The 72,089-nt window shown below is 35.8% G+C and overlaps 2 protein-coding genes and 1 long non-coding RNA gene across 35 annotated transcripts; all 3 read left to right on the forward strand.

Annotated features, from left to right (window-relative positions):
- Positions 1–16,869: 16,869 nt before the first annotated feature.
- On the forward strand, positions 16,870–21,520 carry LOC110878983. Of its 23 annotated transcripts, none has more exons than XR_004867394.1 (11): positions 16,978–17,164; positions 17,284–17,404; positions 18,337–18,438; positions 18,523–18,643; positions 18,866–18,997; positions 19,116–19,232; positions 19,405–19,568; positions 19,722–20,144; positions 20,216–20,320; positions 20,658–20,762; positions 21,215–21,520. It is a non-coding gene; the product is annotated as an uncharacterized LOC110878983 (long non-coding RNA). The 23 variants fall into 23 exon arrangements; XR_004867397.1 differs by having other exon boundaries at positions 20,688–20,762; XR_002558350.2 differs by having other exon boundaries at positions 19,722–19,919; positions 20,092–20,144; positions 20,216–20,762.
- A 9,595-nt stretch (positions 21,521–31,115) lies between these two features.
- On the forward strand, positions 31,116–41,657 carry LOC110878982 (hydroxypyruvate reductase). Of its 6 annotated transcripts, none has more exons than XM_035977641.1 (11): positions 31,116–31,374; positions 34,058–34,180; positions 34,262–34,406; positions 34,519–34,646; positions 34,738–34,809; positions 34,883–34,991; positions 35,094–35,218; positions 40,144–40,227; positions 40,788–40,829; positions 41,026–41,238; positions 41,327–41,657. In XM_035977641.1, exons 2-11 carry the CDS (start codon positions 34,073–34,075, stop codon positions 41,393–41,395), a joined length of 1,095 nt encoding a protein of 364 aa, XP_035833534.1. In that variant the 5' UTR covers positions 31,116–31,374; positions 34,058–34,072; the 3' UTR covers positions 41,396–41,657. The 6 variants fall into 6 exon arrangements, with proteins under 6 accessions (XP_035833534.1, XP_035833536.1, XP_021983084.1 ...); XM_035977643.1 differs by having other exon boundaries at positions 35,097–35,218; XM_035977642.1 differs by having other exon boundaries at positions 31,147–31,374; positions 34,035–34,180.
- A 2,179-nt stretch (positions 41,658–43,836) lies between these two features.
- Positions 43,837–69,787, forward strand: LOC110878981 (magnesium transporter MRS2-I). Of its 6 annotated transcripts, XM_035977645.1 has the most exons (14): positions 43,837–43,983; positions 44,050–44,238; positions 44,985–45,221; positions 45,955–46,292; positions 48,326–48,355; positions 48,840–48,948; positions 49,097–49,218; positions 49,414–49,488; positions 49,649–49,873; positions 49,990–50,034; positions 50,136–50,180; positions 50,278–50,307; positions 50,394–50,513; positions 50,770–51,291. In XM_035977645.1, the coding sequence occupies exons 4-14, from the start codon at positions 46,038–46,040 to the stop codon at positions 50,854–50,856; spliced, it is 1,143 nt and encodes a 380-aa protein (XP_035833538.1). In that variant the 5' UTR covers positions 43,837–43,983; positions 44,050–44,238; positions 44,985–45,221; positions 45,955–46,037; the 3' UTR covers positions 50,857–51,291. The 6 variants fall into 6 exon arrangements, with proteins under 6 accessions (XP_035833538.1, XP_021983080.1, XP_021983081.1 ...); XM_022127388.2 differs by lacking the exons at positions 43,837–43,983; positions 44,050–44,238; positions 44,985–45,221; ... (1 more) ...; positions 50,394–50,513; positions 50,770–51,291 and adding exons at positions 68,665–68,703; positions 68,801–68,830; positions 68,917–69,036; positions 69,255–69,787 and having other exon boundaries at positions 45,705–46,292; positions 50,136–50,141; XM_022127389.2 differs by lacking the exons at positions 43,837–43,983; positions 44,050–44,238; positions 44,985–45,221 and having other exon boundaries at positions 45,705–46,292; positions 50,394–50,583.
- Positions 69,788–72,089: the final 2,302 nt, after the last annotated feature.

The following is a 72,089-nucleotide window of genomic DNA, read 5'->3' on the forward strand; positions in this document are numbered from 1 at the left end:
AATATGATGTCGTCACTAAACAAATTCCTTAAACTGTAGCGATTTTTGAGTTTTTATTTTTTGGTGTCTAATCCGCATCTATATCACCATTGCTCTTGATTTTCTTGACTGTATATCTTTTAAATGTCAACATATACACGTGTGATTTAGTTTATGAAGATTTTTCAATGCCGAGAACCTCGATCAGAGAGTAAAAAAGGCATAAGGTTCACAATGGTGTAAAACTAAAATGAGATATACTGGGCTAGGATTCGAGTTACGGGAACAAGGGCCAAACCAACAACCCAAGAATGAAATCGTCTAGCGAAAACACTTGAAAACCTCCTGGAAGCAGCTTTTCTTGCCACCAGACCTTCCATCAATTAGGAACCTGATGCCGTCACTAAACACATTCCTTAAATTGTAGCCATTTTTGAGTGTTTATTTTTTGGTGTCTAATCCGCATATATATCTCCATTGCTCTTGATTTTCTTGACTGTGTATCTCTTAAATGTCAACATATACACGTGTGATTTTGTTTACGAAGATTTTTCAATGCCGAGAACCTCGATCAGAGAGTAGAAAAGGCGTAAGGTTCACAATGGTGTAAAACTAAAATGGGATATGCCGGGCTAGAATTCGAGTTATAGGAACAAGGCCCAAACCAACCACCCAAGAATGGAATCGTCGAGCGAAAACACTTGACAACCTCCTGGAAACAGCTTTTCTTGCCACCAGACCTTTCTCAATCAATTAAGAATCTGATGACGTCACTAAACACATTCCTTAAATTGTAGCCATTTTTGAGTGTTTATTTTTTGGTGTCTAATCCACATATATATTACCATTGCTCTTGATTTTTTTTGACTGTATATCTCTTAAATGTCAACATGTACACATGTGGTTTACGAAGATTTTTCAATGCCGAGAACCTCGATCAGAGAGTAAAAAAGGCGTAAGGTTCACAATGGTGTAAATCTAAAATGGATATACCGGGCTAGGATTCGAGTTACAGGAATAAGGGCCAAACCAACCACGTAAGAATGGAGTCGCCGAGCGAAGACACTTGACAACCTCCTGGAAGCAGCTTTTCTTGCCACCAGACCTTTCTCCATCAATGAAGAATCTGATGCCGTCAGTAAACACATTGCTTAAATTGTTGCTATTTTTTGAGTGTTTATTTTTTGGTGTCTAATCCGCATATATGTCACCATTGCTCTTAATTTTTCTTGACTGTGTATCTCTTAAATGTCAACATATACACGTGTGATTTAGTTTACGAAGATTTTTCAATGCCGAGAACCTCGATCAGAGAGTAAAAAGGCGTAAGGTTCACAATGGTGTAAAACTAACATGTGATATACCGGGATAGGATTCGAATTATAGGAACAAGGGCAAAACCATCCACCAAAAAATGGAGTCGTCGAGCGAAAACACTTGACAACCTACTGGAAGCAGTTTTTATTGTCACCAGACCTTTCTCCATCAATTAGGAATATGATGTCGTCACTAAACACGATCCTTAAATTGTAGCCATTTTTGAGTGTTTATTTTTTGGTGTCTAATCCGCATATATATCAATCACTATTGCTCTTGATTTTTTCTTGACTGTGTATCTCTTAAACTTCAACATATACACGTGTGATTTAGTTTACGAAGATTTTTTAATGCTGAGAACTTCGATTAGAGAGTAAAAAAGGCGTATTGGGTAGTACTAGCTTTCATCAACCACAAAACCCGTACTACTCCTTCATTGAGTTATGATCGACGACCTTTAAAAAATTATTTATTTTCTCTTTTTGAGATTTTATTTAATCCATTAATTATTTTCTAAATAGATAAAAGTGTTCTTCTAGCAATGAAACTATGGATATAATATGGTTATTCACTTATTTGAGTGGAAATTCACACTGGTTTTAACTTAAAGTGCTTTTCGACTAACTTCGGTTTTACAATGTTAAAAAGAACCCAAGAAGAAAAATAATAAAATAAAACTACTCATCCTTCAACAAGGCTGTTGGTACTTGGTGGAAAAGATTATCTCGGTCAGACAATATAAAAAAACTGTACAAAGCTACATGAAACCTAATTCATGAGATTGAGAAGTGTTCTTATGGATTTCACGAAGCAATCTGCTTTGAAACTCGCCGTTAGAATCAGCAATCTTTGTAGACCGTTGATCCTTCTTGACGCGAGATGACACATGTTCATCAGAACCCATGTGAAACAACTTCTTGATCTTCGAAAACCGGCTATGACCATCTCCAAAACGAACCGTCTTCATGCTCTTACGCCTATCGGGACTGCCTTCGACACTGATGTCGTATCCTTTTCTTCTCCAAACCTTATTAACATCAACTGAAGTTGTTAAAAACTTATCCATCGTTCAATCTCTCAAACTTGATATGTTTGTAACTTTGTAAGTATTTGTGTGATGGGAGCTAAATATGGTCATGTATATTTATAGGAGCATAAATTAAGGTACATGTGATGTACTTGCAACATGTCATAAGAACATACAATTGTTTATGAAGCATGTATGGAAAATGTCCCACGAGATGCAACATGTAGTGCCTGTTTTGGATCTGGTTTGTTTGTGTCGAAAGATTCGATTTCTTATTATTGGTTTTGATTTTATTTAAATGGTGTTGATATTGTTTTCTCATGTATTTAAATGACAATAATATTTGTACGTACAGACGTTTATTATTCTTCATACACACAAGCACCGACCACGTGCATTTTCATTTTCCTGTCTATATTTATGAAAACACTTTGTTATTATTTGATCAATTATGATTAAATAAATAAATATATAATATATAAAACGCTAATAATGTAAACAAAATATACAAATTTTATGTTGATTCGTATTTAAAACGATGCCCTTTGATCCCTATAAGGGGCGCAACCTCCCTTTAGATCTATAGTTATAGGCTCATACTACATATTAAAGGACTTTCACTAATAAGCCATTGCGTACTCATAAACCACCCCCTCCCCCCAATAACCTTCTTTACCCTAATATATAGGAATGTTCATGACTCGAGTCGAGTCGAGTCGAGTCGAGCCGAGCTAGGGCAAGCTCGGGCTCAGCTCGATTATGAACCGAGCCGGCTCGGATTTGAAACCGAGCTGGAAATCTAAGCTTGGGCTCGGCTTGGTTTTAAACTGAGCTGGCTCGGCTCGGCTTGGTTTTAATCGATTTTAAAAATAAAAATTAATACATAGCTCTCAAAATTCAGTATTCTAATTTATTATTCAATACTTTAAAAGAACATATTCAAAGTAAGTTCAACCTAATACATTACAAGCTAAAATCACGTTCAACAACGCAAAATAAGTTTTATATTTCAAGTAAATACAATATTTGTTCATTAACACGACAATCAACCTTTAAATATGTAATAGATATCAAACTACAAGCCCAAATACATGTAAATAATAATCATTTTTTTGTAATATATTATATGTATATAAAAATAGAATATATTATATGTATATAACTTATCACTTGACCCGTTTGGTCGATCATTAGGATCCGACCAAACATGTTTAATGACCATAGTAGCATAGGGGAATAACCTTCCGAGGTTATACCTTATGGTCACCTAGTTTAGGTAGTCGCATGATAAGTAGTTTATATACCTTTGGTAAATTACCAAAATGCCCTTTTTGTGCATAATTGGTAATTAAGCATATGTAACCTAAACTTTTGTCACGTAACTGATTATGTAACATAATTAAACATGTTTTGGCATATAATACTTGTCATAGGACTAGTTAGACGTCTCGAACGCGCTTTTGCGCGCACGACGCGTTAAAGTAGCGTAAGCTACCTTAATGGGTCGCGATGGGTCGAAAGCACTTAGGTTAGGTTCCGATTTAGAATGTAGGCTTTGTTAAACCATATCACGTGAGTTCCAACACTCATTTGGTTTACAAGACCTCATTCTGTCCGATCTTCCGATTTAGGCGTCTATTGTTTGACTAGTGATTCGATTACTAGGTGCTGTTTGATTGCTTTGGTTTGCTTGAGTTTGCTTGAGTTCTATTGATTGAAGATACTTTGCACTCCATGTGAGTACACAGTTCCCCTAGTTTACTGTTTTTAAATGTTTTGGGGTGATTCATATGTACGAAATGTTTTCAAGGTTTAAACGATGATTTCAAAAACGATTCAAACGATTTTTACTGAACTAATAACGATTTCAATAATGTGAACGAAACTTGATGGTTGTAGTTACATAACAAATGGCATTCATTAGCATTGATCAAGCCGACCAGTATTAGGTTATGGTACCATAGGATCTGACAAATCCCGTTACTTTACTACACCCATGGTTATGTGTGGGGGTTGTGGGTAGCGACTGAATCCGATGTTTGTTAACTTACCCTTTGGTGGTTTGTTAATTCGAGAAGCGAGAAGCGAGGTGATCGAGTCACGAAGGTTTGAATGTTGTTAACGAGACGACCACAAATAGTTTTTCACAAATTAAAACAAGGATGATTTAAACGATTTAAACGAGTAAATGATTTGGGAACGATTTGAAAACGATTTGTAAACGATGTTAAACGATTTGGGTAAACGATTGGTTTTTGGTTAAGTGTTTAGATAACGGGACGGGTGTAATGTGATGAAAGCATGGTGGATACGCCGCTGGTACTTCCTATATATAAGTGTTTTCATCATATTACATATCGTGGCGTTATTTAGTTCACTTGGGTAAACGATTTTGAAACAATATCATACAACGATGTTTTACTAAGAGATATAAACTATACGAGTTTTTAACAAGTTTTTACAAGATGTTTTACAAGTTGGTTTTCTAAAACAAATGTTTTTGGGTTAAGAAGCATGGATATGGGATTTTATAAACTATAATCAACTTGATTTGAGTTGGTTAACTATGTTGCAATACATTTTTCAAAACAAGGTTTGTATTTTGACTCTTGTAGTCTAATAAAGTACTACGACATATAAACGAGCCATGATTCCGATACTCTTATAAAACCTATGTACTCGCCAGCATTTCTTTGTTGACTAAGTTTTTACATATGTTTCAGGTGTTGATGCTTGATTGATTTCTAGGATGCATGCGTCACGTAGGATCTGGACAAGGCCTTAGTGACATAATAACTATGATAGACGATATAAAACTTGTTTGTTCTATGTGTTAAGACAATGTAATGTTCAATTTTATCAATAAAACAAAACTATTTTGTATCCATGGTTGTGAAACAATAGCTTCTGTTGCAACACTTCCCGACGTTTCCGCCACGGTTTGTTGTCCTACGTGGTCGGGGTGTGACACCCTTGAAGGCAATTTCTTCTTTAGGAACCATAATATCCACTGGTGTGTATCCAATATACACTGGTGAGCTTAGAATGGTAACCTCTACTGAAGAAAGAAGACCCCAGTACCAAGAAAAAGGGGCATCAGTGGATGATTCTTGGGAATCTTTCCCTAAGTCAACCACTGATACAACCACCACTGGTGGGAAATCAGATGATCCCATTAACTTGGGCGATGGTTTAAAATACAAAGAATTGACGGAGAGGGTTGATAAACTTGACACATCTGTTGCAGAAATCAAATTTATGCTGCAACAGTTGTTACAAGCTTAAAAGGATACACCCAATGCTGCAACATCTGCTCCATCATCTGCTCCTTCCCCCACTGAGCTTTAGGAAATGTTTCAACCTCTGCTTCACAAACAAAGACAATATGCTGATCAACAACATGAAGTTCAGATTCAAATGGTCAAAAATGTCATGGAAGCTAGGTACAAGGATACATAAGCAGATATCAAGGCAATTAAGGCCCATTTGCTTCAAACCACTGGCACTGCTCCTCCTTCAATCATTTATGTTGATGATGCCAAAAAGGGGGAGAAAGAAAAGAAAGGAGGACAATAAAAGTTAAAAATGCCACCAGCTCCAATGTCTAAACAGGTGGTAGAAATTCCAAGGCAAGATGGTTCCAAAAAGGTTGATGTGACTCAAAATGTTATTGCTGATCTAAAAGCAAAAATGAAAGAGACAATGGAAATAAAAGGGTCAAAAAGATTTGAGCAAGAGAAGAAAGTTCTGATGAAAATGGAAGAACAGGGTACTTCTAAACCAATAAGAAGACAGCCTACCAGAAAAGTAAGCCAACCCAAAACCACACCTTCCAAAACCACCAAACAGACTCCTCAAATCCCCAATAGTTCCTCACATCAAACCTCCAAACCATCAGATGTTAAGACACCTGTTGTATCAACAATTGTTGGTACTTCAGTGGTTTCAACAGATGTTATCCCAACAACTGCCATCACTACTACATCAATCCATACTCAATCCACTACCATACAAAAAACAACATCACCACCACAAAAACCACCTGCCAAAAAGCAGAAGACAACATTTGACACATCAACCGTTGTAGTGACAACAGTGGTTGAAACACCAGTTGTTTCAACAGTTGTTAGTCAGACATCTACCACTTCAATCACCACCACTAAACCCACAAATACTCCACCAACTTCTCCAAAGCACAAAAGGAGAATGGTAACTAACATTGTACTGGAAGATGACACTTCCCCAACTTCAACATCTACACAACCACTGTCCCTTGTCACTATTCTAAACCCTGTTCCAATTTCTTCAGCTCAAATTCTGAATCCAAACACTGCTATTGTTCCTGTGGGTGTACAATATCCATTGGATCTTCCAACAGTCAGGGAGGAAATCAAATCCTTTTACTCTGAAGATGACCCTGCAAAAAGGAAACTCCTATCTATTCAAGGTTATCCTTTCCCAAGAAACATAGAAGAGTATCTCAAAATAAAGGCCAAACAAGCAGAGGATATCTCTCAAAGAGATACAGAGGGAAAGTCTGACAAAGAGATTCAGAGAAATCTGCAATACCTGCTCACCAAGGTCAGAACTTTAGAACAGTTCCAAAAGATCTTTGCCAAAAATTGTCTGAAAAAGATGATGAAAGTATGAGGCAAGACTACCTTGAATACATACTAGCATACAAGAAGTACAGGGCAGAAAAGCATCAATGCAATGAATGGACCATCATTGAACTACAAGAGGAGATAGCCAGAATTCAAAAGATGCTTGAAGAAAAGGTAAAACAAACTCCTCCAGTATGGGCCAAGTACAAGAAAAATGTACCTGAAAAGGCTTTAAAGCTGAAAAGAATGAAAGAAGAGCTGATAGCTACTGATTATGGGTCAAGGAACCAGGTTACAAGGTGGTCAGAGGATAAAGTGTTAGCAACCTACAAAAGGTTGGAAGAGTTGAGGAAAAGAGATCCCACTGCTCCTAAAAAGCCTGATTATCCAAAAGCAGTGGTTCCAGTCAAACCACAAAAGTTACCAATCAGGAAACCCACTGTTCCAACTACCACCATCCTTTATCAAAAAAGGAAACACAAGCAGATGGATACAATGACAAAAGAAGACAAAGCTCAAGAAGAGTACATTATGAAGATGGTTCTTCAGACACTTATGACAGAGAAACAAGACTCAACACAATCTCAAGACCCTGCCAAAGTTGTCATTACAAGGCCTCAATCTCCAAACTCATCAACACTAAAGACTCTCCCAAAAAACCGATTGGATTCAAAGATTCGAAAGTGGAAGTCTGATCAAAAGACCCACGTATTGACTCTGCTCAAATCCAATGGTGAGGTGAAGCACATATCAAGGGAAGAAGCACTTGGCCTACGTGTTGAACATCTGCATGATCTCCTTGAGCTTCCACTGTGTAGGGATGAGGATGATGAGGACTCTATGAACTTTGAACTACAATTCAAAGGTCAAGTTAGGGAACTCTTGATGAGACAATAAAAATCCAGAATAATGAAGAGTTTTGGCATCATCTGTTCCAGGGGGATTGTTGGGATTGAACCCTTCCAAAAGGAACAGTTGATAAAGCCAAAACTGGATCAGATCAGTGGGTTCACAATAAGTAGTTGTTTGAAAAAGTTCTTTCCCCTTGAAAGTGGCCTAACAACTGATGTCCTCTAAGTACTGCCCTTCTGCAATAACTGCTGATATACAACAACTGGTGATCTACAACAACTGCTGCTGATACTTAAAGACTGTTGAAGATAAAGCACTGATGCTCAATCTACTGATATAGTTCAAGTACTGCTGAAGATACAAAGCACTGCTGGAGTTATAACAGTGGAAGGAGAAGCAGTAGTTTAGTTTATCATTTGTATTATTTGTAATCAGTATTTAGTAAGCAGTGTTTGTATAAGGTCAGTGGTTATAGGTTGTTAGGAGGTTAGATGTCACTTTCATGGTAACGTCAGCAAATATGCTTCAGTGGTTTGTTCTGTACTATAAATAGAACAGTATCCTGTATTGTTCTATTAGCTCTCTTCATCACCAAGTCATTCTGTACGAACAAATCATTGTGAGCTCAGGCTGAAGGGGAGACTTTGTGCATGCATGCATTAGCTTTGTTTATTGTAATCAAATACAATCATTCGATTCTATGTTAAACATGTTTGCTTAAAATTGTTCTCTCTTTGATTGTGTTGAAAGTTTATTCATCTATTTCCGCTGCAATTGTTTCATTTCCATCTTCATTTAGTTAAACAAACACAATCTTATCAAACTCAGATCCTAACACATTATCATCAAGTCAAGTGAATCACAAACTTAATATGACAGATATATTTATGTGGGTGAAGAACTTCAAGGGTTTAAACAACTTACCCAGAAGTAAATGCTGGTGCACTACGTCTTGTATCGAGTCTAGTGTTGTATAGGATAGAACGGGGCACGAAATCCAAGAAACATGTGATAGGAGAGGGTTTCGCTCATGTGTACCTATAGGGTTTCGCTTATGTGTCAATGCCCTAGGTTCGCTCTTGTGTCAAGTGATAGGTTCGCTTATATGTCAAGAGACAGGTTCACCCATATGGTATGTATGTAAGAGCGAAACCTGATCTCCTATAAATAGGTTGAATAAGCGAAATCACTATCATAGTTGTAGGTGTTGTCTTCCGGTAAGCCACGAAGTGCTGCCGAAGTGTTGTCAGGACTTGTAAACGCTTTCAAGATCAATACAACAACAATTAGAGTGAATACTGCTGAAATCGCACCAAAGCATTAGTTTCCGCCTCTTGTTTTGGATAGGAATTCTTCTAATCGACTCAATCAGGGCCGAAAACGATCCTACAAGTGGTATCAGAGCTCAAGAGGAAGAGTTCTTGCCATTTCAGCTGCATTTATTCTGATTTTCTACACTTTCTTCAAAATTTTAAAATTTTTCACGGTAAAACCAGCTCAAATTCACACACAGCACTCGTAATCATGCATTAATAAATCCTTGAAAGTTTCATAGCTAAAATCGACCTAAAACTTAGTATTTTTGGGGTTTCGCTCGTGTGGACTTGTGCAAAAAGTGACGTCATCAGCCTATTTGGCTCTTGTGAACAATTCAAGGTTTCGCTCATAAGGCACTTTGGGGATTTCGCTCATTGAGACACTAGTGATTTCGCTCTTGTGTCACCTTGGGTTTCGCTTTTGTGACAACTAGGTTTCGCTTTTGTGACACTTCAGTGGTTTCGCTCATAGTAACATTCAGGGTTTCGCTCCAAGGGTCAATTTTGCCTAAGCTTGGAAATTTGTGAACTTGTGAACTTTGAACAATGGACACTGAATTCTATAATGCCTTTGCTAGCCCGATCACAATCACTCAGAATGCTTTTCTTGAGAACGAAACCGGAACATCTCAGAAACCGCCTAAACTCATGGATATTGATGATTACAACGCATGGTCCGAACGGTTTGGGAATTGGGTTGAAGCTTATCATTTGGATGCGCGGGAACACACTGAGGAACCATATGTATGGTGTGCAGTTAACAATTAGAGAAATGAGTACAGAAGATAAAAAGAAATATCGAGATGAGAAATTGATGGTGAGTCTGCTTTAGCAAGCAATAAAAGAAGACATTCTGATATTGCTTCAACATGATGGAACTGCTTATTCAATTTGGACAGAATTGGAAGCAAAATTTGTTGGTAGTGATCATATGCTCAAAAACAAAATGTCTCTCATGAAGAAAGAATTCGATTTATTCCATGGTTTGAAATCTGAAAACACCAAGCAAATAATTGATAGATATTGTAATTTGGTGAGAAATATGACAAAACTTGGAATTAAAAAGGATACTTATGAATTGATTGAAAAACTTGCAGATGCGCTACCTCATGAAACTTGGGGAACATTTCTGATGATGCTGAGATCCAACAGAAAAGATTATAAAAATATGACATTGGGAGACTTCATCAAACACCTGGAAGCTCAAGAGATGGAGCAGAGGAAGATAGCCAGGATGAAGAACTACGATGGAGAACAGGACATCAGCTTGTATTACAAGAGTGGTGTTACTGGAACGACAAATCATTCTCCAAAAATTGAAACTGCTTTCAGTGTGAAAGATTCTTCTGAAAAGAAATCATCCCAAGGATCAAGCAGCACAAGATTTTCATCTTTCGATCCAAACATTTCAGTAACAAAGAATGGAAGAAAACTTCAGTGCAATATTGTTCTAAGTCTTGAAAATGATCAAGATTATTCTGAAGAAGTTGCCAAAAGTCAAATGTCTTTGTTGGGAATGGTTCTAGAGTCTTATAGTAGTTTTGTGGCTAGAAAGATCGGTAATCCAATGCTCACGAAAGAGGATTACTATCAAATTGATGCCGAGGAGATGGAATTAATGGACATCAAATGGTGCATGGCTAGTGTGTTGCGACGAGCTGAGAAGTTTAAACAAATTACGGGAAGAGATGATTTCCGTGATGCAAATGTTTCAACTTTAGGCTTTGATAAATCTAAAGTTACATGTTTTCGTTGCAGGGAGAAGGGGCATTTCAAGAGGGAGTGCAGAAATCGTGAAGCTAGTGGAGCCCAAAATCCTTTTGGAAACAACGATTATCACAAAAAGGCGATTTATCATCAAGTCACACCACCAGCACCACATCAGGCACAAACTGCTCACGGAAGAGATGTGATTGAAGGTTCAAAAAGAGCATGTCTAGTTAATCAGGGAAAATATGATAATTTTACCTGGGAAAAGTATCTTCCAACAAACAGCAAAGTGTGTTTGGCAGAACAAGATGATGAAAAATTGGCTGAAGGTTTCTGTTGGGACAATTTTTGCCCAGATCAAGAACTCATGGCCCAAGAGATCTCCAAAAACACTTCAAATGTTAACGCTTTCATTGCAAATGCCTACGATTTGAAATGTGCTGAAAAGTAATGGAAGCTGCTGAAGCAAGATGGAGAAAACTTGAAGAAGAAGAAGAAGAAGAGGAAGAGAGATTAAAAGCTGAAGCCGAAGCTGAGAAAAAGAGAAGAGCTGAATTTTTACGATCAAACAGAAAAGTCAAGGAGGTTCCTGAATTTGAAGTCAAAGTCGATGCTGAACCAGTTAAAGTTCCTGAAAAGTGCATGAATTGTGATTCTTTAATCAAACAGAACAATGAGTTGCTGCACAATATAAACAGATTGAAAGAATCTTATGATACAATGAACAGAGAAATCAATAAGTATACTGATTCAAATGGTGAACAAGTTGTGGCAATGAATACGCTAAAGATAGCTTACTTAAGACAGCTTGATGATGTCAACTTTCACATAAAGAAATGTGCTGATCTGGAGTTGAAGTTGGCAACACAAAAGATAGAAACTGAGAGAGTCAACAAGTTATTAGAAAGTTACTCATGTTCTACTTTTGTTGTTGACAGGATTTATCCAGTTGTGGAGAATTTGAAGACTTTTGAAGAAGTAGAGACTTCAGAAGAAAAGAAATCCGTGACAAAAGATGAAGATAAAATGAAGACTTCTGGTAAGAAACCAAGTGTGGTCTACAATAGATGTCCGCCCCCGGTCGAAAATGGATATTCACCTCGAAATCCAAATTCCGAAAGAGTCGAAAAGGCAATAAATTTACAATGGGAGTCTGGGCTGTCGGATAACTTGCCAGAAAATATTGATGTCACATACACGTCATCCGACACTGATCATGAGTCAAAGTTGACAAAAAGTGTGGTCGATCAGGTGTTAGATAAAGATGACAGTGAGGAGTCAAACATGGAGTCCAAACCCGAGTCAAAGTCTGAGTCCGATACGTCAAAGCCAACAATCAAAAAGGATAAATGGGTTTATGACAAACAATTTTTGCTATCAAAATCTAATTTGAATGATGAATCATTCAAAGTGGCATATACTTTGAAAGATTCTGACAAATTATATCTTGATGAGAGTTTTCCAATAAGAAGTGTCAGATTTGAAATGATTCAAAAGGTTTTCAAAATCACAGAAATTAATATTTCTGAAATAAAAGATTTAAATCTTATTGGAAAACCTAAACATTACACTTCAAGAGAACAACAAAGAATTAACAAGAAAATGGGTTACAATTGTGGTTACAGTTTCCAAAAGAAACCAAACCATAATCGTAATTTCAAAAAGAAAGGATTAGGATTTAATCAACTGAAAAACTATAAAAATGAAAAAGTTTATAAACCAAAAACTATGTTTGTTTCAGGGAAAACGACAGAGGCTGAGAAAGTACAAGCTTTTAGAAAGCAGACGAATCAGGAATTCCTTGCCAAGAAGCAAGAAGAACTGAAGAAGAATGTTGTTCCAAAGAAGATAGAAACCAGAACCTGTTTTCAGTGTAAAACTGTTGGTCATGTTGCTAAGGATTATCCGAAGACATTCAAACCAAAACAGGAAGTCTCTGGTAAATTGAGAGAGAAAGTTGTTGAGAAAACTGAACTTTCAACCCAAAAGTTTACAGGATTTGAAAATTCAACCTTTGAGAAGGGAGAATGTTCAAAGAATGCTTTGAAAAGAAAAGAAAACGTAACAAATCAAAAATGGGTTGTGAAAGGTTCAGGTAATAATTCTGGTGATGAATCTGATTCCACATAATCAGAGGAGCCACGTGTTGAGAAAAAGGTTGAAAGATCAGTTCCAACTATGAACGATGAAAATTTTCCACTGCTGCGTGCTGAAAATTTTATGAAGAAAGTTGGAAAACTTGAAATTTCAAATCAATTTTATTCTGACAAGAAGAAATTTGATGTTGAAAAGACTTTCAACGGAAATGTGAAACGTATCTTTGGACAAATGGTCAATGGTAAAGCCAAAAGTGTCAAAGAATTTTATGCTTCTAAAAGATGTGTTCACAAGTCTGTTGAAAGAAAAGATGATGAGATTGTTACACCCAAGGAAGGTCAGGCTTGGGTGGATATATTTTTCAAAGAATAAAAACCTGACTTGCCGGAGATCCCAAGTTGGTAATTGTGGATCATGAATCGGCATCATTTTTTGTCATGTTTGTATAATGTGTTTTTGAAAAGCAGGACTTGCCGGAACTCCCAGGTTTGTAAGTGAGGAGTAGGAATCGGCACCTTGAGAATTCAACCAACAGATGGTAATTGGTTGAAAAACAGGTTTGGAATGCTTAATTGTTAATCTTACAAGTGGTATGTATGATTGTTGTTGTTACAAGTGATTCAAGTTGATCCTACAAGTGGTTAATCAAGGTCATTAAATTGAACTTGAGTTAACTATCATTCATAAAATTGGCAAACAATGTGATGATTTGATCCCCAATTTTACAAGTGGAAAAATCAACAAAACTTATTTTCTGGAAAAACCATTTTGATTAAAACAAACTTGAGTGTTTTGAAATCATTATGGGAAAATAGTTTGTTGAGAGGGGGAGTTCTAATTGTTTAAGCCAAACGGATGGAGAATTGAAGCAATTTGATATCAGTTGTCATGTTCTGTACAGTTTGTTTTCAATTTTCTTTAAATGTTTTTGAATTTTAGGGGGAGTAAGAATTTTAGAAAATCCAAAAACATTAGAAAATTTGAAAAAGCCAAAAACATGATAAAATTGAAAAATGAGTTTTGGTTGCATAAAAGAGGAAATGATAGTCCATCAGTGGACTATCACAGCATGCTAAAGAAATGTAAAGCAAAAATGTGATAAACAATCTTACGGTGGATGTGTCAGTAGGTTTTTACACATTCAGTAAACTGCAACGAGATATAAACCTAAATACAAACTTGCTTATTCTGTGGGTTAACAACTTCTTGGATATATAGGTAACCCCTGAAATCTTGTTTGAAAGGTCCCTTATTCTGAGATACTAGGTCTTTATGCTCAGTGATATCTGGGGTATTATCCCGGGACTTCTGCTGTATGGAAGTACTGACCTAGTCCCCGGATAATGCTTTTCGTAAAAGCTTTGAAATATAAGCTCGCCCTCAGCAAGCTGATGAAACAATAAAATTGATAGTTGCTGTTGTTGTAATAAAAGATCCTCTAAAGAGGACACACCGAAAGTCGAAGCCGTCATCTCTCTGCGTATACGGAAGTATCGACCTGAGCTCTCACGGCCCTCGCACATAACCCCTTTACAGATATCAGCTGTGGTATACTCACATGTAAGACTGAATATTGGGATCTGGATACAGGAGTATATTCAAGTGGTGGGACACGCGAATAAGTTTAAGTAATTAAGACACTAATTGCGTATCTCAAAACAGTTAAACTTTGTGTAAAAATTTAAGTGGACAAACATACTGACAATCTAGGTGAATTGTTTAGAACTTAATATGAAATCTAGCTTAACGGTGTTAGTGATATGTCTCAAAAACTGATATGATCCTCTTGCGCGAACTCACAAAAATATTGTTTGTAAATATTTCATTTCTGCATTTTTCTTGATTCTTCAAGTGGTGTCAGTTATTATCTTTCAGAAAATCCAAAAAGATTTTAGTGTGTTTTAGCATAAATTTTTGAAAAATTCAAAAAGATTTTCGACGACTGGTGTTGAGAAGCTGATTTTTGAAGTTCCAAGTGCTAAACATGAAGAACAGGTTTGGGTGAGAGTATGTGAAGTTGTTAAGTTTGCTTGATAAGAGCTAGGGAAAGATCCTGAATGTAACATCATTTCTGTAGTTTCTTGCAAAAGTTTCTAAAAGTTTGAAAGTTTAATCTTTAAAAGAAACTTATGTGTGGGTAGAGATTGTGCAGGTAAATGTGTGTTAGGTAACGATCCTGAACCAGATTAGAGCCTGATCACGATCTTAGAATGAAGCTGTGAATTCCAGACTACGATCCCAGCAGATTGAGAGGGGGAGTCTGAAGACACCGTGTCAACATCCGAGAGAGAGGAGTTTGTTGATGATGAAGAAAGAGAGTGAGGATTCTTGCAATGACAAATACTTCAGAGGAAGATTGAAGACTGATAAAGACTGTAGATTGACAATCGAAGACACGATACTGAAGACTCCGTCAACATCCGAGGGGGAGTGAGTTGGTGCACTACGTCTGTCGACTACGTCTTGTATCGAGTCTAGTGTTGTATAAGATAGAACAGGGCACGAAATCCAAGAAACATGTGATAGGAGAGGGTTTCGCTCATGTGTACCTATAGGGTTTTGCTTAAGTGTCAATGCCCTAGGTTCGCTCTTGTGTCAAGTGATAGGTTCGCTTATATGTCAAGAGACAGGTTCGCTCATATGGCATGTATGTAAGAGCGAAACCTGATCTCCTATAAATAGGTTGAATAAGCGAAATCACTACCATAGTTGTAGGTGTTGTCTTCCGGTAAGCCACGAAGTGCTGCCGAAGTGTTGTCAGGACTTGTAAACGCTTTCAAGATCAATACAACAACAATTAGAGTGAATAATGCTGAAATCGCACCAAAGCATTAGTTTCCGCCTCTTGTTTTGGATAGGAATTCTTGTGATCGACTCAATCAGGGTCGAAAACGATCCTACAGTAAAAGGTGCAAACTTTCACCGATTGATTTGAAAGAAACACCACCACCTCCGTCAAGTTAGACACAAACCCTATCACATCGCCGCCGTTCAGGTCCACCACCGCCACTGGCCGTACCTACACCACCACCACCGCCTTCCATCGCAACTTTCTTCACCAGAGAAATGTTTCAATTACATGCTCAGCTTCACCGATTGTGGCTCTGGAAGAAGAAGTTGATTTTGGATTTGGGGGTGTATTGGTGTGTGAGAGAGGGGGAGGACCGTTCTTGGCATCGAGAAACCAACGATAGCGATGATGGAGGAACGGCGACGGAGGGCTCGAAATGGAGAGGGGGCGTCGTCTCAAGGTCGACGTTGCTGGACGGTCCCCATACTGTCCAGCCTCATGAATCAAACATAACATCTAGATTAGAAGTCTCATTCCGACATTTAAAGAATTAGGACTCAACTTGCTAGTCTTTACATTCATTAGATCATTTAAGACTAATCGGTATGGTTAGGCTCATCCCCAAGGGGTGAGAGTGATATATGACAATATTTTCACGACTGGGGCGGGAAATGAGCACCAGAGTGGCTAGGGGTGATCAGGATTTTTTTTTGATATATGACAATATTTTCACGACCGGGGCAGGAAATGGGCACCAGAGTGGCTAGGGGTGATCAGGATTTTTTTTAGATTACCTTAGGCTCCATATTTTATTTTATTTAGTATTTTATTGAAATTTCCAATCTACACCAAAATAGTATTTCTGTTATCAAATCTATCTATACTTTCTATAAAAGGAGAAATCCAAGTGACATAAGAAAAGCTGATGTGTCAGCTTGAGAGCATGTCCAACAAGGCTTTTCTTATGTCATTATTACATCATAAAGACTAATATATAAAGACTTTAAATTCAAAGTTGGCCCACTTTCACCTTTTCAAAGGTCTGCCCATCAAACCATTGTCATCAAACCACTGCCCATCTCCAAACCTTTTCAAACCTCTGATGATTTAAAAGTACCACTGATGATTCAAAATTACCACTGATGATTCAAAATTATGGCTCCAGATTCAAAATTCAAAATTATGACTCCAGATATATAAGATACCATCTTCTTCAATCAATTACTCTCTCTAATCCATTTCTCTCTTAACTCTCTCTCTCTCTCTCTCTAAATGCAGGTTTCGATCACTGTCTCTCATAATCTCTTACATTTTTTTGTGATTTCATATGCTTCTTTGATCTTCAAATTACAGATCTGAGCCTTAACAATCCAGAGTCATCAGGGATTCAAATGCTCTATACAATCTGCCCTAATTTCTTTCATGGATTCAAATGCTCTGTACAATCTGCCCTAATTTCTTGATCGTGAAGGTGAGTTTATACAGTAATTATATGTTATCAATTTGCAATAAGTATATGCCCTAATTTCATGGATTCAAACTCATCGTCACTTTAATCAAAGTTTCCGTTAACATGTTGAGAGATTGCAGGTGCATCTGGGGTTGTGTTAACTTTTGCCTTGGGTCTCCTCGGAGTTTATCTCACTTTGCCAGATTCTGATTACAGTTTTCGTAAGTTTCCCAGAACACTTGAAGATCTTCATATTCTTAGGTAATTAATTGATTTTGTTTTGTTTTAAGTTTTATTATTTATGTATGTTTAAGTTTAAGAAAGTGGATTTGTTATGTGTTACAAGTTTTGATTTTTTTATGGGATTTTAAATTGTTTATTTGATCTGTATGGGTAGTTGAAATTTAAATCTATATAATTATGGGAGAATTTCTTATGAGAAAAAGCGAAAAACACACAAGCAAGAACAAAATTAGCCTTCAATAATGGGCAAAAGCTTTTGTAATTAATGTATGTATGAAAGAATATCCTTAGATTACTTTCCTTTAAAGAGTTTGCCATTTGAATTAGTATAGTTTCGTATGGCAATTTTTCTATATATGATGGCTTAAAAAGGCCTTTTTGTGTTGATTGTTAGTGTTAGTTTTTGAAACTGGAACAACTACTGAAAATATGTTTCGTTCTGTCATGTAATACATATTTGATCTTGCAAATTTTTTTGGTATATGCATGAAGTGAAATAGTCATTTGCAGCTGAAGTTAGCTTGCTTTTTTTTTTTACTTTACTCAATTAAAGGGTATAAAAAAGATCGTTTATGATTGATTTTCTGTTATCAAGACAAATGTAAAAGTAGCTGATTTACCATAAATGTAGTCTTCTTATCTAATTGTGGTTCACTTAGATAACATATTTGGCTGGAATTCAAGAATTTGAGTTTTTTTAGTGCACATATCATACATTCTTGCTGGCCACTTATAACATGATTTTCTGTTATCAAGAAAAATGTAAAAGTAGCTGACTTACCATATTTGGTTGGAATTCAAGAATTTGAGTTTTTTTAGTGCATATATCATACATTCTTGCTGGCCACTTATCACATGATTTAATAAAAAAGAAGTTCAATTCCAGCTATTATAGCCTAAAATATTTGTGGGTATCCTAAGCCATTAAATATTGTTTTATTAACCAGCAGTGGAAGCAATTTCATGTGCAGAACTTTATGGGTTTCCTGATGAAGCTGGGATATAATGTGATGGGAAAGTTACAGCTGAAAGTTACTTACTAATTTAACAAGGTATAACAAGTAGTGCGTTCATTAATTTCTATAAGCTTATCAATTCTCACTTTCTCTCTCTTAAATCCAACCGTGTTTCCACAGGCCACCACCGCAAATAATACTTCCGACGACATCAAAACGGCGTCGAAGAAGAATATTATTACAGTTTCCATTCACTTCTCCAGCAGAGTTTCACTTCAACTCTGATTTTCATGGGTTCAATGTAAATTCGCTTTAACCTAACTTAATTAAATGTCAATTTGTATTTTTTTTCATCAAGTGTTGCTGGTTTTACTTTGTGATTTTAGTCATTTATGATGAATATACAATGTGTATTTGAACTGCTTAATAATCTAACCTAAATACTCTGTGTTACTACTGGTTTCTTGGATTCAAAGTAAAATGTTTGTTTCTTTTTCTCATGAATTTGTAATTCTACTTGCAGCTTTAAGGTCTTCTCTTCACTGAAACTGAAGTATCTACTCACTTTCTCTCTCTCAAATCCAACCGTGTTTCCATAGACCTCCACCACTGACGCCGCAGAGCCTCCGGCCGCCGCCATGAATTCCAACAATAGGTCAGTAATTACTTCCATCATCCTCATTCCAAAAAACCAGACAACAGGTCAATTTTCATTCATTTTCGTTGAAAATAAAAATAAAATTTGATAATTCGTTAATAATTTGTGATTTTAGGCTTTCGGTGAAGAAGATAGAGGCTCCGAAGCAGAAGAAAGCGCCGGTGAAGAAAGCGAAGGAGGCGAAGGATCCGAACAAACCAAAACGGCCTGCGAGTGCGTTCTTCGTGTTCATGTATGTTGCGTTAATCTACGTTTTCTATGAGATCTGTAAATAATTTTGTGTTTTTGTTACGAGTAGCTTCATTGTTAGATAAAGTTAACGAATTTAAAATAATTATAAACTTTTCGTATATTTTCAGATAAGAATCTTTTAATCTCTTTGTTTGAATTTGTGTTTTTTGTAGTGAATAGGGAATTCGATATAACAGGAGATGAGTTTTCATACAAGGAGTGGACATCCAGGAAGCCGTATAAGGAAAGAAAAAAGGCAATTAAAGAACGGGAAAAGGGCTCGATGCAGTTGGATCAAGACCCGGAACTGATATACTATGGGCAACATTGACTAATGGTTTTGATTTTTTGCTTATATTAATTATTCAGATTCTATTTAATGCTGCTTTTGGCTTTTGACTAATTTTTTCAAGTTATTAAAAGTTGGAGAGTGACTGTGATTTTTTTTATTAAATGTCTACAAAAGTTTTATTTGGTTGAGTGTTGATAGGCATACCTCCAGAAGCGAAGCTGATGTTATTGGAAACGGTATATGATTTAAGCTGCGATCTGCACACCAGCGGATTACAGTAACCGATCGCTTGATACGATTCATCAGCTACGTGTAAGATAGGCTACCTTGCTGTTGGCTGTTGGTGCAAAGGGAAGCTGTTCAACTATGCCCTCAAACGCGCTTTTTAAAGCCAAGGTAGTGCTAAATTCTTCTGACATAATGCTCTTAAAAATGGTTTGATGTATAAAGATTACTACCATCTATTGTTTTTAGTTGTAAAACAAAATATGCTCAAGATGATTTTGGCATACACTAACTGCTGTTCATCAACCATTGTATACATACATGTTTGTTGTATTTTGGTTAGTTTACATGTTCACAGATTTTGATCGAGGGTCGGCGTTGCTCTGTATTCTATAGGTTGATCCTTTTGCTTTGTTATCATTACAAATTTCAATCCTAAGCTTAATGATAATAGTTGTTACTTGTAGTTTAAAACCGATTTAGTTCGATGTCGAAAGCGGTGCAATGAATCTGTTCGATGTCAAAAACGATGCAACGTCATAAACATTGGAGAAGTGGATTTGGAAGCTGAGGTAATATTTTATAAGGTTTGAAAACAGTGGTTGAAACCACTGTTGTAATCAAATTGGGCTTTGAGAAAACAGTGGTTGAAACCAGTGTTGGGTAATATTTTATTAGGTTAAAACACTGTTATTTTGAGAAGACGGTGGTTGAAACCACTGTTTGGTTAAAACTGTGGTTCGAAACTGCTGTTCGGCTAAAACAATGGTTGAAACCACTGAATCACAGTTTTAACCTAACAGTGGTTTCAATTACTGTTTTCTCCACAAAACACTATTTTAATCCAATAAAGAATTACCCAACAGTGGTTTCAGTGGATTTGGATGTCGATTTAGTTGTTACTTGTAGTTTAAAACCGATTCCGTTCGATGTCGAAAGCGGTGCAATGAATCTGTTCGATGTCGAAAACGGTGCAATGTCATAAGCATTGGAGAAGTGGATTTGGAAGCTGAGGTAATATTTTATAAGGTTTGAAAACAGTGGTTGAAACCACTGTTGTAAATAAATTGGGCTTGGAGAAAACAGTGGTTGAAACCACTGTTAGGTAATATTTTATTAGGTTAAAAGAGTGTTATTTGGAGAAGACAATGGTTCAGTGGTTGAAACCACTGTTTGGTTAAAACTGTGGTTTGAAACTGCTGTTCGGCTAAAACAATGGTTGAAACCACTGTACCACAGTTTTAACCTAACAGTGGTTTCAATTACTGTTTTCTCCACAAAACACTATTTTAATCCAATAAAAAATTACCCAACAGTGGTTTCAACCATTGTTTTCTCCAAGCCCAACAGTGGGGTTTTTTAATTACTTCTCTGTATTGTTCTATCGTTTAAATTCATAAAAACAATAGATATTATCCTTATCGATTCGACTATATAATTACTAGCTTTTCGTGTTTCACTTTCAGATTGGTATTCTTAGATGCTAATAAGAAGGGGCAGAGGAGTGTCTCATAAAACCAGTGCGATTGTCGGTTGTTACCGATTTGAAATCCTATTTGCCAAAGAACAAGAAGAAGACAACTGATGAGACAGAACTTGTTCCAAGTTCCTATTTTTTTTTCTTTTTAAAGGTTTTGTTTTTTTAAACCATTTTGACCTGTTTAATTAGGTTTAAATAAGTTTTGAACATTGATCTTTTCTCTTTTTATCTTTAAGATTATTGGTGATCACTTTAGCAAAAAGCGAAACGATTTATGTTTAGGTTTTTGTAATTAGTTATCGCTAAATGTATGTCAAAAAGAACATAGAATACACGATGGTGAAAATTGATCATGGAGAAAAAAATGTACCCTCTTTCAATATATAGTTAACGAAACGATCACTAATGAATCTTTTGAAATTAAAGATACTTAACCAAAGTATCACAAAGTTCATTTATTAATAGAGTTATTATGACATATAGTTCTTCTTTCAATCCGTAAAGTAACCTTTATTTGTTATTTAATTGATGTTCCCTTTCTTTATAATCCATTTTTAATTAAACATTAAAAAATGTATAATCATTCGTCGACTAATAAAATATGGTATGTATGGTTTTCTAAGAAACGATCTGTGTTTGCACACGGGTCTTACCGCTAGTACTATATAATAAAAGAAACCATTTTGTGGACATTTGTCATCATATTAGGCCATTTCTTATGGATAACTATTATTTTAGTTTAATCTCTTCTAATTAATTATAGATAATTCTCCTATTAAATATTATTTAGTTTAATTATTACTTTTATATTTATCTAGTTACTTCAAATTCAAACTTAGTTATCTAATTTAATATTAGAGTAAATTACGATTTTTATCCCTGTGGTTATATCACTTTTACCCATTTAGCCTAAAAAGGAATTACCCTTTTTGGACCCCAACGTCTTTTTTTTTCTACCCATTTTGGCCCCTAAAAGTAAATGGATGGGATTAGTGTTAGGGGCCAAAAGGGTTAGAAAAAAAGATGTTGGAGGCTCAGATGTTAAAAGATTCATTTTTTGGCTAAAAGGGTAAAAGTGATATAACCACAGGGGCCAAAATCGTAATTTACTCTTGATATTAACTATATATTTGAACGTTTTGTTTAGTTTGGTACCAAATAGATTTTACGAAACTTAAAATAAATATAACTAATATTATTTATCATTTCTACATTTACAAGTTTTAAATAAATGGTTAAATTTATTGAGACTTCGTTAAATTTTAAGTTTTAAATAAAGGGTTAAATTTATTGAGACTTCGTTAACAAATTTTACTACAATATAATAATATATTTATATCAATCTAAATATATATCTATACTATACTATATAATAAAACATTAAGTTGTGACACCTATCATTCATTGTATTGTAAGCATTTATTTTATGATTTTCTTGCCTCACTTCCAAACTTATCTTATATTAATTAAATAAATAAATTAATAATGAGCTAATATTAAATTTCATCATACTTTAAATTTTGAATACCATTCTTCTATTTTACTAATAAAATATTATTCTAAAATTTAAATGGTTAATTTAAGGTATTTTTAAATAAAACAAATTATTTATCACGAAAACCAAACTTTGTATTAATATATGAAATTTTTTTATTTTCATTACTAAAAAATTATTATGTCAATTTTATTACATAATTTATAAATCAATTTGTCAGAATTGGTACCAACATATTATCACCCAAATAGATGTTAATTTGCTTCTTGAATAAGATATCTTATTTTCAATAACTATCTTCACAATCACAATATCCATCGCGTATCGAGTATTATCCATTAGTACATTGAAAGATATGACTTTTTTATTATTGGTATATAAAATTAGATTTATTAAACCCATGTAATACATGTGGTTTTTTAGAGGTATACCTTTTTTATTATTTACTATACAAAATTACATTTATTCGACCCGTGTAATACATGAGGTTTTTTTAAGACACAACGTTTTATTATTTGATATATAAAATTAGATTTATTCAATTTGTACAATATACGGGGTTTTTTTAAGGAAATATATTTTTTTTATTATTTAGTATAGAAAATTACATTTATATAACCCGTGCAACACACATATTTTTAAAGATGTAACTTTTTTATTATTTGGTATATAAAATTACATTTATTCAACCCATGTAATAAATGAGGTTTTTTAAAGATGTATTATTTTATTATTTGGTAAACAATATTACATTTATTCAACCCGTGTAATACACGTGGTTTTAAAGATATAACTTTTTTATTTGATATATAAAATTATATTTATTCAACCCGTATAATATGGTTCTTATAGATATCAATTTTTATTATTTAATATATAAAATTATATTTATTCAATCCGTGCAATAAAGAAGATTTTTTAAAGATATATTGTTTTATTATTTAGTATATAAAATTCATTTATTCGACCCGTGTAATACACGGGGTTATAACCTAGTTATTTATAAATTCATCCAATTTGATCAGATTGGGCATATGGATTAATAAGACGATGAGCTATTCGATCCAAACCCAGAGAGTTATGTTGTTTATATAAATTAATCATTAATAGAATTCTAACTATCATTTTCATGAAAATGTTATAAACCAAAAGCGTAGTAGTAAAGTTCTAAAGAGTTACGTAACGAGTCAATCATTATCGATTAGTTTCTCATAATTGAAACACAAAATCCAGAATACAAGTCTCATTCATACAAGCTAGTTTTGTATTCTAGCGCCCCAACTTAACCCCGGACTAGCAAAGCAAAATGATATATAATCATCATCCTATTAAATAATTAGGGTAGAGGGTATAGAGTGCGGGGAGTGGATCGGTGACTCACATTCACCGATCGGTGACTATACCCGGTTGATGAACATGATCGGTGAGTTGGAGAGAGGGGAGCAAAATCAGTGTATAGTCACCGAATGAATTGAAAAGTGATGGAGGAGAGAGAGAGAGAGAGAGAGAGAGAGAGGAGAGGAGAGAGGAGAGAGAGAACCAATCAAAAAATATATAACTCAAACACCCTAGGTGGAATGAGAAGTTGACATGGCATAATATTATTGGGTAGGATTTCACTTAAACACCCTAAAGTGATTGACCATACCCTCCACTCTTACATTTAAGGACACTTGTCATTCTCTCCTTTTACCACACAAAAAACTCATGCCCAAACCTAAAGCACGTGTATTAAACTTTACACGATTTTTGGAAACAAACTCTATCTCAAATTCTCATCCTTTTGGGTTGGTTTGTATTTTACACAACCAATTTGTTATCGCCCTATGCATAGGGTTGGTTTGTATTTTACACAACCAATTTTTACTAATGGTTAAATAACTATACCATTGACACTTGATAGATATGGTGAATTTACAAACAAGTTCAAAGAATTATTCAGACTTGTGAATTTTAATTTTAATTTTAATTTTAATTTTAATTTTAATTTTATTTTTATTTTTATTTTTACCTTCTGTAAGTAATAAAATTACTTCAATTATATGTAATTTCTTTTACATATAACAATATTATCTATACTATATGATAAAAGAAATCATTTTTGGGACACTTTTCATCATATTAGACCATGTCTTACTGATAATTATTATTTAAGTTTAATCTTTTTTAATTAATTGTAAATAACTCTCCTACTATATATTATTTAGTTTAATATCTTATGGATAATTATTAGAGGTTTAGGATTAATTATAGATAACCCTCCTATTATATATTATTTAATTTAATAACCCTGAGGTTTGGACATATTTGTCATTTTCATCCAAAGTCTTAGCTTTTTTTATTACAATTAATTATTGATAACCCTCCTATTATATATTATTTAGTTTAATAACCCTGAGGTTTGGGCATGTTTGTCATTTTCATCCAAAGTCTTAACTTTTTTTTATTACATAATTTTTAAACAAATTGTATATAACTTTCAATATTAGTTTATATATAAAATTAGATTTATCACGGGTTTTTTAAATAAATTTATATTTTATCACTCAAATGGTTGCTTATTTGCTTCATGAATAACATGTTTGACCAATGTATCTTCTTTTAAATAATCATCTTCGCAATCACCATATCTATTGCGTAACGAGTATATCCATTAGTTTTTTTTTTTTTAAATTTAAGTTTCTTATTATTTCGTTTATAAAATCATATTTATTCAAGCCGTGTAATACACAAGTGTTTTTAAAGATAGATCTTTTTTAATTATTTAGTAAACAATATTACATTTATTCAACCCGTGTAATACACGTGGTTTTAAAGATATGACTTTTTTATTATTTGGTATATAAAATTACATTTATTCAACCCGTACAATATGGTTCTTATAGATATAACTTTTTTATTATTTAATATATAAAATTACATTTATTTAACCCGTGTAATAAAAGAGGTTTTTAAAGATATATATTTTTTTATTATTTAGTATATAAAATTTATTTATTCAACCCGTGTAATACACGAAGTTATAACCTAATATAATTTGTATTCTACACATTATTGTATATTTTTGTAAATATTATCATATTACTTTTTTTTTATTATCAACAACATATAATACACGAGTCTCTAATGCAGTAACTATTAAACAAGATTAAAAACCTACCGACTAAGATTTTAAGTCTATCTTTATTATTGTTGGCAACATCTAAGAATAATACTTAGGCCATGCGTACTGGGCATTATAAGAGCGTGAAAGTGTTTTATAACGCCCTAGCACTACCCCCTAGGCGTTATAGGATGATGAAGAGGAGTGGACATTTCTAGAATAATGTCTAAAGAGGAGAAAAAATGGAACGTAATGAATGAAATGGACATTGAAATGCATTAACCGTAACACATTTTTTGAAAGAGGGTTATGATGCTGATATAATAAAAAATGTCCTTAAAAGGTATTAACCATTAGACATGGACTTATACAAGTATCTGAATAAATAGAGCTCATGAGTGACATACGACAACAATTTCACGAGTGGGCAGACGCGAACAGGTCCGGTTAGGGTTGAACAAGTTTTAATACTTTTTTTCTCCTTAAAATCATATATACTACCCATTTACTTCACGGGCTTCATATTTTATTTATTTAGTGTTTATATTTATATTAAATATACAAATCTACACAAAATCGAAACTTCTATATAAAAATATAGAAACGCAGACCAGCAAGAAATTAAGAAGCTCGAAACCACCAATATTATACAATAATGTTACAAGAACTATAAGAAAATTAGAACGACTTTTAATCCAAATAAAGCTATATATTTCTTCGATAACGTCCCCCGTTCTTTGATAACGTCCACGTGTTACGATGAATATGATTAATTTTCGCTTCCACTATTCATACACCCTAATATCTTATTTCACACACCCAATCATGTATGTATGTGACTTGTATAGATTTATACGGGTCGTATCGTAGTAAGAGATGTCAAAGTGTGTTTGGTTGTGCAAGTATACGACCAATATACATGTATACAAGCCTTATATACGACCCATAAACATATATACAACCAATATACATGTATACGAGCCTTATATACAACCTATAAACATATATATGTGCCTTATATACGATCAGTATATATGTATACGACTCATAAACATATATACGAGCCTTATATAATGCCAATACTATATATGTATACGAATCGTATACTTACATAACCTAACACACTCTAACATTCTCTTACTAGTATACAACCAGTATATATGTATACGAGCCGTATACTTGTATACAGGGGCGGCTCCTATGGTGTGCGGGGAGGGCTTCCTCACAAGCCTCGTGATTTCAAAGGACACGGGATTTAAAAAAAATCGATATATATATGTTATTTAAAAAAAAATTGTAAACACATACAAATCCAATATAGAGGCCCATTATCAAATATCTTTTTATGCTTTATAATTTACCCAACTTAACATTAGGTTTTTTAGGCCCAACCCAATACTAATATGATTTAAAAAAAAACAATTTTCGTTAAAGCATATGGGCACATTTTTCGAACTCAAACAGGGTACGTGAATTCTCAGAGATGCCACTGCTTGTATACGACCCATATAATATTGACCGACATTAATCTCTCCATATATTTCGGGAGGCTCCTTATTTTCTTTCCTTTTATTTTTGCTTAATTTGTGCCTAGAAGAGCTCTTTGCTCCGTTTAAAGCCGATGGTTTTTTGTTCCTTTGGATGTATCCCTATTTTCAATAATACACATTGTTTCCTACAACACACTGATTCCTTTATGGTATCAGAGCAGTATCGCTCGATCCAAGAAACCAAACCCTACCCAAACTAAAACAAAATTCTAGACAAGTCGATTGACTCAAAACTCAATGGCAGGAGATGAAGAAGGAAGCTTTGCTTCGAAGATGATAAACAACAAAGACAGGAACCAACCGGCTGCTAATATAGCAGGTAAACTCGAATCTAATGGTAAATGGGTCATGGACTCAGGTGCGACTGTGCACATAACGCATAGAACCGATTGGTTGGACAATGAGGTAAAGACATCAAATGAAGTACCGGTTGTCATACCAAACGATCAATCCATACCGGTAGAAGGAAGGGGAACATGTACCCTACCCAATGGAATAAGAATCAGCGATGTTTTGCACGTTCCAAGGTTCAGATGTAACCTCTTGTCCGTTAACCGATTATCCAAAGATTTGCAATGCACCGTGACCTTTTTCCCCACCTTTTGTGTCATGCAAAGTTTGAGCTCAAAAAGAATAATTGGAGTAGGTAAATGCAGAGGTGGACTTTATGAGATGGACATGGTCGGGATTAGAAGGAAGGCTATGGTGACAACTCTGGATACTTGGCACAAACGCTTAGGACACGCCTCACATGATAAACTTTTGAAATTTGATTTTTCTAAGAACTTATCTGCAAAAACAAATGCGTTGGTTTGTGATCCTTGTGCTAGAGCCAAACATACCCGGTTACCTTTTCCTGTGAGTTTTATTAAAACTAAGGATTGTTTTGAACTTATACATTGCGACATATGGGGAAGGTATAGAACTCCATCACTTACGAAGGCAAGCTATTTCTTGACGATCGTTGACGACTATAGCTGATCAGTTTGGGTATTTCTTTTGAAGCACAAGTACGAGGCAGGTGACTCCTTAATTGCTTTTCATAGATATGTTAAAACTCAGTTTAATAAAACCGTTAAACGTATTCGGTGTGACAAGGTGGAGAGTTCACATCCCATCGTATGACAAATTTTTACACTGAACACGGGATTTTACTTGAAACCACGTGTCCACACACACCTCAACAAAACGGTGTGGTGGAACGTAAGCACCGACATTTACTTGAAACGGCTAGAGCATTAAAATTTGAAGCAAAATTACCCTCTAGATTTTGGGGAGAATGTGTACTGATCGCTGCGTACATAATTAACCGCTTGCCTTCAAAATCTATTGAAAATAAAACCCCTTTCGAAATAATTTTTAATGAGAAAGCCGATTACGATCATATGAAGGTGTTCGGTTGTCTAGCATATTACAGAAGTACCGAGACTGATGGGGATAAGCTTGAGGAAAGGGGGAAACCGGGTGTATTCTTGGGACACCCACCCGGGACAAAAGGGTACAAAATTTTTGACACTCGCAAAAACAAAATCATCATTTCAAGGGACGTAAAGTTTTTTGAAAATATTTTCCCTTATGAGTCTATCAAAGCTTTCGAACATGAGCAGGGGCGAGAGATGTTTACATTTCCACCTTGGTATTATGATAATGAACAAAATCAAGTTTTGCATCAAAATGGGAGTCAAGAGCCTCCTGGATGTGAAGAGACAGTGGCGAGACCCATGAAAACAACATACATGAGAGTTGCCACATGCATGAGAATGATGTCATCATGCAAGAAAATAGCAACCTGGATAATGGCCAAGAAACAAGCCAAGAAAACTCGACCGATGAATCGGAGCCCTGCATTCAGCATGAAAAGGAGGTGCCAGTTAGAGAAAAGAGAGAACGGGTCCGGTCCAGGAGACTCGACGGGTATGATGTTAAACTTCCACCATCCATCGATCCCGATTTACTCGCTCCCGATCAAGGCTCTTCGACGGTACACCCTATGGCTAATTATATCACTTATGAAAAATTTTCAGACTCACATAAAGCTTTTCTCACGGCCATTGATAAAAACAATGAGCCGAAAACATTTAATCAAGCTGTACAGGACAAGAATTGGAGAGAAGCCATGAAACGAGAGATAGAAGCTCTTGAGTCTAACGAAACTTGGACAATTAAAGAGTTGCCACCCGGAAAACGTGCCATAGACTCCAAGTGGGTGTACAAGGTGAAGCACAAACCTAATGGGGAGATTGAAAGATACAAAGCAAGATTGGTGGCCAAGGGATTTACACAAATGGAGGGCATTGACTTCCATGATACCTTTGCTCCGGTTGCTAAGTTGGTGACAGTTTGAAGCCTTCTAATGGTTGCTGTGAAACAGGGATGGCACGTACACTAACTTGATGTAAACAACGCTTTCCTACATGGAGATTTGCATGAAGACGTCTACATGAAGATACCTGAAGGATTCAGGAAACGAGACACCAATATGGTTTGTAAGCTAAAGAAGTCACTTTATGGGCTAAAGCAAGCGTCAAGGAATTGGTACCAAAAGTTCACCAACTCCCTACTAGACATTGGTTTTAAGCAGACGGGAGCCGATCACTCTTTGTTCATCTTTAGAGAAAAGGATATTTTTGTTGCTGCGCTAATCTATGTAGACGATGTTATCATTGTGGGAAATGCCTTAAACAAAATACAAGAGACCAAATTGTTTCTTGACAAGAAATTTAGCATAAAAGACCTTGGACCGTTGAAGTTTTTTCTTGGCATCGAGGTTGCAAGAACAAATGAAGGCATGGTGTTAAGTCAAAGAAAATATACACTTGACATACTTGAAGAAACAGGAATGATGGGTTGTCGTCCAAGTCCATTTCCCATGGAGAAAAATTTAAAGCTTGGAAAGTGTGAAGAAGAACCAAAGATTGACTCCAATCAATACCGAAGATTGGTAGGAAAGCTCCTTTATTTGCAAGCCACGCGACCCGACATTGCTTATGCTGTAAATGTCCTGAGCCAGTTTGTTGGTGATCCAAGGAAAAGCCACATGGAGGCCGCTAACAGAGTCCTTCGATACCTCAAGTCGACCCCTGGGCAAGGTATTTTGATTCCTAAGGAAGGAGGTACACGTCTCACGGCTTATTGTGACTCTGACTGGCTAGGTTGTCCCGTCACAAGAAGGTCGAGATCAGGTTATCTTCTACTTATAGGAGGAGCCCCAGTGTCATGGAAATCGAAGAAGCAGTCTGTTGTTTCCCGATCATCGGCCGAAGCTTAGTATCGTGCAATGGCTAATACGGTTAGTGAGATTCTGTGGATGAGATGGCTTTTGAGCCTCCTCGGTGTTCCTCCCACTGGTCCAACACCCCTCTTTTGTGACAATCAGGCAGCTCGTCACATAGCTAACAATCCAGTATTTCATGAACGTACTAAGCACATGGAGATGGACTGTCATTTCGTTAGAGAACGTGTGGAGTCAAAGGAAATACAACCTATGAAGATTGACACTAAAGCACAGATTGCAGATATTCTTACAAAGCCATTGGGGACACATCAATTCAAAGTTTTACTTGACAAGTTGGGCGTTCGAGATCTCCACGCTCCAACCTGAGGGGGAATATTGACCGACATTAATCTCTCCATATATTTCGGGATGCTCTTTATTTTCTTTCCTTTTATTTTTGCTTAATTTGTGCCTAGAAGAGCTCTTTGCTCTATTTAAAGCCGATGGGTTTTTGTTCCTTTGGACGTATCCCTATTTTCAATAATACACATTGTTTCCTACAACACACTGATTCCTTTATATAAATGGTGTCAAAATATAAATTTTGTGGTGTACCTTATTAGCTCCCTTAATTTTTCATGATTAAAACAGAAAATCCAAAATACAAGTCACGTTCCAGCAATCTTGCATTGTATTTAAGGCCCCCATACCCTTGCCCTTGGGTGAAATCTGTTTGCCAAACAGCTACAGCTGTCTCCATCTACGACAACAAATAGTTATTGAGGTACGTATTGGTCATCATCTTCTTCAAGGATCAGAATCTAATGTAATTGGAGCTTTAGATTTTTATGAATTGCAGTACGGCTTGAGTTCAAATTGCTTTGATAAAACTTCTGCAGTTAGCTTTATAAAGATTCTTGATAATAAAATATATTGCAGTTCCTATAAGTATTAACATCAACCAGCTATCTCTATACATTATTTGGCATAGTAGTCGAAGGCGCAATAGGTGAGTGTTAAGCACTTAAGCAACGGTTCCTTCCTTCCATGGGCGTAGCTTAAATAGAGCGGGAGGAGGCGGCCGGCCCCCTGAACTTTTCGCTCAGTAGTGGAGAGTATATAGTTTTCGTATAGAAATTTTTGAGTATATACGTTTTCGACCCCGCAATTTTATAGAAATATATAGGTCTGATAACTTCTGCTCCCGGTCGAAAATCTCAAGTTTCACTAGTGATTCCATCCATGATGCAATACGTTCATATTCTCTTGAAAGGCTGGTTGCGTACAGCCTTCTCGATTTCATGCAGCGTTCCTAGGAATTGTAGTCCATGTCAGGCACGTGTAGTTTTCATTTCATTTAGTGCTGCTGTTCTTTTTTGAATTCAAAGACATTCTTGACATTCATAAAAGTATTAAAAGTGGTAAGAAGGCGGAAAAAGTCATATACGGTTTGGCTATTATTTCATGCTGGTGCATATGGAAAGAAATGAACGATTTGGTGTTTAATAAGATAAAGTGCATTTCGCAAGACATCATAGGGGAGATTAAATCGAGAGGGTATGTCTGGGCTAGAAGTAGAATTTCATGTAATTATATTAGTTGGGCGGACGGGTGTAAATACCCGTTATACATGTAGGTTGTTTTTTCTTTTTCCCTTTGCCCGTTTGGGTCGGGGGGTTGTTTGGTTGTTTGGCATTTTGCCCGTTTGGGTCGGAGGCTTGTTTTAATGAAATTTATGTTTCAAAAAAAAGTTGTTTAGTCCTAGGAGTTGTTCTAATAATTAATGAGCAGTGTTCGGTTGTTTCTTTACTTGTTTTTAGTGGCAAGTTAAAAAGAGGGGTAGTTTTTTGTTTTTTGTTCGGGCCGTTTTAATGAAGTTTACCTTTAAAAAAAAACTTTTGTTTATTAGGTATAAGAATAGCCAATTTTCTTATTTATGTTTATTCATGAAAAAGAAATACATATTTCTCTGTTGAATTCTTAGAAGATTGATTTCCTTGAACAAGACGGTATAAGTGAGCCTGTCGGTTGTGTGCTAAAATGCGAGAGAAGGCACGCCGGTTTTAGCAATTTTTTACCAATTCTACGCATTTTTAGATTTTTAGAGCAATTTTAGATGTTTCTAACTTTTTTTTTTACAAAATTTGGCCGAAATTTGGGCTTGTGCACCGTGATAGATTTTTTTTGAACGTTGAACTTCATGTATAAGGTTACCACACTCTCTAAATCGAAGAGTCCCCGTATTGCCTCACTTTGGCCAGACTACGTTGTCTTAACTGGGCCCACGCTGGCTTCAAAGTTTGGTTTTTTTGGGCGTTCCCCCGGGAAACTATACCCGGCCGTTCCCCCGAGAAACTATATCGTCGGCTGCCACTTAACAATCGTTATATCACAACAAGAGCAAAACTCTCTGACATAACACAAGGTTTTTTCATGCCTAATCTTCCATTTTTATTAACATAACGCTGGCTTCAAAGTTATATATTTTCTTAGACTTTAAAACAACAATTATTTTAATGTAGTAATTTGTAAAATATAAATTATTATTTTTTCAAATGAAATTTATAAAAGAAATATTAATTAAAGCATATTGAAAAAATTAAACATACATGCTTTATATTATATTATATTATATTATGTTATGTTATGTTATATTATATTGAGTAAATTACGTTTTTGGCACCTGTGCTTATATCAATTTTACTATATTAGCCAAAATAAGAATTTTTAACATATCTGCCCCCATGGTCCCTATAAATAACCATTTTGGCTCCTAAGTCTAACTAAACCCTAACTCTGGTTAATTAATTGGCACATGACTTGCACATGATGGGCATATTAGTAATTTCCCATCCCTCTTTACTTTTACTGACTTTATAAAAAAAAAAACAATAATTAAATCAACAGATCTTCAAAACACTTCAAACCCAGCTCTTCAAAACACATTATCATCTTCAAGAACACTTCAAACCCAGATCTTCAGGTATAGAACACTTCAAACCGAGATCTTCAAGTATAGAACACTTCAAACCCAGATCTTCAAGTATGTAAAAAATAAGATTTTTTAAAGATCCCTAACAAACCCACTCTCTGTTTCTTGACCGATCAAAGCCCCTGTTAAAGATCCTAATAAAGTGCCCACTGCAAATAAAAAAACAAATAAATTAACTTGGCAAAACAAACAAAACCCTCCATCAAATGTAAGGGTTGTTGAATATTGGGGAGAAATCAGAGATCATGGGCTGCCCCAAACCCTCATTTCTCTATTGGACTAATATAGTAAAAATGGTATAACCATAGAGGCCAAAAACGTAATTTACTCTATTATATTATTATTATAGGCAACAAAAAGTGTAGAAGTTGAATAGTGACAAATGTGAGAAGAACCTTTGTTTCTTTTTAAGATATATATAGTGAACTTCTTTGTTCCTATAATGGATATAGGATTACGTATTTTCTTGGTGAAGGTACTCTATCGAAATATGTGTGACAATGGAAAGGCTAACACCCATGTACTCTTTTGTGGTCCTCACTTTCCTGCTTCACATAACTACACCAAAGAATATTTGCACAACTATCTATTCATCCAGGTAAAGTTATTAGTGAAATAGTTATAGATGGCACATCACAGAGGATTGCATAGTTAAACCTATATACGTTTTATTTTATAGGTTGATCATCTTCCGTTCGAGAGTATACCTGATCTTATTGGCAACTATGATATCTGTGTGGTAAACAGCATGCGGCTTAATTCTGATGTTATTGCTCGTGCAAGTCGAATGAAGCTCATAATGCAGTATGGTGTTGGGTTAGAAGGTCATAAATCTTTATATACTCAATTGTTGAGCTGAGATTTTCGGCCACCTTTGCTCTAATGTCAAAATACTTCTACAATTTCAACTATTTTATTATTTTTCTTTTAATGAAGGTGTTGATATAACTGCTGCCACAAACCATGGAATAAAAGTTGCTAGAATTCCCGGTAAGGTAACAGGAAATGCTGCTTCATGTGCTGAAATGGCCATCTATATCATGCTGGGTCTTCTCCGCAAACAAGTAGGTTCTCATATCATATTAATTTAACCACATATTTTCTCTTACTTTATTTTCCTATTTATTTATATGTATTTAAAATTTGGCTCTGCAGGATGAAATGCAATGTTCTGTAAGGCTAAAGAAACTTGGAGACCCGGTTGGCGACACATTGTTTGGAAAAACAGTAAGCTCAGTCAATTTTAGGCGGGTCTTGTTTCTCTATTTCTAGAATAACATGACAGATTATGTTACTGTAGGTTTTCATTTTGGGGTATGGAAATATTGGCATTGAACTGGCAAAACGTCTTCGTCCATTTGGAGTCAAGATTCTTGCAACAAAACGAAACTGGGCATCAAATGATCCAAGTAGGTTCAGTACTACAGCTGTCTCAACATATGATTTTTTTTTTTTTTTTTTTTTTTTTAAGTATCTCTCTGCTGTTATTTACCATTACTTTCTTTTTCAAGAAGCAACACTTGAAAATGGTACACATGAGGATTCGGTTGATGAGAAAGGTAGTCATGAAGATATATATGAGTTTGCAAAGAAATCTGACATTGTTGTCTGCTGCTTGACAATGAATAGTCAAACAGTAAGACCTCTTCTTCCCCTTCACTTCTCAAGTTAATTGTAAGAAATCTTATGGTTTGAATTGACTTGTTTTCTTATTGAATGAATATGGCTGAATACAAAAACTATATATAATACATTCATCTCTATCTGCTAACAATTCTCACCTATCGATTTAAAAGAAAAGATAAGAATACTTAAGAGATAATACAAGATAAGAGATAATGCATGTGTATCAGCAATAATTTTCTTCACTCCCCCTCAAGTTGGAGCGTGTAGGTCACGAACGCCCAACTTGCCCAGAAGGTTCTTCAGTGCTTCCGCCCCTAAAGCCTTGGTGAGAAGGTCTGCCACTTGGTTTTTGGAGCCAACATGAACTGGAACAATTTCACGCGTTTCAACACGTTCGCGAACAAAGTAACAATCCATTTCCACGTGTTTTGTACGTTCATGAAAAACAGGATTGTTCGCTATATGGTTCGCTGCTAGATTATCGCAAAAAAGAGGTGTCCCATTTGTTTGATCAACACCTAACTCAGCAAGTAACCAACGAAGCCATATTACTTCGCTCACCGTGTTTGCCATGGCTCTGTATTCAGCCTCAGCCGAGGAACGAGACACAACTGTCTGTTTTTTTGTTTTCCAAGAAATTGGAGCTCCACCCAAGGTAATGAGATAGCCCGTTCGAGACCGTCGAGACATTGGGCACCCTAACCAATCGGCATCACAATACGCTGTTAATTGTTCTCCTCCTTCTTTTGGCAAAAGAATTCCTTGCCCTGCAGTAGTTTTTAGATATCGAAGCACACGTTCAACAGCCTCCATGTGTTCTTGTCATGGGTCTGAGACAAACTGGCTAAGAATGTTGACTGAATATGCTAAGTCAGGACGAGTAGCCTGAAGATATAAAAGACGACCAATTAGTCGCCGATACATACTCGCATCAACCCTTTCGCTCTCCTCACACGTTCCCAATTTTACATTTTGCTCCATGGGAAACGGACTAGGACGACAACCAAGCATGCCACTGTCTTCGAGAATATCAAGTGCATATTTGCGCTGGTTTAAAACAATTCCTTCACTTGTTCGAGCGACTTCGATGCCTAGGAAATACTTTAGTGGGCCCAAATCTTTTATGCTGAATCTTTTGTCGAGATATGCTTTGGTTTCTTCGATTTTGATGGAATTGTTCCCTGTAATGATGACATCATCAACGTATATCAAAATGGCAACAAACAAGTTTCCGGCTTTGTGTGTGAACAATGAGTAGTCTGCCTTGGACTGAATATAACCCACTTCTAGTAATGCCCTTGTAAATTTTTGGTACCAGTTCCGAGAAGCTTGTTTGAGCCCATACAAAGACTTTCTTAAGCGGCAAACTCGTGTTTCATTTTGTTTAGAAAACCCTTGTGGGATCCTCATATACACTTCTTCATCCAAGTCACCATGTAAAAATGCATTATTCACATCAAGTTGATGCGTCGGCCAATCACGTTTGACAGCTACAGATAAAAGAGTTCGTACCGTGACAAGTTTAGCGACCGGTGCAAATGTCTCATGATAGTCGACCCCTTCCATTTGGGTGAACCCCTTTGCTACCAGACGAGCTTTGAATCTTTCAACTTCCCCATTAGGCTTATACTTTATTTTATAAACCCACTTGGAGTCAATTGGCCGCTTTCCTTGAGGAAGTTGTTCAAGCGTCCATGTTTCATTGGCTTCAAGGGCATGTATCTCTCGCTTCATAGCTTCAACCCATCGTTTATCCTGCATTGCTTCACGAAAATTTGTCGGCTCATTGTTTTCACTAATGGCCGTTAAATAAGCACGATGTGAATTTGTAAATTTTTCGTAAGAAACGTAATGAGCGAGAGAATGTACCGTCGAGGAAGGCTGACTTGGTGTGGTGCGTTGATGGTCTACCGATGGTGGTAACTTTACTTCATACCCATCCAGTCGTTTAGACGGAATTCTGGTTCGCTTACTTGTTGTAGGAGCACTTTCATCAGTGTTATGAACATGTGGACTGGGGGCATTTTCTTCATGCGGGCTCATTGGAGATGTGGGTTGAGTAGCCTCATCGTTACCCTCATTCTGGTCCGGCTGAACGTTAACGGTATTTTCATGCTCAACAGGCCCAATATCGTCAATCGGCCCATCACAGGAAGTGTCATTAATGCCAGCTAAGCCATCTGACACTTCCTGTTGTGATGAAATCTCTGGGTTTGGGCCCTTATTTGGTTTAGGCCCATTTGTGACATATTCTTCATAATCAAACTGTGGAGGTTGAAAAATGGTTCTGTCATCGGTTTGATTTTTAACTTTTTCAAAGGGAAAATCCTTTTCAACAAAGGTCACATCCCGAGAGGTGACAATTTTTCCGTTTTCAACATCGTATATTTTATACCCTTTCGTTCCAGTAGGATAACCAATGAAAACCCCTGGTCTTCCTCTAAAAACGAATTTGTCTCCCCCTGTCTCGGTACTCCAATAGTATACGAGACAACCGAAAACCCTTAAACGATCATAGTCTGGTTTTTCATTAAAAATGATCTCATAAGGAGTCTGGTTATTAATAACCTTTGAAGGCATTCGATTTATCAAATATGTGGATGCTTGAATGCATTCCCCCCAAAACTTTCTAGGTAAACTCGCCTGAAACATGAGAGCTCGCGCTGTTTCAAGAAGGTGGCGGTGCTTCCTTTCGACTACTCCGTTTTGTTGTGGAGTATGCGGGCAACTTGTTTCCAATATAATACCTTCATGTGAGTAAAAACTCTTCATTTTGTTTGAGGTAAATTCGCCACCATTGTCACATCTAATTCTCTTGATCATCTTTCCAAACTGTGTTTTAACATGCCTTTGAAAGTTTATTAAGCATTCACCTGCATCGCTTTTGTGTTTAATCAAATATGTCCAAACGGCTCTGCTATAGTCATCCACAATCGTCAAGAAAAAATTAGAGTGAGTAGTGGACGGTTTTCTATATTTTCCCCAAATATCACAGTGTATCATATCAAAACAAGCAACCGTTTTTATTGAACTTCTAGGAAAAGGTAAACGAGTTTGTTTTGCTTTGCAACAAGCATCACAAACATAGTCTTTAACATTCAACGAAATGTTTTCAAGAAAACCAACACGAGACAGTTTATTATAAGACGCATGACCTAGCCTTCTGTGCCAAACTTCAGCATCCGTTTTGGACATCATAGCCTTTCTTTCTTCAACCACCATGCCCATCCGGTAGAGACCATTGACGCATTTACCCATACCAATCAGCTTCCTCGAGTGTAAGTCCTGCATAAAACAAAAATTTGGAAGAAAACTGACTGAGCAATTCAAGTCTTTTGCTAATCGGCTGACCGAAAGTAAATTGCAATTAAAATTTGGCACGTAAAGGACTCTTCTGATTTTTACATCTTTGGTCAGCAAGCAATCTCCTTTGGCTTTAACCATTATGTTTTCACCATTGGGTATCATGACCGGGGTCTCATTTTTTCCCTCCACGACATCGGTTAGAGGGCGTGGATCACTAAGTATGTGATCTGTAGACCCCGAATCAACAATCCAATCTTCAGTTTTAAAGATTTTACCTGCCATGTTAGCCCTAGGTATTTGTTCACCTTGGGTAGTGGTTTCCTTGGGTTCATTGAAATGCTTCAAAAGGGATTGATACTGGTCTTCATTGAGTCCACCAATCGGCGGTTGTTTGCTTTCCACGCACCCAGCCTTGAGTCTTCCCTTCTCCCGTTTTGTTTTTCCTGGCCACCACTCCGGATAGCCAATGATCTCGAAGCAGCCACTCCTATCATGTCCCGTTTTTCCACAATGGGAGCAGCTTTCAGTCGACTTGGTGTTGGCGGATTTATTCCGCTGTTGTGGCTGCCTATTTTCTCGAGACTGTTGTTGAGTACTTGTAAATGCTGCACTTTCGGTTACGACTCTCTTCCCTGTAGCGACCAATCTTTGCTGTTCATCCTCCGCTACTAGTCGATAAGCATCCCTGAGGGATGGGGTTGGTTTCATCGCCAATAGTTGAGTCCTGATTGTTCCGAATTCTGAGTCCAACCCCATGAGAAACTCATACAGACTTTCTTTATCCTTGTGTGCCACTATTTTCTTCCCGACATCACACGTGCACTGATTACATGTACACGTCGGTGTTGGTAGCACAGTGTTTATCTCATCCCAGATGGACCGCAACTTGGTATAATAAACTGAAACGGATGTACCTTCCTGGCGTATTGTCGAGAGAGTTTGCTTGAGTTCATAAGCTCTGGGAGCGTTTTCTTTTCCAAACCTCTCTTTAAGATCGTTCCATATCTCCTCCGCAGTACCGGCGTATTTAACGCTAGCCCGAATGTCCTTCTCCATTCCTGTTGTAAGCCAGCCTTTGATCATGGCATCGCATCTCATCCATGCCATGTACATATCATCCGTTTTTGCTGGCCTCTTAATGCTACCATCGATAAACCCAGATTTGTTTTTGGCGAACAGGAAATTGATCATCTCTTGTGACCAATCACTGTAGTTGGTGTCCGAGAGGTTCTCGTTCACCTGCAATTGTCTTGGAGAATCGGATGGATGGATGTAATAGGGTGAGGAAGGATCAATAGCTGCAGGTGTTGTTTTCGAGCCGCCTTCTCCGTCTTTGCCCTCTCCGGTCATGATATTCTTTGATGCAGGTTGTTTTAGATAATTAGGGTTGGTGTTTGGATCAGAGAACCACGCTCTGATACCATAAGAAATCTTATGGTTTGAATTGACTTGTTTTCTTATTGAATGAATATGGCTGAATACAAAAACTATATATAATACATTCATCTCTATCTGCTAACAATTCTCACCTATCGATTTAAAAGAAAAGATAAGAATACTTAAGAGATAATACAAGATAAGAGATAATGCATGTGTATCAGCAATAATTTTCTTCAAATTGTTTTTCAGTTAGGGATGGCAATGAAACCCAAGCCCGACGGGTATACCCGAAACATGAAGCATTTGGGACGGGTTTACCTGATACCCACGCAGGTATGGGATTAGGTGATACCTGACCCGCTTACCCGAAACTATGTATCCGTTTACGTGAAACATATACCCGAAAAGTTTTAACTTTTATTTTATTTTCCCTAAGCTATTGTTTAGCAATGCTTCATTCTAAAAGCTTCATTACTAGAAAAAAAAACTTTTTCTTTTTAAACATATAGTTTGGTGACATTATTTATATTTATATGATACAAAATACAAAAGTGATTTTTGAGATTAATATTATCATATATTTACTTTTTCAAATATTTTAGATATTTTTATGATGATGATAATATGTATGTTATATATCATAATTAAATACATTGTATAGATTTTAAAAACATAAAATTGTAAAGGCTAGTAAACAAAATATATATACTAGAATATCTTAAACGTGTATTTTTTAAACACTAATGGGTATACCCGATACCCGAGGGGTAATGGGACGGGTATGGGACAAGATTTTACAACCGGGTATGGGATTAGCCAATACCCAACCCATTGCCATCCCTATTTTCAGTTGGTTGCACTGCCTTTGACTTACAAATTTTATCAATATTCAGGTTGGTACTGTAAATGAGAATTTCATTTCTTCAATGAGAAAGGTTAGTTTCTATAACTACAGATCGGTTTATGATGTGTATTTTCCGTAAGTATTATTACTTATTTATGTCAGTATCCATTTTATGTGTATATAGGGCAGGATGAGGAAATATATTAATTCCTGTTTTTTTAAGAAAATATTCAATGGCAGAAACTAAGACGACTTGAGCTGCTAATAGATGAAATTGGTTTTTGCAGGGTGGCCTGCTGGTGAATATAGCGCGTGGGGGTCTGTTGGATTATAAAGCGGTTTATGAAGGCCTTGAATCGGGTCATTTGGGGGGCGTAGGAATGGATGTTGCATGGATGGAGCCTTTTGATCCAAACGATCCAATCTTGAAATTCCCAAACGTCCTTCTTACACCTCATGTTGCAGGAGTTACAGAATCTTCATATCGATCCATGGCCAAGGTATGCTTGTTTGATGTGAGTTTTGAAGTCAAAATCACTTTTACCAAAATTATTAATGATTAAAATTATCTTTATTTATATGCAACAGGTAGTTGGTGACGTTGCGCTTCAACTTCACTCGGGAAAACCTTTAACTGGGATAGAATATGCCAACTAATGATTCCACGTCAAACAAAACATTACAGTTACCTGTCCAAGAGTTTGCTTATGCGAGTTGTCACATGATTTCTTGATCGCAAGCATCATTGGGTAAAAAGTAGAACACCTTTACCTCTCTTGAAATGTCAAAATGATGTAGTTTTAATTTTGTTGACTTGGTTATTTTTCCTAAACTCTTTGTATGTTCTGTATTTTCTAGCTTCTTTGCTAGATGATTGAATAAAATCAACTTCACTGCGGTTATAAAAATAGTAATTGGTATTTTCTGTTCTGTTTTTTACTATTTTTTTTTTTTTTTTTTTTTTTTGAAATCTGTCAAACTACTATTTTGTATGTTTGTTTTAGATTTTTATGGTTGAATAGTTCTGTCAAAAAAAAAAAATTTCTTGTCGCTTGTTCAAATATTAATTTCACTATTCACGATGATAAGATAACTTATAATTATCAAGTGAGTTATTTGTATTAGAGTGAGGAATTATAACATAACTCATTTTCTTTGATCGGGATGGAGTAAGTAAATTGAGGATTCATGCCTATGGAGTGAGTGAAGGGTTTCATGGTAATTAGTTAAAATTTATATATTAAAACCTGGTTGAATAAATAATAGTCATTTAATTTAATTAAGCGAGTTAATCAATAAAACGTAGTGGAAAAATAAACAAGTGATCAACAAAAACGAAACCCGACAGGATCTGGTTACATGCAAATACGAGCACAGTGAAAAAAATATCTAACTACCGTATACCTCGGTTAATAACTAACCGGTTGAGACACCGAGGTTCAACGAACATGTGCTAGTTACACGAACTAGCGAAACGCGAGTATAGGCCGGGTTGTGGCCGGCGGTACAGGCGACGACAAGCGGCGGCAGCAACGGTGGCGGCAGCGTCAGCCGCCGGTGGTGGTTGTTGTGGGTGTTTTAGAGAGTTTTTTTTTTTTTTGCAAATTCTTCCAACCCCAAAATGCAAGACCCAACTTCCATTTAAATAGGATATGGAGATCCATGCGAGTGCGACAAATGGCAGACATCCACATAGAAGTTGGACAAGTAGCTAGAACTTCATGCATGTGCGACAAGTGGCTAGGACTTCATGCATGTGCGACAAGTGGCGATGCAAGAGTGCATGCGAAACAAGCGGCTAGGACTTCATCCATGTGCGACAAGTGGCAATGCAAGAGTGCATGCGCGACAAGTGGCGTAGGATGGGTGCATGTGCGACAAGTGGCAAGATGAGTATACCCGTCTCACCTGGTCCATGTACCCCGTCTCTCAGTTAATACCCGCAACAAGTTTATTAATTAAGATAAACATTATATTATTAACAACGATTATTAATAATATAACGATTAGCTCTGTAATTTTCCAATCTTGACACTTTCAGTCCCTCCACTTCCACGATGTGGTATATAATAGTTTCACAGGTTCCAACGTTATTGTACTTAGCTAATGAAACTGGTAGCTTTGCTTCAAGATTTGAATACTGTTCATGTTCTCCAACACCCTTTCAACCTCCGTCGCCCCAAACATACCGAACAAAACAAAAGAAGTTATTCCTGGAGTCCCTCTTCTTCGCCACGTAAGCATCAGACACTCTTCCATGTGGCTGGAATGCCTTCCATAATTGGGAGTTTGACACCTTATCAGAAAGGTTAGCCACATAAAACGTCGTCTCTTAAAGGTTCCACTTGTTTCTCCTTGGTCTCCCATACCTGACTTTCGACTAGTGTCCATCACATTCATCGTCTTCTCCTCTCACCATGTCGTTGTTACTGGCACTTGTGATTGTAAGAAGCTTTTTAACGCGAATCTTGAAAGCATGCCTATTCTTCCTTTTCGTTCTGAACTTTGAAACCTTAAAGTTAAATCAACTTTTAGCCAAGGACATTGATTGTAGGGCTGACAATAGATATATGTATAAGACACAATTAGACCTGTTTACTGAAAAAGTACACAACGTGATTTTTATTTACTTTTTAAAAATAAATTTAATTATGAGGTTAGGATCCATCATTCCTTCTTCTTGGTACATAAAACGTAAAACTCTGTTATAAACATGAGATATAAAGTAGTTAAACGAGTTGTATTCATGTTTAATACTTGTGTTACACGCGTCGTTAGAGACCTGTTAAACCCGATAAGATATGATTTACTAGCCCTAATTGATTGATGAGAATACGACGAAAATATAATATATTAGAAAAAAAAATCCTTGAATTGATGATAATAAAAACATATTGAAAACATTAAAATATAATATATTAGAAAAAAATATCCTTGAATTGATAACTAATCTATACATATAATAAAAGAAACCAATAATGGGACACTTGGCAATCTATGAGACGATATTAGATGTGGTTTTCCCGCCTTAGATATAAGCGGCAGATCCATGGGTAAGCCATGACCCGTTTTTCTTTTTTACATGGATTTTATCCATATTCATATCCCTGCTTAAGATTCATATCGCTAATAACAAAGTCACAAACCCTAATGTTCTCCACCACCGTTTCCCTCTGCCAAACCCAAATCTGCAAATGTCACATTCGATTTTTCTTCTTCCATCTCCACTGCCGCACATGATTTTGGTATTTTGTTTCTTTTAATCGACTTGTCATTTGTTCAATTATTAATATTGGGTTTCTTTTATTCAGAGGTGAGGAGCAGATGGGTGGATTATGTGAAAACTTTAAATACTCCGGTCCGAGTCTCACGACCACAGGCTGACATGGTTGCGACAACTGTTATTCTGCTCCGACGATGTAATTCCCAACTCCGGTCCAAGTCTCACAACTACAACTCCTGCTACAAGCTAACGCTACACGATCTGTTTTGTATCAATGGTACATTGTAATTCCGCTAACTTGTGCTCTTAATTTAATTGGATGCGGTGTTGATTTTCAGGTTTAAGTAGCATAAAGGATTAATAATTTGCATCTTTTTAATCACTTTTTGTCTAACTGTATCCTTTTTGAATGTTTTTGAATCACGAGGACTTTTGTAACTGGGTACTCCAAACTTTGAAACACTGATTTTATTCTTGTAATTGAAACTTACTAATTTTTGCTAATTTAAGGGGTTTTTTATGGTCATGCTGTATTTTGGAGGCATTTTTGAGATGATGTTGATGGTGAATATGAATTTGTGTTGTTCTGTAGATTTTCAGTACGAAAAAACTTTAAATTTTATGACAAAAAGCAGGAATTTTTAAAGCCTGGGTGCTTTAAACTTTGAACCCTTAATTTTTTTTTATTGTTGGAGGTTATTGATTACTGTTATTACATTCTTTATTCTGTGGGCATGCCACATTCGATCATTCTTTAATCAATATGTATATCTAATATTGTCATTTTCTTATATAATAAAGTAGTTTAATGAATATATAAAAATCTTATGGGAATAAACCCCCACCCAACAATGAGGTTCAAATAGAGAAAGCCAAATGAGGCTACCAGTTTTATTACATCGATTTGCTTTTCTTGAATTTAATGAGATTTCCTATGATACCTTTACTTCTTTCTTTGAGCTTCATATGCATTTATGTGTGAGTGTTATTAAATTCTTATATGTATATGCCATTTGCAGGTAGGTATTCTAATTATTTCAAGGAAATACATAATGGGGTAGGTGGATGAGTGAGATTTTAAGACCTTGATGATTAAAGATGGGGCCTCTGTATGTATATTAATGTAGGATGTGTTTGTATATATGTGTTAACAAATGGGGTCTGGACACAAAATTACGGGCATACCTAATTAGCTTTGGATGCAAGAAGGAAAGCAAAGGCATCTAGCAACTACAAGAGCCAATTTTTAGCAAACATGAGGTGAATGTTTAATGATTTTCTTCTTCTTTTTTCCCTGACTTTTAACATTTTTATTGATCAAAACATTAGAAAATGCTGAACATGCATAGTTCTAGATATATAATTCATGGTTTTTGTGTTATCATGTGATAGTCATGAACTGAGAATACCAATGGTTGCATTCATATAGGATTATTGGACAAATGATATCTTATTATTGGTGTTCTTAACTTTGATCTTTGGTTCTTCACTTTTTCTTTAACAATACTCATGTATAGTGCAATTGATTTCAGTTTTTCTTTTCTAATGTTTTGATTGTCAATACTCTTCATCTTTCATCATAGATCGGCGAAGACCAATTCGTATACAAGAAAATGACCTACAATTTGGTATTAAAAAATTGTCATTGTGGTGCATAAGCTTCTTTATTCAACCCGTGTAATACACGGGCCCATAACCTAGTAAAAACATATTCGAAACGTTAAAATAACATTAAAATAAGAAAAGAAAAAAGGGTTCTTATTCTTATAAGCATTGATTGATGACTAATAAAAAATATTCAAAACATTAAAATAACAATAAAATAAGAAAAGAAAAAAGGCATCTTATTCTTATAAGCATGTATGTCAGCATATTTAGGGGCACACCATGAAATCTGAGATTTCTGTTTTCCTGAACCAATCCTTTCGATAAAATGTGATCTCTCTCGATCTTCTTTCTCCTGAAACCCTAATTCTTTTCCTCAATCGGTTAGGGTTTTGTTTGTCGCACGTATAACAATTCATGCACAACAGTTGTTTCGAACAATAGTGGTTGATCTGGGGATGATTGGTAGAGATGGCACGAGAGGTGTTAGCGGAGACGGAAACGACGTCGTTGGAGGGGATGCTGGTGAAGAAGAAAGGAACGGCGAGTGCACGGAGCTGGATATTGATCGATAGTGACGTGAATGAGACGGTTATGGATATTGATAAGTATGCAATCATGCATCGAGTTCAGATTCATGCTCGTGATCTCAGAATTCTCGATCCTCTTTTGTCTTATCCATCTACGATCTTAGGCCGTGAACGAGCAATTGTTCTTAATTTGGAGGTCAGTTTGTTGTTGCTGCTTTTTTTATTTTTGTGTTTAATTTGTTTTACTTGAAGTGGATTTATTCAGAAGAAGGTACTGCTTTTTTTTTTTTTTTGCTCTTTTCATTTTTGTGTTTAATTTGTTTTGCTTGAAGTGGATTTGTTTAGGAGAAGGTACTGTTTTTTTTTTTTTTTTTTGTTGTTGATTAGCTGGAGTAGTTGAAGGACAGACTTTTTTTTTTTTTACTTGTTGACCTTAGGAAATGACTTATTATTTTTTTTAGAGTTAATTGCTCGGATGGTCCCTGTGGTTTCAAGTTTTTTCATGTTTAGTCCTCACCTTTTGAAAATAGCAGGTATGCTCCCCATGGTTTGTCTTTTTGTTACTCGGATAGTCCCTAAGTAGATGTCACTAAGTTTGGAAATAACATGTATGCTCCCTATGGTTTATCATTTTGTTACTCGGATAGTCCCCAGAGTAAATGTTGGGGGACTATCCGAGTAACAAAATAACAAACCATAGGAAGCATACATGCTATTTTCAAAAGGTGGGGACTAAATGTGAAAAAACGTGAAACCACAGGGACCATCCGAGCAATTAACTTTTTTTTTATGTTGATTAGCTGGAGTAGTTGAAGGACATTGGTTTTTCTTTTTTTTTTTTGATTAGCTGGAGTAGTTGAAGGACAAAGGGTTATTTTTTATTTTTATTTTTTTTTTGTACTTGTTGATCTTAGGAAATGACTTATTATTTGACGTTTCAACTTTGCTAGACTACTTTCAATTTCATGTTTTCAGAGTTTTGATCAACAACCTGAACTTTGTATAATTTTTTGGTGATGAATGTTTTATGAAATAGGTAGGGCTGCAACTGAACCAAACGTTCGGCGAACAGTTTGTGAACTGTTCGGCGGGAAGTTCGTTTGTGTTCTTTCGTTTATTAAACAAACGAACATGAACAAGAAAATTTGTTCGTTTAGTTAAATAAACAAACATGAACAGAGGTCGTGTTCGTTCGTTTATGTTCGTGAACGTGTTCGATAGTTCATTAGTGTTTTTAGTTTTTATATTTATTTAAATACTTCAAAATTTTGACAAATTAAATATCTAATAAGTGTTAATGTATTATACATTTTGTTCATGAACGATTGTTTGTGTACGTTTGTTTCCATTTGTGTGCATGAACATTAGTTTGTGTTCATTTGTGTTCGTCAACATTCGTTTTTGTTTGTTGCCTAAAACTAACAATCAAACACGAACAAGTTCGTTTCCTTAACAAACAAACACAAACATAAAATCTCGTTTGATAAGTGTTCGTGAATGGTTCGCGAACACGTATATTTCTTAACAAACGAACACGAACAAGGTCTTGTTTGTGTTCGTTCGGTTCGTTTACAGCCCTAGAAATAAGTGTTTAATATAGTTGGTTTTACACAAGAACAATACGAAAGAATAAAAAAAACATAGTTTGAAGGCCCTATTTCTAATCTGACATAGCAGTCAATAAACTAAATAAAACTTCCCACTAACTAGAACATGGCTGAAAATTAGAAGGGTTGTGGTTGTAATGGGTTAGACCCGAACAGCAGCTGCATTGCACCATTTTCATCAACTGGGTCAACCCGTTTAGTCCTTTTTCACCAACAACGGGTCGTAATAAATTACCTTTTGTTTAAAGTAATATTATTGAAATATTGATACCAATAGTTTTTGTCCAGAAGATGTCTTTGTTTGTCTTATTGCATGGTGTCCAGTTATTGTTTGGACATTTTTGCTTAAGTATTTTTATTCATAGATGTCAAATTCTAGTATGGTTGAATTAAAAAGGTCAGCGCATTTTTCTCTTCCTTCTGTTTTGTTTTGTTCATTCAATGATACCCGGCCTTTTGTCATAGTTTAAAGCCTGGCCTTTTTGTCTTAACGGAACACATGTTCTGTTCTGCATCTTGTTATAACGATCACAATTTGGATTATTGTTAAAAGTTATGTCGGATTTCACTTGTTGGTTTGTGAACTAATTATAGTTTTTGTTGGTTTATTGGTATGATGCAGCATATCAAGGCTATTGTCACTGCTGAAGAGGTTAGAATTACTTTTGTATTTCTTCCTTTGATTTTCTCTGTAAAATCTTTAAATTTAGTATAAATGACTGTAACATCTTGTGCCCTTACATATTCCAAGGGTGGGGTTCTAGAGTGAACACTAGTGTATTTGCGAACTGAGTGAACAAATCCTGGCCATTGATCTACCCACGTGTATGGCCAGGATCTCATCATCAAATCGTAAAATACACTAGTGTATTTCAACATCAAATCCTGGCTATTGATCTACACACGTGTATGGCCAGGATTAGTTCACTCAGTTCGCAAGCTACACTAGTGTTCACTCTTGAACCTAATCCCATATTCCAATATGTATTTTTTTTATAGCCGTTGTAAATATGCTTATGTGGAAATAATAACATTTACTCACAACAAGAATCTATATGGTGCTTCAGTTAAACCAATACAGCTTCATTATATAATCAGTTAATTAACTAGATCTTCGTTTTCATTTCCTTGGGTAGGTGTTGCTTCGAGATCCTTGGGATGACAATGTAATACCAGTTGTTGAGGAACTTAGGAGGAGATTGCCTGTTGTAAATGCCAACGATGTTGAAACTGGTGAAGAAGATGGTATGTTTGTACAGAGTACAGACTCCCCTTTTCTATTTATTTATTTATTAATTATTTAATTTATTGTTTTTTTTTTTCTACTTTCTTGTTCTTGGGTTTAAAAAGAAACCGTTTTAACTTCTTTTTTAACAAATAAAAATGCATGCAGAATCTCCGTTTGAATTCCGAGCACTTGAGGTTTTCCTAGAGGCCATCTGCAGCTTTCATGCTGCCCGTACCACTGAACTAGAAACTGATGCATACCCAGCCTTGGATGAGCTCACATCTAAGGTATGTGCTTCTCTAAATATTACATGATAATATTCTTGTTTGTCAGTTTTATATAGATAACTGTCTTATTACTTTGATAATGTTGTCCTTATTTTGTGTGTATGGCCTAATTGTTCATGGTTGTATTGGTTGCTGGATTGTGTGTTTCTAACTCTGTGTTCTTAGTTATAATACGGTGGCCGTTTTGATTGGCAGATCAGTAGCCGTAACTTGGATCGGGTTCGTAAACTGAAAAGTGCAATGACAAGGTTGACTGCTCGTGTTCAAAAGGTACACATGATTGTTTGATTACCTTCGAAATCAGTTTTAAGTTAAAACTTTTAACAACATTTGGGGCAGTCTTTGGACTGTGTCTTGAAGTTTTAATAGTTAATGTGGAGTGTTTGGGTAGAAGTGATTATCGATATGATTCTTGTTCGCTGACTTGCAGGTTAGGGATGAACTTGAACGACTTCTAGATGACGATGATGACATGGCAGACCTTTACTTATCAAGGAAGTTATCTTCTGGTTCACCAGTAAGCGGGTCAGGTGCAGCTGGTTGGTTTCTTGGGTCACCCACTATAGGCTCAAAGATATCTCGAGCTAGCAGGGCAAGTGTAATTACGGTTCATGGAGACGAGAATGACGTTGAGGAGCTCGAGATGCTTCTAGAGGTTACAACTTACAACCTTAACTTCTTCTACAATCCTTCATTATTTTATATACTTCTCAAAAAAAAAAAAAAAAAAAAAAAACCTTGACAATTGCATTTTTTTGGAGTGTGTTTCAGGCCTACTTTATGCAAATTGATGGAACGTTAAACAAGTTAACAAGCGTGAGTGATTTTAAATTTTTAATTTCAAAAAGTTTTATATCTGCTTGCATTTGGTTGGAATGAAGCTTTTCGATGTAACTTTTAATTATAAAATTCTGCAGCTGCGCGAATATATTGATGACACAGAAGATTACATTAACATTCAGGTATGCAGAAGCATTCAATGAGTTTTTATGTTTTAAACAATGTCGTCGATTATGCAGTAATTACGAATCTGAAACTGCTATATTGTTTTTACTACAGCTTGACAATCATAGAAATCAGCTAATTCAGGTTTGACATATCCTATGTTTTCCTGTTTATCAGCAGTAGCTTGAATTTGAGGATCATCTCATTTCCATTTATATGTATGATGGCAGCTGGAGCTCTTTCTAAGTTCGGGAACCGTATGTATGTCAATATATGCTTTAGTGACTGGCATATTTGGGATGAATATGCCTTACACGTGGAACGATGATCACGGCTACATGTTTAAATGGGTCAGTGTTGAAAATTTAAATGGTTGATGCGGGTTGGGTAACATGTCAAAACGAGTGATTTTTGGTAAGGGTGAGTTGACCCGACTCTGAAATTTACTTCTTTATGAATACTTGTGGTGCTAAATATATTTACAAAAGCTAAAATATGACAGTTTTTTCCTAATTGCATAATAAAGCGATATAGGAGGTTGTATTCCTTTGAATTCACGTTAAGGATGAAAGATTGACGTGTTTCTTATATGGTGAAACTTGACAGGTGGTGATTGTGTCGGGTGCATTTTCTGCAGTTCTTTTTCTACTGATTGTTTTCTATGCTCGATTTAAAGGGCTCGTTGGATCTTGAATCTGATTACAAAAGTTGAACTCTTTCAGGCACGAAAGTACTAATACCGACTCTCTAGTCTCTTGCTTGTTTTCGTTCTTTTATTTCAAGACGAAGAAGGAGAAGCAATACAAACTCGAGGTTGAATATCCAAGTTGGACCGACTGTCGTGGTGACATGGAAATCATTGGTTCACCTCAGTTGTCTATGAATCTTGAAGAGAGAATCCCTTTCAAGCTATATTGCACTTCTTTCTCTTTAAATTTGGCTTGTAGATTTCTGTAATTTGAATGGTGGTACAACAGACTAGGGTTTGTAGGGTGATTCTGTTTGACCAATTGTCGCGCACCTGAACACGATTTGTATATGTATTTGTGTAAAGACTATTCGTTTACCCGCGCGATGCGGCGGGAGTGGCGATTTACAATGGGATACTCGTTTACCGTTAGTTTATCATTCGTCTCGTGATATATTGTATAGTACTTAAGTTAGTTTTCTTATTCGTGATATGTTGGCACTGGTTTATGTTAGTTTATCGATTCTTTGGTGATATACTCGTGTAAATTTTTTTAGCTGTAGCTTCGGCGTGATCTATCTACAAGAAGAGTACAAAACAAGGAAGTAGATGTAATTAAAAACAAGAAGAATACAAAACAGACAAGTAGAGTAGCTGAACAAAACACTAAAAAACAAAATACGGAGAGTCTCTTGTATCTATTCCTGTTTACCAATACATCTGTTCCCTCATGACTTTCTTGTATCTTCTCCTCTACTGTACCAGATTTCAACACATAAAAAAACAATGTTAGACGCTTACAGGTGTTTTAAAAAGTAATTAAAAAGTAATTTCTAGAAGCAAGTAAGGCACAAAATCTACTAACTTACCTTCGTTTTGATATGGATGCGGTTAATTAATCACGCAACACTTCCTGGTAGACAACATTTGATGTGTAAACTCCGTGTTGTTTGAAATCTTTGGCGAGATGTACCAACACCTTCGTATTTTGTCTTGAAATCCCTCTTGATAACACCACATAAAGGTGTCCATGTGAAAATACAGAATCTGGTAGATAAATACCAACATGCGGAATTGTTTGACCTTGAGCTTTATTAATCGTCATGGAAAAGCTAAGTCGAATTGGAAATTGTTTTCTTTTCAGCTTGAATGGGAACATGTCATCTTCAGAAAGGGTTAGAGGAATTCTTGGCAAAAAAAAAAAAAAAAAAACTCTTTTTCCGGCATGTTGACCTACTGCAATTTCTGCATCAATAACATTTCGCATGAAACCTTTACATATCAACCGCGTGCCATTACACAGGCCATGTGATGGATCGGTATTCCGTAACAATATTATTGGGCATCCAATTTTTAAACGAAGCTTATGAGGCGGCAAACCACTAACATTTAGCGAGTTAAAGAACTCGACCGGATAGAAGTTGCGATGATCGTCTTCAGCTTCGTCAAAACTGTAATAAACTTTTTCCTCCCCTTGAAAAATTTCAATCATTTGATTATTAATCTCATCAACGCTCTCATTTTTAGTGGACAATATTGCTCTAGAGATTATATAATCTGAAGAATATACATTATCTTCAATTGATGGAAAGATGGCATTGATCAATTCTTTTATAGAGTTTTCTTTGTTGTTGCACTGAATTGTCATGTCATCGGGTATGCGGATATAGTTTCCTTCTATTGGTTCTTCAGTTCCATCGCCGACTCTTAAAAGAAATTTAGAAAACCATGAATCTTTCAGCGCTCTCATATTTATGGTCAACCGCATCTTCTTAGTCAAAGACCAAAGAGGTCACATTCGTAGGCTGGAGTCTACAATCTGTGCTCGAGTGCCACGTTTAATAACCGGCAACACATGTCTGAAGTCACCTCCCATAACCATTATCTTCCCACCAAATGAGAGACTAACACCTATAATGTCTTGGAATGTACGATCGACTGCCTCTATCGCCTGTCGTTTAGCCATCGACGCTTCATCCCATATGAGTATTTTGGTAGACCGAATCAGTTTAGCGGCCCCACTCTGTTTTTTGATATTGCACATTGAATTATTTTCAAGATTAATAGGAATCTTGAATCTCGAGTGAGCCATTCTACCTCCTGGCATATTATTAGCCGCAGCACCTGATGAAGCTGTTGCGAGAGCAATAAGACCACGTGACTGAATTTCAGCAACCAAGGCATTGTACAAAAATGTTTTTCCAGTTCCACCTGGACCATCAATAAAGAAGATGTCACACCCCAACCGACGGCGGAAACATCGGGATGAGACGAAGTGTGTAGATTGCTCAAAACGTCATAACACTATGTGACAATAATTAATTTAAATTCAAATTTCATTTCAAAACTAAAAGTCATACATGATTCAAAAGGAAATAACAACATTGTTTCAACAAGTAACATAACAAACAAAAGATAAAATATTCTAGGCGTGTATCTAGTCCACCCTAACTTGTTTCATGAATCATCCATACTTCAATAATCAACCTGCAACATGTATTAAAATAGAGTTTCAATGCAAAAGCAAAGAGCGAGTATACAAGTTTGTTTACATAACATAATAGAATCAAAACTCATATCCAACATGAACATAACAAAATAGTTTCAACGTGCTAGTTTACGTAGTCCAAGTGATAGCCCAAGTTTCCCAATGCGTTAAAGTACCTAACCCAAAGTTTAACGGGAGGTTGATATGTCTCCTCCTAACAATACCCCATAGACTAACGGGGAGGTGCATTACTCCTATAGCGCTACTATTGTTAAGGCGGAACTACACACAAGAATTAAACGTTCACATAGCACAAAATAGTCTCAAGATTCACAAGTTTCATGTTTCATGTTTAAATGGATAGAGTAAGTTTCAAATAAGTTTCAAGTGTCATGTGCGTTTAATATAGAATACATGTTGCACCCAAAGTGTTAAAAGTAAAAATGGGTTCGAGTATACTCACGGTTTACAAGTGGTGACTTGAAGTTCCGAGAGCAAGTTTGTAGATGAGTTAGTTTGGAGCACCTTGTCCTTCTACACAAGGAAACGTAGGTGTGTGAGTTTGGCGTATACGGAAGATTATAGATTCGGAGTTTTTTTTAAAATATAAAGAAGTAACATAGGTGAAAATAATCATCTTGTACACATAACTCTTGTTCTTGACACTATTGAAACTCAAAAGAGTTGGTATGATTTCATGGATTCTAAGATCCATTAGAGTCGTAACAAGGGCATGGTCATAGATGATGTAACGTCCACTTAACAAATAACTATTAAGTCATCATCAAGTCTTAGTTACTTAGATGTATACGTATAGAATAACTTAGATATTATATAGTTTTACAAGTCTTAAGATTCAAGCATGAGGTAGGAGATTAATGTCTCCATTTAGGTACCTCTTTGTGTCATAGAACACATACATGAGGTAGGAAGAACAAGCTTCCATTTAGGCACCTCTATTGTTCACCACTACACTTGTTGTTATAAACAACAAGGAGGGTCATGAACATACAAGTATCAAGGTATTAACAACAACTAATCTATAGTAAAACATCAAGTAATGAGTGGATTCTTATGAAGGATAGCCCAAGCTAATCCAACCATCACACATTCAACAAGTTTCACACTTGAACATTACTTGTGGGTAAAACCCTAATTAAAACAGAAAGTTTATGAGGTTTTAACCTCTGATTTAGATGTCTCAACCATGTTTTTAAGCTTAACCAACCATAAGAGGGGTTGTAAGCATTAGGACATTGGTTTGAGATGTGTTTCACACAAGTTAGATGAAGTTTGCATAAGTTTGAAACAAAACAGAAAGTTTTTGGTCAATTTCGGAGCAATTCCAGGGCTGATTTCTCCAAGGAGAAGTAAAGGAATCAAACTACATGATTAACCAAGCAAGTAGGAAAAAGAATCAAGCAATTTCGTTAAGAAATGAGCAAGTTATACCACTTTTAGTGTAGGTGTATCAATCTGCCCGAAAATGCAGCTTTGTGCTTGAATTTGGGAGTGTTTTGGTGAAGTTTGAGAGTGGTGAAAGTGTCCAAGTGCTTGGGGGAGCTTGGGTACTTATAGGGGAGTGATTAGGGTTGATTAGAGGTGATTACAAGAGCCAAAACTCGGTTTAAACTCAAGAATCCCGCCCAAAAACGAAGTTGGTCGCGACCTTTCAAGAGTCTGCTGAACATGGACCTCACGCGGCCCGCCTGGGATATCCAGGTAAGTTCACGCGGGGCGTGAGCCTCTTGTGGTTCTGAATAAGTTTCATTTTTTTACAATTTGGCCCCTGGAGTTGTGTAATTGATGCATTTAAGGGGTTTTAAGGGCCATTCTTGTTACAAAAGCATAGATTAGGTTATGATTAAGTATGAGGAGTATAAACCAAAAATAATAAAGCGTAATAGTATCAAATCAAGTGTCGTTCTTGTTCAAAACACGTTCAAGGTATAAGTTTAGTTAAATTACAAGTTTCGCACATAGTTTCCAAGAATAACGATTAAACATTGATTGATTCACCAAATCGAACATACGAGCATACAGAGAGTGTATAACATAAATGTAACAAAATACAAGCTTCATCAATGATCCAAGTCTCAATTTGATTAAGATTTCAAGGAAAGGTAATGATTACAAGAATACAAAGTTTCCGAAAATAGACATACGAACAAAACTTTCTATAAATGGAAAGTACAAAAGAGCCGGGCGTTACAGTCTCCCCTCCTTTAGGAAATTTCGTCCCGAAATTTAGGAAGACGGAAGGTTTGAAAAGGTTTTGGCAATATGCTGATTATTAAGAAATGAGACCTTGAAAATTTGAATCGTTTTGAAAAGTAGTAAGTTTTGGAGAACGACAAGGCCTAGTACTTTGAATAAAGTGATAATGGTCTACTAAGTACGTCTATATAAGAAATAAGAATAGGACGGCGGTTTAACAGACTTGATTGTCAACGAGGTTCATATAAAAGACGAAAATAATGAAGAATACTAGAAGTATAGAAGTGGACGATTGATTCTTAATAAACGAATGCATGTATAAGAATGATATAAGTATTAGATAGATGAAAGTAGCGTGTTAAAGATGAAGTCTCGTCAAGGATAATCGAATATAATGCGTTTGTGAGTTGTCTAAGGTTATAACAGGTCTAAATGGTCTGTAAAACACTGAATTTCTCATAGCACGTTCTATGAAATTTTGGTAACATGATGAAAATACTTATTTATAGGAAGTACCAGCGGCGTATCCACCATGTTTTGACCACGTTGCATCTGTTTCATATTTCGTGCAATGTTACGTTCTGTGCCTTACCATACACAGTAGTACACTCTATGGTTCTCATACGTCCATTACTATAATCCCGTGTGCACCCGCGATTATACCAATCGTCGCATGATCCGCATATCTTGTACTAGTTGCGTATGAATCAAGGTATGCATAAATTTTGAAAATAAGATTGCGAGTGTATAAAAATATAGCTTATAAGTACGTTTGTGTTCCAAATAGTACAAGACCAACGTAAGCGAATCCCTTCGGTTTCGCTCGCGTATAGGTGCGAAAGTATAAATTTTAAGTATGAATAAATCACGAGCATAGTACAAGTTTAAATATGAGTACGGACGTGAGCATAAACACCAAAACGTATGACAAGAGTATGAGTAAAGTATAAGCATAGCGTGTATGAAAAATGAGTATAAATGTGAGTACAAATTTGAGCATAAACGAATGAACGTGAGTATAAATGTAAATCGTATAAATGAGAGTATATATATAAGTACGAATCTAACATAAATTGTATAAATGCGAGTATAACTATGAATTTAAGTATAAACATAATTGTATTGGTATGAGGAAAATATATGGATGTGAATATAAGTTTAAGCATAGTTGTATAGGTACAAGTACAGGTAGGATATATGAGTATAAACACTAATATGAATATTAGCGTAAACGTAATTATGAGTGTACGTATAATTGTATTATTATGAATATAAACTTGGATATAAGTGTAGTGTAAATGTATAATTTGGGAACATGAGTATAATATAAAACGTATGAATATGGACATGATTATGAAAATTAACATAAATGTGTAAATATAAATATAAGTGTAGACATAAGATGTAGAACTACGAATATGGATATGAGTGTAATACGTAATGATTTTGTTTATGGTATGAATCGTAATATACGAATTTAAACATGAAAAGAAAAGGCCAAGAAGTTTTGAGTATAAAAACAAAATGAGGGGTATATGCGAATTTGTCGTGAGATATAAACTAAAACACGTAAGATAGTATGCATGCATAGTTGTTTGAGCAAAGCGTGAAGTTTAATTAAAATCAAAATAGATTGAGTTGACATGAAATATAGAATCTAGTTCATAAATGTAAAGAGAGTATAAAATATCTATTGGTTATGTGTGTTATACTTTGTGAAAGAAAGGAAATGCTACTCTTGCTTTAAAAAGGATTTACATTCGTTGAAGATGGTTGGTTCTTATGAAGTTTCCTTGCCCACACATTTTAAATTAAATTGACGTATTGAATAATGGTTGGAAAGGTTCTAGAAGTAAATAAGTTTGCATCGTCTTGCATTAAAGAAGAAATTCGAATTTTAGAGATTTTTGTGACAACGTTGATTCGTAAGAAAAAGGATTTTGGTATACGATCTTAGTGATTGCTGAAAAAGCGTCTTTAATAAAACATTTTACTGATTTTGAAAGAAATTTTAGTAAATGATTGAATAACATTGGTAGTATTTTATAGGTGTGCGTGAAAAAGTTGGTTTGATTCCTAATTGAAAATAGAAAATCTCTAGTTTAAGGATATAAGATGAGCCTTTTTCAATAGTTACGTTGAATACAAAATTTCGTGGGCAATGGATTTATTAAACCAACTAGGTTGATAAGTAGCATTTCGTAAATTTTGAAAATCGAGGAATAAGCGTTTATGGTAAAGGTTAAGAATTTTGTGTGTATGAGCTATATAAAATAGATTGTAGAATAAGAAATTCGTTTATATAAACAGTGCATGTTGAAATAGATAGGGATTTTGCTAATGATAAACGATTTAGATATAAACGTGATCATGTTTACGTAATATAGTCTATTAAGGAAAATATTGGTAACGATCACCTAGGTAAGGGAATCACCCCTAATTCGTTGGCGAGGTCGTTGTAAGACGAGAAAAGAAACGAAGTTAGTCGTCAAGGTAAGGAAATCACTCTCATCTTGATGATGTGGCTCCATTTATTGTTACAAGGGGCATAAATAAAATTATGTGAAATCATGTATGTGAATAATGTATAAATGTATGATAAAGTACTCGTACGATATATGCGTAAAAGTGAAATTTCAAAAAATAATTCGAATTCGAAAAGAGGGAGTAGGTGAGACTTGGTCATAATGTTTGTTTAAGAAAACGAAATTGATCACATAGCATAAAGAATCACATAGCATAAAGGTTCAAGTTGATTTGCATAGCATAAAAGTTTAAACTTTTCATATAGCATAGTCATGAATTCCACATAGCATAACATGAACAAACGAAAGCATTGTAAATTTAGTTTGTTCACGAGGGATTATTATTGTTTGTGATTGCGATAACGTGCGAAATTGATTAAAACGACATTTCGAAATGAATGAACGTTCAAGTATAAAATCACATATAAATTGAGATTCATAAAAGAGAGGCTCAATAAAACATTGGATTGTTTCGGGTAGAGAAACGTCGACTATTCCAAAGTGGGTCGAAAGTTCTTTCGATTTAGAGATATTGTGCTTTGGCCAATAAGTAAGATACTCTCGTCGAGAAGCGATTAACGGTATCTTACCCTTCCGGTTACTACACATCTCTAAATGATTGAAACATTCGGGACTTTGGCGAGAATAAAATCGAGGAATGGGACTTAATCGACGAGATGCGGGTTTCACCCCTAACTTGACGATTTCGTACCCTAAATGTGGTTGGTACTCGTCGGTCAAAATAAATTTTGACACTTTGACGAGGGTCCACTAGAGTTGAAATGGAAATTACCATTAAGTTGAGGATGTCACTCCTAGCTTAATGGTGAAATTTCGTGCAAAAATAGATTAAAGGTAGAATGAGAGTCGTTTACCAAATTGTGGGTTTCACGCCTATTTTGGTAAATTCTTCTCGTTGGTGTTACAAGAGTATAAAAATAGCATAAGTGTATTCGTGTTAGCCTTAGGAAAGACACATAAATTTAATCAAAAGTATAGCTAGGGAGCATGCATGGTAGAGTACAAAGTTTTAAACAACAAATAAGAGACAAAATTCCTAGAACTATAGATTAGGGCAAAAGCATCGCAATTTTCCTAATTCCCTATAGTTATGGCTCTGATACCAATCTGTCACACCCCAACCGATGGCGGAAACATCGGGATGAGACGAAGTGTGTAGATTGCTCAAAACGTCATAACACTATGTGACAATAATTAATTTAAATTCAAATTTCATTTCAAAACTAAAAGTCATACATGATTCAAAAGGAAATAACAACATTGTTTCAACAAGTAACATAACAAACAAAAGATAAAATATTCTAGGCGTGTATCTAGTCCACCCTAACTTGTTTCATGAATCATCCATACTTCAATAATCAACCTGCAACATGTATTAAAATAGAGTTTCAATGCAAAAGCAAAGAGCGAGTATACAAGTTTGTTTACATAACATAATAGAATCAAAACTCATATCCAACATGAACATAACAAAATAGTTTCAACGTGCTAGTTTACGTAGTCCAAGTGATAGCCCAAGTTTCCCAATGCGTTAAAGTACCTAACCCAAAGTTTAATGGGAGGTTGATATGTCTCCTCCTAACAATACCCCAAAGACTAACGGGGAGGTGCATTACTCCTATAGCGCTACTATTGTTAAGGCGGAACTACACACAAGAATTAAACGTTCACATAGCACAAAATAGTCTCAAGATTCACAAGTTTCATGTTTCATGTTTAAATGGATAGAGTAAGTTTCAAATAAGTTTCAAGTGTCATGTGCGTTTAATATAGAATACATGTTGCACCCAAAGTGTTAAAAGTAAAAATGGGTTCGAGTATACTCACGGTTTACAAGTGGTGACTTGAAGTTCCGAGAGCAAGTTCGTAGATGAGTTAGTTTGGAGCACCTTGTCCTTCTACACAAGGAAACGTAGGTGTGTGAGTTTGGCGTATACGGAAGATTATAGATTCGGAGTTTTTTTTAAAATATAAAGATGTAACATAGGTGAAAATAATCATCTTGTACACATAACTCTTGTTCTTGACACTATTGAAACTCAAAAGAGTTGGTATGATTTCATGGATTCTAAGATCCATTAGAGTCGTAACAAGGGCATGGTCATAGATGATGTAACGTCCACTTAACAAATAACTATTAAGTCATCATCAAGTCTTAGTTACTTAGATGTATACGTATAGAATAACTTAGATATTATATAGTTTTACAAGTCTTAAGATTCAAGCATGAGGTAGGAGATTAATGTCTCCATTTAGGTACCTCTTTGTGTCATAGAACACATACATGAGGTAGGAAGAACAAGCTTCCATTTAGGCACCTCTATTGTTCACCACTACACTTGTTGTTATAAACAACAAGGAGGGTCATGAACATACAAGTATCAAGGTATTAACAACAACTAATCTATAGTAAAACATCAAGTAATGAGTGGATTCTTATGAAGGATAGCCCAAGCTAATCCAACCATCACACATTCAACAAGTTTCACACTTGAACATTACTTGTGGGTAAAACCCTAATTAAAACAGAAAGTTTATGAGGTTTTAACCTCTGATTTAGATGTCTCAACCATGTTTTTAAGCTTAACCAACCATAAGAGGGGTTGTAAGCATTAGGACATTGGTTTGAGATGTGTTTCACACAAGTTAGATGAAGTTTGCATAAGTTTGAAACAAAACAGAAAGTTTTTGGTCAATTTCGGAGCAATTCCAGGTCTGATTTCTCCAAGGAGAAGTAAAGGAATCAAACTACATGATTAACCAAGCAAGTAGGAAAAAGAATCAAGCAATTTCGTTAAGAAATGAGCAAGTTATACCACTTTTAGTGTAGGTGTATCAATCTGCCCGAAAATGCAGCTTTGTGCTTGAATTTGGGAGTGTTTTGGTGAAGTTTGAGAGTGGTGAAAGTGTCCAAGTGCTTGGGGGAGCTTGGGTACTTATAGGGGAGTGATTAGGGTTGATTAGAGGTGATTACAAGAGCCAAAACTCGGTTTAAACTCAAGAATCCCGCCCAAAAACGAAGTTGGTCGCGACCTTTCAAGAGTCTGCTGAACATGGACCTCACGCGGCCCGCCTGGGATATCCAGGTAAGTTCACGCGGGGCGTGAGCCTCTTGTGGTTCTGAATAAGTTTCATTTTTTTACAATTTGGCCCCTGGAGTTGTGTAATTGATGCATTTAAGGGGTTTTAAGGGCCATTCTTGTTACAAAAGCATAGATTAGGTTATGATTAAGTATGAGGAGTATAAACCAAAAATAATAAAGCGTAATAGTATCAAATCAAGTGTCGTTCTTGTTCAAAACACGTTCAAGGTATAAGTTTAGTTAAATTACAAGTTTCGCACATAGTTTCCAAGAATAACGATTAAACATTGATTGATTCACCAAATCGAACATACGAGCATACAGAGAGTGTATAACATAAATGTAACAAAATACAAGCTTCATTAATGATCCAAGTCTCGATTTGATTAAGATTTCAAGGAAAGGTAATGATTACAAGAATACAAAGTTTCCGAAAATAGACATACGAACAAAACTTTCTATAAATGGAAAGTACAAAAGAGCCGGGCGTTACAGAAGACACCTGGAAGATCATTATCAACATGCATTATGATCTCATCAAACACGTTTTTTTGGTCCGGATTAAGTGAATCTTTGGCACTCAAGTGTTCAGGTTCCAAAACAATCCCAGACTCCTCTTGTAACTCACGACAACCTACATCCTGTAAGTTAACATCGTCTATTATCTTAGGAAGGTCGAATTCATTGATATTTTTACCCATGGATTGTAGAAACACACTAATTTCGGTAAGAACCATATTTTGAACTCGTTCTATACTTTGACAGTGTAACCGATGATCTTCAGACAGTGAATCAAAGTGGTCATTCCATAACTTTCGAATATCTCCAGGTTGGCAAAAAATCATTATGGTCGCAAATAACCTTCTAAGAGCATTGGGAAACTGAAACATAGAGGCTTCTTCAAGACATTGTGATAGATATTCATCGTCTTCTATTAAGCCTAACTCAAGAGCTTCTTTTCGAAATGTCTCACACCGTTGACCATTAACTGTGCAAAAATGCTCAAAAGAAGTAGGCCCTCTGACATTTGACAAAAGTAGGCATAAGTAGTACCTTTCTCCTTCGGCTGGATTAGCGGAAACGATACGACCTTTTTGTTTTTTACCGAAACGACGATTCCAACGGCGTGTGCTTCCATTCCACATAAAGTGTTTTGGAAAATCTTTATACAAATATACCCTTGCTGTTTCATCGATTCTATTTTCTCAAAAAATGCTATTAGCATGGTTTTCTTATCCCTTTCTCTATCAACAATATTAGACATCATATCATTATCTCTAAATCTAACCATCTGATTATTTGGGAGATGAAGTTGTAAGGCTGTAACACTCATCTTATAATACTATTGTTTAATCATAAAATAACGGGCTTTTTAAAACGAAATACATAGCTAACAAAAACTTAGTTAATAAACTAAGATGTACTTCATTATAGCATTTGAACATAGTCAACTAACTAGATTAAAATATTCAACGTTTAGAAGTGTTTACAAAACAACATGGTTTGAACTAAATTAGATTATCGCGGAAGCATTCAAAACTTGTGTTCGGTTCTTGATTTCCTTGCTTGATCAACATCCATAACGAAACGAGCATTACCTAGGGTCAAAACCACATCAATTATTAGTTTTGACATCATAATATCAAATAAATTCAAGTTCTATTATTAAACAAAGAAAAACAAACAAAATCAAAATTTTATTTCAAACCGACTGTAGGTTACGGTTTGCCAAGCTCAAAACAGGACTACCAGACTGTGAGCCACGGTTCAAAACCGTGGCCTACGGTTCGCCCAGCTTAAAGCAGAACTGCTAGACTGTGAGCCACGGTTCAGAACCGTGACCCACGGTTTGCCCAGCTCAGCCTTCTTATATTTTTTTTCGCTTAATTCCTCATAACTTTTTATTTACATATCCGTTTTAGCCGATTCTTTTTCCTATATGTCCGTATTAAAATTACGGATCTAACCATACAAATTTCACTTAACGAAACCCGGATTATGAATGAATGGCCCACAAAATCCTTGTTTCGATTATTTGACCCATTAACTATGTGTGCAAATTCTTCGCCAATTTATTCTTTGGCATTCTAATCTTATTTACCCATTTCCCGGGCTTAAAATTCTTGGCGTATTCGTACCATTACATGGCTTTACGCTCGTATTCGAATTTCATGCTTGTTTTCTATAAATTCAAGCATTGCCACTTTATGCAATTCTTGCAACTAGTTTCTACCATTCGACCCGATAACACGGATTCATAACCTTAACTTAGTATAACCATTCATTGCTAAAATTGCTATCTAGCACCAGTGCAATATGAGGCTTTCAAATCTTTACGCGCAAGAATCGATATAAGGATATAGTTTTGATCCGTTTGGTTGACGAGTGAAAATCCTCACCTTAATGTCAAGCCAAACTATTTCTAACCAATATTTTGACCCGTTTGAATGTCGAGTGGGCTTCGCCACTTAAATGACACGTCAAACGCATATACTACATTATGACACTAATAACAAGCTAAAACCAAACGTTTATACGTAATGTAACGGAACCAAAGTCACGTACCTTTCAAAGCACCCCTTTCAATAGCGCGTCACCACCGGCTTGTCCACTTGACGCTCCGGTTTCCTTTCCTATAGAGTTCAATCACAACCCGTTTAGAAGTCTTTTGTTTACATAATATGCATAATTTGCCATAACTCTACAAACACGTGTTTTAACTCAAATTTCCAGTTTTTAATCTTCTTTTAGGCATTTTCACAAACACCAAAAGGGCATAATTTCTCATAACTTATCATTAAGTTCATAACTTTTTGTTTAGCCAAGATTAACATCAATTAGCCAATTTACACATGTTTTTAACATCAATATTTCAGAAATTACTTCCTAAAACTCGGATTACACTAGATAAGAATCATAATCCTAGTGTTTATCAAGTTTCTACAAAACCCATTAATCACCTACAATGGTGATTATGAACCCCACTAGTATCAAGCAAAATTTTAACAAGAAATCATCTAGGGTTTATCCCTAGACATCATATTACTCTAATTTCATCTATACAACACTCATGCGACATCTAATTTGAATTCCCCATGTTCATTCAGAAATTTAAATGAGAATTTTTCCACAAAATTTACATGCCTTATGATCCCTTTCACTGAGATGATCACTAATCTATGTTTGGATTTTGATTTGGGACAGAATTTGGTCTTCAATTTGATCAAATACCATGAACTAGGGTTTGGAGAAGCTCTGTCGCCCCCTTCTGTGTTTGATCGATCCCATCACACTCAAATGTGTGTATTGTGATTAAAAATGGTTTTTATTATAATTAGTTTCATTTTTGACACCTTTGGTCCCTCTAATTTCCTTTAGTTCATATTTTGAGTGTTTTATCCCACTTATGAGTTACTATAAGACTTGTAACTAACTGGGTTATTTAGTCCTAGTTAGTTTGTTCTTGTTTATTTAATGTTTTATAATTCTAATATGTAATTTTATATTTTCGGGGTGTTACAAAGGCTAGAACAGAAGGAAAGATTTGAGAAAGAGAGAAGGAAAAAATGCGCCACATAGCCTCTGGGGGCGATATGTAGCGTGCATCTTGAAATCTCTTTATCTCATTAACAACAACCCCTGGCTCACTTTGATCAACTTGAATAACCTGTTTGTCATGTCCTTTATAAACATATTTAAAAAGATATTTCACAGAATTTATACTTGAGCAAACTTCAACATTGATGTGGCAGTTAAACATCATCAAAAGCCTCGGGTTATATGGGACCACCCATCTATTATCAAGTGTTTTTCCTCGTACGTCCACTTCTATCCCGATGTCTCTCCTTCGATACAACGGATACACATCTTCTCCTTGTGTTGCCTGTTCATTAAATTGTCTAGGATAGCGAAAATGACAAATTTTAGGATCACCCTGCATACAAGGACTGCTTAATCTTAAATTGCAGCAAGGACCGTGAATCATGTGCTTGACAACCATCTCATGCAATTTGGGATGTCTTTGTTTATTGGAATTTCAGCATACACAACCTTATCATAATGGTCCGCGTTATTGATCTTGTGTTGCGGCCACATGATAAGGAGAAAATGTGCGTGCGGCAAACCACGCTTTTGAAATTCGATGACATAAACGTATGCCTTAACTTCCCCGAGGATATGTTTCTTGAAGAGTTGTTCCTTAAGACCTTCTAATTTTGCCTGGAGCACTCTTGAAACAAGGTCTGGACGATCTTGTGCAGTTTGACCAATATGTAAATTATCACATATCTCAGGCCATTTAGGATTACACGTCATTGTAAGGAATATATCAGGCTTGCCGTCATCTTGAACTAAAGTCATCGCATCTATAAACCGAAGTCGCATGTCGCGAGGCCCTCCGATGAAAGATGCATGCAACACAATTCTTTTCTCGACTCTGTTTGCATGAACGTCACCAGCATTGACGTAATCCACAAGACCTTGGTACAATTCGGCCCGTATCTTAACATGGTTTCTCTCACAAAATTCTAAGCGTGACGTCTCAATTTTTATGTAAACATCTACCACAAACTGTTGTAGCAGTCTACCACCGAACAGAAGCACGTTTTCGGTAGATCGAATCTGGAACTTGTAAAAGTAGTACTCTCGCATAGCCACGGTTATTCTACCTCTTCGTGTGTTAGCTTCTGAACGATGAAGATGTTTTAAAAACAAACAGTTAATAAAAATAAAACGCATTACGGTATTTTTATGATCTTCACTTAAAAAGGATAATAAATTGTTGGTACCTTCCATTTCTCCTTCGATGTTGTCATTGTTGCGAACCTTATTGATTGATACTCCATGACGTGGTATGTTAGCATGCCAACCCGACTCACCATTAGGAAAAAATAGAGGATACGACGATGGATCGTAACAACTGAAATACGACTGAATAGTTTGGCTATATTCAGACCTACCGTACACAACAATACTTCATTTATACGAAGTGATATTGTCATTACCTTCAACCCAAATACCAGCAACCTATATAATCGTGAACTATAAGTAAGTAAAATAAGCAATAATTAAATAATTGTAATTAATATAATATTTTATATACCTCCGATGTCGTTGGTCGGTTGTACACCCTTTGGTCAAGTTCAACCGAAGTATTCAAAGTGACTCTATAGTTGTCCAGAGGTCCTAGTTCTGCAAGTCTTCTAAATGTATCGACATATGGGTTTGTAGAAAGAACGCGTGTCAAAATCTGAGTAATACGACGATCCAGATTTGGCCATTGAAGTCTGAGATCTAACTCGGCATCAGGATCATAAAAATACAACTGCAGGTACCTAGGGGTTCCATCCCTCGGAACTAATTGGTTGATTTTGTGATATATTCCTTTATGTGCACGAAAAGTATATACGCCGTCTCTCATATTGTTCAATGTATCATCCAATGTCACACCCATTGAGGCAAAAGAAAAATTGGTGTTATAAGCACGAATGTTTTGCCTAAAGATATTTCTAATTTCATCTTGAGATGTGAAAAGTCGGTGCAATTCCTCTGGAATTTCCGAGTTTGCTAACATAGTTTTCCCACTCATACAACAAAAGGTATCAAACTCAAATTGAAATCATTTTGCTCCACAATAAGGACATGCACCCCGTTCTTTTAAAACACGATGCTCTCCAGGTACACCATTGTGAACAAAATTATATGGATCATCTTCTATGCTCTCATCTTGGAGGGAAGGTTGATCAATTACTTCACCAAACACCAAATTGGGGTAAAAGTGTACGCGGATGAATTCGAATACCTAAAAAAATTGTTGTATTAAGTAATGAAGGTTGTAAAAGGCCGTAGTTAAACATTATCACCGTAGTTAATTGTTGTATTAAGTAATGAATGTTGATGGATCATCTTCTACGCTCTCATCTTATCATAATGGTCATGTAGTTAAACATTATCAGTCACAATCAGAAAGGAGTTGGAAGGGCCTCAAGGCCGTAGTACGATCAAGTTATTATTCGTATAAATGAGCCCGGCCCATAACCCTTTTCAAAAGGCCCAGGTGTCAACATATTGTTCATTTATTTGAAATACGAGATTATTATGGTTTGAGAAGAAAACTCAAAAGATAAATTCGGATATTCAGTTATTTGGATATAAATACTTCACAAATATTCATTCCCTCTCTCTACGACTTGAACGGAGATGGAGGTTTGGTTTGGACGGTGGTTTGCAGGTGGGAGTTAAAGAGATGAGGCTGGCTGGGGATGGACTGGACGGTTGTTTGCAGATGGACAGTGGTTCAAGTGGGGTTGAAGAGGTGGTGTGGACCATCAACAAATCACATAGGCTGGTGATGGAGGTGTGGCGGTGGTGACGTAGAGAGCGGTGATGGAAGATTCTCACATATATATGTACCAAAAGTCCAAAACTGATCTCAACTTCTACAACACTATTCTTCTCCATCTTGTGAGAGAAATTGTAATGTTCCCATAGGAGCGGACTTCTAGTTTACTCTCTCCAATAATCGTTAAGTTATAGTGCGTTTGTATTAAAGATGCGTATCGAGTTCCCAGATTATATTTATCAAGAAAAATTATCTTAGAACTTCATACTCATCTTTAATCCGTCTTGTTGGTATCAATAGTTGTATTTTTGTGATGATCTATTGAGCCATAGTTCCAATAAACTTCCAACTTTGCATATTAACAAACAGGTACCTACCTAGCTTTAGTTAACATAATGGCCGGGTTTTAACTATATGATTATTATTATATATGAATATGAATGGAAGCGGAAAGACTTTTACAATGAAGACCTTTACCTCTAGCGATTAGTTGTATTTGAGGTCTACCATGGGAAACTCCTTTTAAGATTCCCACAAGTAAGTTCCATTGTAAGTTCCATTGTAATATCACTCTTTTGTAATGTTACCATTATTGCAGTTATTTGTTTTCCTTTAAATCGTTAGAAAACATATTACCAAATATATTATTATCCTTCATGACAAATGAATTTCATGCTTATGCTTAAAACCTAGATATCTCAGTTTTTTTTTTATGTTCTTTAATAATTTGAATTTTCCAAACACTCTAACAATAGATATTATAGATATTGCAATTTCAAATGCGAAAGGTACATCGAAACTCTATCTCCTACAACATGTTTTGTTACAATACTAAATCATACATACATACATACATACATACATACATACATACATACATACATACATACATACATACATACATACATACATACATACATACATACATACATACATACATACATACATACATACATACATACATACATATACTTTCTTATATTATCGTCGATCGGATTAACAAGCTTTTAGCATTAGTATTTGCATTTAATTAGGTTAATGTCTCATTCGGTTTAGAATACAAAAAAAAAAGTATATGTGGTATGCAGTCTATATCATCTTTTTCGGTTGTACATTTACAGATTTACCATAGTTTTTAGGAATATATTGATGATACAGAAGATTACATTAACATTCAGGTATGCAGAAGCATTTGATGAGTTTTTATGTGTTAAACAATGTCGTCGATTATGCAGTATTTATGAATCTGAAACTGCTATATTGTTTCTACTACAGCTTGACAATCATAGAAATCAGCTAATTCAGGTTTGACATATCCTATGTTTTCCTGTTTATCGGCAGTACCTTGAATTTGAGGATCATCTCATTTCCATTTATATGTATGATGGCAGCTGGAGCTCTTTCTAAGTTCAGGAACCGTATGTATGTCAATATATGCTTTAGTGACTGGCATATTTGGGATGAATATACCTTACACGTGGAACGATGATCACGACTACATGTTTAAATGGGTCAGTGTTGAAAATTTAGATGGTTGATGGGGCTACATGGGCTTGTCATGTGGGTTGGGTAACATGTCAAAACGAGTGATTTTTGGTATGGGTGAGTTGACCCGACTCTGAAATTTACTTCTTTATGAATAATAAAGCGATATAGGAGGTTGTATTCCTTTGAATTACACTTTAAAGATGAAAGATTGACGTGTTTCTTATATGGTGAAACTTGACAGGTGGTGATTGTGTCGGGTGCATTTTCTGCAGTTCTTTTTCTTCTGATTGTTTTCTATGCTTGATTTAAAGGGCTCGTTGGATCTTGAATCTGATTACAAAAGTTGTATTCTTTCAGGCACGAAAGTACTAATACTGACTCTCTAGTCTCTTGCTTGTTTTCGTTCTTTTATTTCAAGACGAAGAAGGAGAAGCAATACAAACTCGAGGTTGAATATCCAAGTTGGACCGACTGTCGTGGTGACATGGAAATCATTGGTTCACCTCAGTTGTCTATGAATCTTGAAGAGAGAATCCCTTTCAAGCTATATTGCACTTCTTTCTCTTTAAATTTGGCTTGTAGATTTCTGTACTTTGAATGGTGGTACAACAGATTAGGGTTTGTAGGGTGTCAATTGTATTGGGTTGGCGGAATCTGTTTGACCAATTGTCGCACCTGAACACGATTTGTATATGTATTTGTGTAAAGATATAAACTCGAACAGGACCCATGCACCCACTTATCCAAATGAGTCAAGACGGGTTGGCAAGTCAATAATGTTTAAACAAGTTAACGGTTTTACATGTACATGTCTTGTCATCTCCGCCTAAAATCTTGGTTGAATTTTTTTTTTTGTAAATAAGATTTAGAGTAAATTACAAGTTTTGTGATTTATGTTTGTACTAAATTGCAGGCGGTGTCCTTTGTCTTTAAATTTGACGAGTTTTGTCCATAACGTTTAAAAATCCTGCACGTTATGTCCTTTAGCCCTAACTCAGTCAGACTTTTTTGTTAAATATGGTCATGTGACTTGCACATAAGGGCATCTTTGTCATTTCACCTCCCAGGGACTATTATGTAAAAAAAACTTATTTGAAGGGGCTATTGTGTAAAAATAAAAAAAACATGTTTAAATAAAGGAAATCTGCACACAAACTCTCTCTAACTCTCTCTTTTCTCTCTCTCTAAACTCTCAAATTCACTCTAATCCAAATTCAAGCCCTAGATTTCTTTGATCCAAACTAAGCGTGTATATGTTATTATAGTTCAAAATTAAGTTAGGGCTTTCGATCATAAAGTATAAATGAACATAAAACATGTTAAATCGTACTTAGCGATGCTCGGATAGACGCGATTTAAGAGTAACCGGAGATGATAACCTCCAGCAAGATCAAAGGTGAATAACAGAAGTAATTGGATGTGATTGCGAGTTGAAAACAAGATGGAAGAGGGCATTCACGTTGTACACGAGATCGAAGAGGGCATTCACGAGTTCAAAAATTCCACTGTGCATTCATGTAACACCTCGTAAAATCGCGACCAATGATGTGTTGACACGTGTACTAAACCCTAATGAAGTCAAACGTTGACTATAAAGGACTAATTTTGCGAAAAATCGAAAACTTTGAATGCGAAAGGACTAAAAGTGTTAACATGCTTAAACTAAGCCTCTGAATAACAATACACGGTATTCATATTCACAAATGAGCCACTTGTTGGTCGAGAGGAGCTGTTTGCATAATTAATTGAAAGTTTGCGCGTCGAAGGGTTAAAAACGTCAACATGTTAATTCTTACCTCTGAGTGACCTTTTAACAAACCAAAAAGCTTCACGATAATTGATTACACTCTCGGGAATGCCTAATATTGGCCATTTAAGGCTTTTACGCCAATAAGTGAAATTACGCGCAAGTTTGCAAGTTAAAGGGGTTAAAAGCGTCAACATGTTTAATTATACCTCTGAGTGACCTTTTAACGAACCCGAAGCATCGTGATGTTTGATAATACTCTCTAGAATGCCTAATATGGATAACATAGGGCTTTGCCGCAATAAAATGATAATGCGCGCAAATTTGCGCGTTAGAGGAACCAAAAGCGTCAACTTTTAAACCTTTGGGTGACCATTTAAGCGAACGGGAGCGTCGTAATATTTGAGCATATGTTCGGGAATACTCAATATGGGCCACGAAAGGCATAGATATCGTTAAACGATATTACCAGGGGCGAAGGATTTAAGGGGCGGGAAGGGGCGCCCCCCCCCCCCCCCCGGAACTTTTCGGTCAATAGTGTTATATATGTACGTTTCGTATAGGATTTTGTAGGTATATACGTTTTCGACCCCCCGGTTTTATAAAAAAAATTTAGGTATATATGTTTTCGACCCCCCAGTTTTAATTTTTTTTATTTATATAGCCAAATAAAATATTTAATTAGTCCAAATATTATAGTCCAAATCATTATATTTGGTAGAATACTAGAATATATATTATATAATCTAAATCAAATCATTATATAGCCCAAGTTAAAAGCCCACCCTATCCAAAAAAAAAAAAAACCCAAATTTGTTTACTTTAGGACATCGACCAGAAGAACATAAGCTACAAGCCAGAAACTGTAGAAGGGGGGGGGGTGTAACACCCCGTGTTTCGAAAGTCAAAGTCAAAGTCAAGAGTGAAGTCAAAGGAAGAAAAGATTGCTAATTGCGATCTGTCACTCCTTACTCAACTCTTGTTTTGACTTCTTTGACTCGTAGATAATCTATTTATTTTATCGCTTTAGTTGTATTACGTGGAGTACATGTTAATAATCGCTATTTATCGCTTGTGTTTATCGCTTATCGCATCGCAATCGCATTCCCGCCTGGATTTATAAGTTCTGAATATTGTTTTACGTCTGTGTGTTACTTATGTGTTACTTGTGCATGTTTACTTTATGTTTTGTGGTGATTAATCGAAACACATTCGAAACTCTATCGCAACCGAATCGCAAACGCTAAACGCAAGTTAATTATAGTGATTGTATGTTAGATATAGTAGTTGGGATTAAGTGTGTAACCAATGGACAATTCTATCGCATCG

This window comes from Helianthus annuus, chromosome 9 (assembly GCF_002127325.2).
Source record: "Helianthus annuus cultivar XRQ/B chromosome 9, HanXRQr2.0-SUNRISE, whole genome shotgun sequence".
In the NCBI taxonomy this organism is placed as follows: domain Eukaryota; kingdom Viridiplantae; phylum Streptophyta; class Magnoliopsida; order Asterales; family Asteraceae; genus Helianthus; species Helianthus annuus.

Coding starts and splice junctions, on each gene's coding strand:
- LOC110878982 (XM_035977641.1), top strand. CDS start 34,073: ATGTGTGACAATGGAAAGGCTAACACCCATGTACTCTTTTGTGGTCCT. Junction 34,407..34,518: donor GTATGGTGTTGGGTTAGAAG/GTCATAAATCTT, acceptor CTTTTAATGAAG/GTGTTGATATAACTGCTGCC. Junction 40,228..40,787: donor TTTACCTGATACCCACGCAG/GTATGGGATTAG, acceptor ATCAATATTCAG/GTTGGTACTGTAAATGAGAA.
- LOC110878981 (XM_035977645.1), top strand. CDS start 46,038: ATGGCACGAGAGGTGTTAGCGGAGACGGAAACGACGTCGTTGGAGGGG. Junction 49,489..49,648: donor TGACTGCTCGTGTTCAAAAG/GTACACATGATT, acceptor GCTGACTTGCAG/GTTAGGGATGAACTTGAACG. Junction 50,308..50,393: donor ATAGAAATCAGCTAATTCAG/GTTTGACATATC, acceptor GTATGATGGCAG/CTGGAGCTCTTTCTAAGTTC.